Here is a 72089-nt window from a genome sequence, read left to right on the forward strand (position 1 = left end):
CAACGACCATTTCACACTTGCAAATTAAACCAATTCCTGTCAAGTGACTGAGAGTCACGTTGATTTCAGTAAATCCAGAGAGATCTGGTAAACTGTCAAGATGACTTTGGTTAAATGTTAGCAGAGTTCAAAAGGAGAATAGAGAACATCAGTTCTAGTGAATTCTAAAAAGTAATTTGTGTCAAGTTAGTTTGAAGGAAAAAAAAACAAAACAGAAAAGGTATTCAAACCCTGGGAACAGTGCTCAAAGCCTCTCAACAGTTTCTGGCCTTTGTGCACTCTGGCATTTAAATAGTGATATGGAAAGACCAATCACTGCCTACTTGTTTATTATATTTAATACAACAGGAAAATTATTCTACTCCACTGATTCATATGAAAATGATTCTGGAAGAGCCCAAAAACCAAAAGGCCAACCTAGTACTGTAAGACAAACTAACACAGACTGATATTTGATGTTTACTTGCATTAAAATATATGATACACAATATGGATAGAGAGTATAAAATGTATGTGGAAAGCAAGCATAAAGCTATTTGCAAAACAGCTGTAATGAATACAGAAGCTGACATCCCAGGCTGTCCGTTGCTCCCACAGAAATGACCTGGGGTTTCAAGCAAGCAACACAGAATGGTATACACCAGCTGCCAACATAGCAACATTCAGAATAGACATGGAAAAAAGACCATGCCTTCAAAAGCAGCCGCTGTACTGAGCCAACATGAGCAATAGTGTACATAGCTGACACTTTAGAGAACTGCACGAGAACACAGGCTATATTTGGCCAAAATTTTCATAGAAAAAGAGTTTAAAGTTAATTTCACCTACATAGTATAGTTCTTGAGTACAACCAAGGATAGTGGTGTCTATCATAAAAGGCCCCAACACACATTTTGGAAGTATCTCAGACTATCTAGGCTCTGTACTATTCCACACATTTTTGTCAGTCTGAAAGTTGAACATTTATGAATGTAGAACATTTCTGCTGAAGCCTTACACAGACATTCCTGGATTTGTGCTTGATGACTGTTCCACTCAAAGCATTTTAAATGCAATACAGTCCACCACTTTAAAGAAGTATTTCCTTTGTTAATTTTTCCTTTAACTCTAGCTCCTTCTACTGCTGTTAATGACAAGAACAACAACAAAAAAAAAAAAAACAGATCAAAAAAAGCCCCACAACATTTAACGAAGATGACTTGGTTGACTCATGCTTATGAAAAAAATGACCTTTATTCCTGTGACACTCTTCAAAATCCTACCATCTGAGCATCTTTATTTAAAGCAATACAGGTATGTTGTAAGCTACTGCAAGGGTTATGGCAGTTTGCAGTAAGTAAATACCATACTGTAAGAATACACTTAGAAAGGTACTGAACTCCCATTTTTAATCCTTTCACTTCAAATAAATGCTTTTCTCCCCTCATCCATCATCTCCACACAGGAGACATGGACAGAAAAGACTTTGTCAGATTGCTGCTTGGGAATTCAGGGGGCACATCAAGCACCAAATAGTAGCCAAATCGTCTGCACCCAGCTGTGTGTTGTTCCACTTCGTGCTTCTCCTTCACACTCCTATCCATCTTGTCAGAGTCCCTGCACCAGACAATATAAATGTTCTAGACTTTTTCCAAGGTAAAAATACTTAAAAGGAGAGAATAAGAGCTTCAGCTGAGCACAAAATCAGGACAAAACACAACCTGGCCTTTTCCTTTCCTCTAAGCAAACACACATCATACAACTACCTTAGGAAAAAAAACCATTTTTTCCAATTCCATGCATAGTTGGTATCACTGTAGCAAACATCGTATTAAGGCATAACATATAACTTAATTTAACCTTTTGGCAACTAGTGGCTCCTGCAGAATTAAACATGCTGTTCAATTACAATTTCCCTATAAATTTGGGGGGGGGGGGGTGGGGGGGAGAAACCCACAAAAAAAATCCCTCAAAATAAACAACCAAAAAAAAAAAAAAAAAAAAAGCACAAACACAAAACTAAAGGAAGTTATTACATTCACTGAAAACATCAGAAAAAGCAGATGTTCCTCATAATCCACATCATAATCCAAACTTAGCATGCATAGTATTGGGACATTTCAGAAATCACATTTTTCATCTCCACATGCAAATTTACAAGCTGAGTAACTACAGCTCTTTGAAAGCTGAAGACTATCTGCTTCTACTGAAGTGCTCCATCTTACAGTCCTACATTAAGCAAAACCTCAGTTTTGCCACAAGGGATTTCCACACAGCAAGTCCCATGACTTGCCTCCTCATTTGTTTCTCCACTCCATTTGTTAATATTTGGGAAATATTCCGCTGCACAGACTACCAAAACTTCAGTACAGTGCGCAAGAGAGCCAGCTCCTGCAATAACAGGACTGTCATTTGCCGCCTTGAGTTTCTCAGGATTTCACTGTATCTCATTACAAGCTAGTGCCATTGTGCACAAGGTATTAGAAGACAAGGTAAACTTAAAGCTTGCATGACACGAGTAACTTGGTGATGAGTAGGATCCTTGAAGAAGATACAGAAATACATAAGGAAAAAACTACCCAAATCATACTATATCTGAAAGCAAGAATCTAAAGTTTTTGTTTTTCTTTTTTGGACTAACTATGGATTGACAATTGAGAATCACAAAACACTGACTTCACTCACTTCTTCCATGCATTAACACTTAACCAGAATATTTTCTGACACATAGGCATGACACTGCCTGATTTTCAAAGCATGTTATATAGATCACAGGTTTCTCTTCAGCCTTCAACACTAACTTTGTGTCTACCCTACACAGCTGTGAACTGAACCTCTGCACACAGCAGAATATTTCTGACCTCTGAAAAAAGTTTCACATCTATTTGACATGTGCACAGGCATATTAAGCACCATCAATCACCAAAAAGCCAGGAAAAGTTTGCCATATGTATTACAATCTCAGTTTCCACGTTACTTCACACAAGTAATTCTGAAGGCTTTCTAGTAAATTTACATATTGTATACCCTGCCTTCCTTTTCCTTTTTATATGCGTTACTTTTATATTCTGTTTGCACAGTGCTCCAGTGATATACAGATAACAAGGAGCCTCCAATACTTCCAGCATGCATTTGTGTAGCTTACAAGTACAGATAATTTCTTGTTCCCCTGGTTACTCTCACTAGATTTGCATTCTAACATAACAACAAAGAATGACAACTTTCTGGTTGTCACCAGTGAACCCATCTATTCAGTGAAGATTTTGTAAATAGACACAGTTTAAAATTTTAATTTCTCCTCTGAAAAGAAGTGGGTAAGAGGAGAACAGGTGTCAGTAAACAAACAGCCTGAAAGAATTACAAGTCTCTTGAAGAGATACTAAGAATTTGGGATGTTACATAGCTGACAAAAACAATCGCGGAAAGATGATGTTGGTGAAATCATTTGTTTAAATACACATTTAAGAAATTATTGGAACACAACGAACTCAGCTTTTAATCTTAGGACTTGACTGCTTCTGAGATCCAGAGAGAGCCAAGCTCAGTGTCAGACATCATCGGGTCCTAGGGATTGACCTAATATTTCCTGCCAGAGTTCAGGATGTGAAATTCCAGTTTTCATCAGGCAAGAAACAATTACATACAAACGCAAAGCATGATAGAGCATGTTCTGAATTTCAAGAAAGGGCTGAGCTATCTATGGGAGACAGCATGAAGCCTGATATACTCAAGTACTGCTTGCAGCAAACGCGTTCCACTTCCCTGGTGAAGTCAATGTCTGCTATCAAGCAGACTACACACAGTATAGATGTCAAGATTGTAGGCCTGATCCATGTGTAATGAAGCCACTCATTACAGCGATTCCTGCACAGGACTTTCCCCATGATATTTTTGCTATGTTTGCCATACCTGCACTTTCGCTAACAGATTAGTTACTGCTCCAGATCAGTGAAATAGACATAAAACTAAAGAACATTCAGGAACATTAAACACGTTTCTGACACACCGCATGTAGCATTATTCTACATCACTTACTACATCTCAGATCACATTACATCACATCAAACAGCTAGAAATTGAAAGAATAGTACATGACACAATACATTTGCTATATAATGTGATGTGACTGTTAAAATTTCACCAAAAATATTTTCCTGGTCCACAGACTACTATCAAATCAGACTGTAGTTAATAAATCCAAATTGAATTTGGCACAGAGAGCATGAAAGTAAAACCAGAACAATTCTATGCATGCATTATATATACATAACCCTGTACATAAAATAATCATGTTGAGGTAAAGATGAAGGTTTTCTTGTTTGAAACTGGCAGACTTGTGTGCTGAAAACCTGCTTTTTTATTTGCACATATATATATTTTAATAGAAATCTACAGTGTATGATTGTTTTTTTTCAAACACAGACCTGAAAATAAACTTTGTCATCTTTTTAATCATCAGATGTTCTTAAAATACAACATTTGTAGGTAATGGCAAGTGTTTTAGAAAGAACAGTATTTTTTAGAAAATAACATTATTTTTTAGAAAACTTGAAATAGTGCCACCTGTCATTCCTGATGCTTCCAAACTGTTTCCTAGGTATACTTCTTAATATCCTGTTCTGCTACAAAAGACATTCTATTACAGTTACACACTAACTCCAGTAAATATCTTAATCAGTGGTTCAAATTTCTAAACAGCAAGCCTAGCCAATTAATCTTACTGACATGGCACATAACCAAACTCAGAGAGTTTTTTTGTGAAAATGTCCAAATGCCCACAAAAAATACCAAAACCTAAATAGCAGAGAGAAAGATATTTAAAAAAAAAAATTATCTATTTATGTCATCAGTAAATGGAGAAACCATGGATAAGAAAAAAAAAAAAAAACCCACACAAACTGGTGAGTGAATATTTTTAAGCGGTGAAAATTTTCCCTTCCAACCATTTTGTTCTCAAAAAATACCCTTAGTTCAAGTAACTCTACCGCCTGAAAACATTTTGAATAATTATGGCATACTTTCAGACCAAACAGTTTTCTGTGTTGGAATACCAAATGTGTGGCAAGTGTCTAACCGAGGTAAAAATCAAGTTGATGCACACAGCAGTATCTTTAATGTGTCACAGTGACACATGCGACATGCCTGTGTCAAAGAAGAGTAAAAGAAACCAGGAACTGTATTTTCATCGAGCAAAAGACCCAGTGCATCACCCAGGAACACAAATGGAATATTCATGTTCTAAAGTAAAAATTACTCGATCTGCCATGGTGTCTCTTTAAAGTTACTCCTCCTTAATTAACAAAAATTACATGCAACTTCTATCTTAAAATATGGTTAGAATGAGCTATCTGTTTCAATAAAATTGTCAAAAGATTGCCATAAGCAAGCGACAGTGGAAAGACGCAGTGACATTTTGACTGCTCAGTATGGTCTGCTATTTTTAAAGGGGCATTCTTTTTACATGCTGTACTAGCATATGTTAAAGTTAGACTGCACGACTGCTACCTTGAGCTAGCATTAAAATAAAAAAAATCACCCATCTCGTGACACTATTCTTTATAAATTAAGGGAGTCCAGTAAGGATGATAGATTTTCATTTTTAATGCATTAAGCCATCTATACTAATGAACTCAGCAAGTTACATGTGATAGGTTATTCTCCTTGGTTTATCAAGGCATTTATGCTCAGGCACACAATATGAACCTTGTAACTCAACATCTTCATCAAGTATATTTCAGCTGTGATTAAAGCAAAGTGAAAACCATACACAAAAAAATAAAGCGCTGTAATTTACAGTCCACAGCAAGGAAGTAGACAGCAGAAGAAACACCTTTTTTTCTGGAAGAAAAAGCCTTTCTACCACAGAGAACAACTGCTGGAAACAAGATTAACCCATCTCTCTTCTGTCCTCATCCTTGTAGTGGACAGGAGAGAGGGATCACTTGACTGTTATCCTAAAGCAACCGATTCCAAAGCTAAACTGTTTCACGAGTTGAAGCGATACGTATCACAGAACAGAAAAGGGGACCTGGAGAACTAGAATAATTTGTCTTCATAAGCCAAGGCCGGAGCAACTCTGCTTAAATTACCTCTGGAAAATGCTTGCTTAGTCTGCTCTTAAGCACCGCAGTGACAGAGACTTCAGTACCTCCCCAAGCAATGTGTTCTAGGACACGACTATTTCCGCAACTGGAATTTTTTTCCTCAAGTCTAGCCTAAATCTTCCCTGCTGCGGTTTAATTCCATTATTCTTTATCCCGTCCCCAGAAGCAATGGAAAACAGATTATTCCTTTTCTCTCTGAAGCAATTTGGAGACACTTGGCGACTCATCACGCTCCCCGCCCCACCCCAACTGAACAATGAGAACTCTTCCACCGGGCAGGTTTCCCGAGCCTCCCCCGATCCTTGCCCTCCCCTCTCGGTTACCTCCAGCACTGTGAAGTTTGCTGCACGACACCTTAAGATCCAGGTGAAACACAGCCAAAACCAAGCAAAGTTTGCTTTGTGTGCGAACAGGAGCCTGGTCACAAGCCAGGCTGCTCTTCGCACATGGCGGCAGGCCGCCTTTTCACAACTTAAAGTGGGCAATTAACGCCCAATCGACACCTGAAACAAACCCCGCATCGAAAACACGACCAGCCGCTGCCCCACGTTTACACAAACGGTTCATTCCTACCTGCAGCGGACACAGACGGCAGCGCTCCGGTGCCCGGGAGCCGCGCACCGCCCGTGGGGAGCAGGCGCCAACTGGCCGCAACCGGCCGCAGCCGGTTCCAGACGGGTAAAGCCTAACGGCAGCGGCACGTGCGAACTGGAACTGCCGTCGCGCGCAGGGGCGAGGGGTGCGCGTGAGGAGAAGCGAGCGAAGGAGGGAGGAAGCATGGCGGCTGCGGCGCGTGCCCGCGCTGAGGTGGGGACCCGCGGAGGGACCGCGGCCGCGGGCGGCCCGTACCGGGCTGGGGACAGCCAGAGGCACGGGTTTGGGAAGCCAAGGGATGGGCAATTGGGTTAAAGGGAGACTGAGAAAGGAGGCGGAAGTGTGCTTATTTGAATGTTCATGGGTTTTTTGGTTTTGGGGGTGGTTTTGGTTTTTGTTTTGTTTGGGGTTTTGTTGGGTTTTTTTTTCCCTAATACCAGATAACTGATCAGAAGCTGATATTAATCACCAATAAGTTAAAATCACTAAAAATGCCCCAAGTCAAAGGCTGTTTTACCCATGGCACTACCCACATGGAATACTTTTTACTTCTCCCCTCAGAGCTACATCCTGTTCTTTTCCAAACCACTTCTAAAAATGCTGAAGATCCATTTTGCACTTTTATCATACCAGAAGCCTAAAAGCACAATATCGGTTTTAGGAACAAAATCCAAAATTATCAGTTTATTTTCCAAGTGAGTTGAAAGAAAGAAGTTCTATGGACACTAAGAATATCTTTTAAATATATACTGGTACATTGTGGTGTCTGAAATACTTCAAGTACTTGCACACGCAGAATGCTATATAGATTAGGCTAGGATTATATTTATACTGTACTTTCCCAGCACTGTAATGATTTAAGTTTTATTCTGAAGTGTTCTAGAGAGGCATTACTGAAGGTTATTTTTTCCACTTGATTATCACACTATAGATGCTGCCACACTTAGGAACAAGAGTGCCATGACCGCAGCAGCATCCACCCTTCCACAACCCAGCCTGTTACACTTCATAAACACCATATTCACTCTGAACTGCCCAAGATGAACTTGGAAAGGTGAGAGATTAAATGCAACCTCAACAATTTACCGTGTGTTTGTGAAATTGAATACACAGAAATTAAGAAGTCAGCAGGAATTACAAGTATATTCGTTAATATCAGCGACAACACACAAACTGGGTGCCCATAATCACTTCAGTCATTGCAGAGTAAGATGGGACTTGCTGTACCCAGGAGCAGCACCCTTGTGCACCACTACCAGCTCAGGGGAGCACTGCACCATGCAAACCAGTAGTGACACCTTGTGTGCAAATAAGACATAAATCTGCTTGATTGGGGAATCTAGGTTGAGGAAAGCATTTCTTTCTGATATGCTTAAAACAAACAAACAAACAAAAAGTTTCCAGTGAGAAGAAACGCATAAGAAGTATTTACTAAAAAGGTACATGCACCACAATAGGTAAAGAACAGCCACCATACCAGGCTGTACTAACAGCCTGTTGGGATTTTCCAAGGGTGCCCTTGTAGAAGGAAGTGCAGTATGTTTAAAGATACACTGCAGCAATAAAGGCAACGATTTGTAGCTGATTTCTCACACTGGCTTTCTCTTTGACACTAGGCAAACTCCCCACCGTCAGCACTTCTGGTTTCTCAATGTAAGCCATCTTCCCAGTCATCTGAGTAAATGATCTGAATAATGCCAGGCAATTTTTCATCAAACAATTATTTGTGGATACACATTTCAGCAGTTTTAATAATATTTACCTTCCTCACAGGGATGCTGCTTAATTTAAGCAGTCAGTTAACGTTTAGTGATACTTTCAAAATACAAAAGCCTAGTATGATGACACAGCCAAGGTTCATAAATGATACTATTGTTCCTTAGATTAATAACATCTTCATAAAAGATGCCCTCTGAAAAACTGCAGACTGCTTTTGTGCTGTATTTCAAATAGCAACAAAACCATTATAATTAGAAATTTTCCTGGTTTGCAGTGCTCCTTATAAACAGTTTTTAGTTTCACCTAAATTAATTTTCTTTCTCATTTTAAAAAACTGGGAGGAATACTCAAGAGAGAAAGCAAGCGAGAGAGAAAGAGCAATGCTTGTCACATCACTTCTCAGTACTCTAGCTCTGTACTGAAAATGTACTTCAGTGATTCAGGAGCTGTGAAAATTCAGGCTGTGATCATACAGGCTAGAAGGAGAGTGGGGGCTGACAAAGAGGGAGGTGTTGCTTTTGTTACATATTTTACTTTAACATAATACATAGTTGCCAACATGAAAAAAAATTGCATATACTTCTCATTCTGTGTTAGAATATGCCACATTATATCAGTATGCCTCGTTACATAAAGTAATAAGTGATGCACCACCCACATCTTTTTTTTTTTTGTTGCTGTTAACTTTTGTTTATGATTTAAACCAATAATCACACTAAACACTTGGAAATAAATTAAGCCTTTTCAGACTGATTAAATTGGCTGAATGCTTTAAACATGTGACTCTGGCAGATCTAATCATCCCAGGATAGTCTGGGAGTTAATCATGCAAATGTCTTCAGATATTTCAATTTGCAAAGCTGTGTTTGTAGCATGCACTCTTCCAAAGCATCTGTATTCTGTGGTACAAATTGCAACTTTTCAGTGACAGGGCAGCAGAAACAGTTACTAACTAGCAAAACACTTAAGCCAAATAAAGTAATACAATTAAAAAGTTTTGATCAGAAGAACATAATAAAATTTGCGAGAGACTTTACACAACTGTAAAAGTACGGGCCTACTGGCTCCAAATAGAAGAGAGTAAGGAATACAGAATAGCTTCAACACCAAACATGTATCCCACAACTTCACTGCTCATGCACATACCTTCAAGCTTACTACATGTACTTTGTGGAATTAGATTTTTCGCTGCGTACTGCACATGAGGAGAGTGGTGGTGTTCCTAAATGAACCTGGCTCACTCTTTTTTGGAGACGGGCAACTTCCACCAAATGTGAGTCATTTACTACTCACAGTAATCCTTTTTCTCTACCTTACTTTCTGTGTGAAGGAAAATTTCCAGATGAATGGGGTGAATCATACAGTCCCTCTTCAGAGAAAACTTTTTTATTTTGAGCAGAATCTGAACTTTTCCTACAACATCCCCTTTCCTGTCTCTGGGATGGTTGGAAAAGACTATACCTAGATCATATACTTTGTTTTTGCAGCTGATCTTCTTTAAAGCTGTAATTTATTAGAGCAGCTGGAAAGGTACAGAATATCATACAAGAAAAAACAGTTTTATAAAGTTAACCTAACCACTAAGAATTTTTATACATTATCTGTTCCCTACTGAAGCATTTAATTTGCATTAAAATATGTTATGGCTATTATTAAGATATAATATATATGTATGTCTAACTTTATGTACTGCCTACTATCTGAGTTCTATTCCTTGATTAACCCGTCTAAACACTATTAAAACAAGTAAGGGTAATGAAAACAAAGGAGCTCAATGCAGAAATTAAACTTTAGAAACAGTCTCCAAAAAACTTCAAAAACAGTTCCCCAAGTTTTAAATTCTGCCCTATAATCAACTGGCAAAACCAGTTTTAGTTCAGCTGTGTAAAATGTTCAGCTTTTTAAAAGGCAGCCAACCACTCAGACTTAAAGACAGCAAATCAGTGAAGATGACTAAAATCCATTTTACAGAGAAGACAAGAGGGATCAAAAGATAGCTGAAAGTTTGACAACTCCCGCGTGCCACCAAAAGATGTCAGCGATATCTTGTTGGTTTACAAATGGATTAAACTGATCTTGTTTGCCTAAGTAAGAAGAGCAGGGGTTATGAAGAGAATTCTACAAAATAATGAAGCATAACTGGCTAAGAAGACTTTTCAGAGATGAACACATAAATCCCGAAAACAGTAAGCAATAGAATTGGCTGGAGTTACAACTGAGATACTATACAGTATTTCTAAAATTTAAACCAGTTAGTTTGATATAACTGTGAAGAAATATGAATCTAGGTCTTAAAAATGAGAGTCCCAGCACCAGTTTGTTTCTTCTGATGCTTTCTTCCTACACTCAGGAAGAGCCTTCTTCAATGACATTAAGGTTATGATGGAAAAATGATTCCAATAGAAGTCTATAGAGATTTTGTTAATATGCCTTTATGATGTGATATTATGACGGCAATTCAATTTCATTGCAGGCCTAATGAGACCGTGTTACAATGTCAAAATGAAAGGAAACTATATTAATCAAGTTATACTACCCTGAGAGAAAGAAAAACCTAAAGAAATTAACCCCATTAAAAACTATTTTAAAACAACATTAAGATTTAGTGAATTCAGAATTGCTTTGCTTTTGTTGGTTTAGTGCTTCAGGTAGAAGCTAAATTTGGCACTGATTTACAACTCATTAAATATATTGACATCAGGGGAATTGGTGAAAGTTTTGAGGAAACACGGAACAAAATTCACGGCAAGTACTGTGGTTATGTAAAGCATTGGGCACAGCCTGTTTAGTCCTACAGCTAAAATCTTTTTTCCCTTCAGCAGAACCAGAATTTTGATTTTTCTCACTTAAAAAAGGTGGCAATTTGGCCAGCGTTGAAGAATTTTAAGTTCTCGTAGCTCAACTTTCTTGATATCACCATATTTGAATTTGTACTGTAAAATTAGATCCCCAAAACTGCAAAAGTGAAGAGAATTCAAGTGGAAAAATCCCATAGACTTTATTAGAAACAATTATTACATTGCCAGCAATAAAGTAAGAGCTAATACATACTGTGAAGACACAAAGAGTCTTGGTTAAGTCCCAAGTGGTCAAAATTGAGGCTAATAGAACATGCCACAACTGATAAATAGCCTTTGCTAGCTATACTTTTGGAATCACCTGTAAGGGACGTTAAGTCAAACTTATGAAAACTGTCATAAACCCATTTTAAAATATTCAAATGCCTACATTAAAAAAAAAAAAATACATAAATATTTTAATATTTTAATAAATATAATTATTTTAGTTTTGTCTTTTTTTGCAACATAGACCTTTTCATGTGAGTCTCTGGTGTGATAAAATATTCATTCGGAAGTTTATTAAGAATTTTTGTCCATTCCAAGCTGAAGTTTCCTGTTAAGTGTAGAACTTAGAGCGTTAATGAGAATTCCATAAAGGGTAGCATGTGTATTCCATTTGACATGTGCCATGGTAATTTTCCAGACCATGTGATAATGGCAATATGAAGTTCTGGTCTCTGTAAAAACTGCCACCCACTTGAACAGGTTATGGACTTTCCAGCACAGCAGGCAGTGCAACACCATTTTTATACAATAGGTACTTACCAATTTACAGCAAGGTACTTAGAAGGTTGGACATTTAAGACTCAGCAAGACATTAGCACCAAACATTTTGGACATGCACCATACCATAGTTTTCACTGTGCCATCCTTCCTCTTTCAGCTCACATATTATTCGTAGCAAACCCTGATATTTACATGGCACTATGAAGGAAGATTTGCAAACCCACAAGATTTCCATTGATTTTCAATTCTATTACTGTTGAACATGCAGTGACGGCACTTTGTCATCACTATATTAGGGAAAATTGATGGAAGAAAAGTATGAGCCATTCCTAAACTCAAAATCCAGTTGTTTCTGGTTTTGCTTGTCCTTGATTGATACACATAAACATACACAGAGAATCTTTTTGAAGATGGCTGGCACATAATAATATATTTTTTTCCAGCTGATTACAACATAACTTGAATAAAATTCCTGCTTCCAACATCATTATTTATTATATACAATATTGTATTGCCTAGAGGATATATCCCCACTGTAGGAGGCATTGTACAAATAAGAACAGAAATAGTCCCTGCACAAAGATCAGACTCCAGAGGTTTGCTGTATTTCAGTTATTTTTCTCACAGAGCCTGTGCCTAAGGCCTGTAAAAGTTCAGGCTTGTATAAGCATTTTCTTGTGTCAGTCAGGGTGGGCTTTAAAAAGAAAAATCAAATGCACCCAAAGCAGCTCTTGCCATTTCAAGAAACATAAAATGTTCTTTGTGCAGACATAATATTCACTCACGTATCTATCTCATTTACAGAGATATTCTTAGATAACTCCTTTATGTCAGATGTAAATTTACTGTATTTTTTGTCAATGTAGTAAATTTCTGTTGCTATTACTAGCCTTAACAGAGATAAGCTTTAGTTACACCAGCATTATACTAATTGCATGTAATTTTTAAATTTTCACAAACCTATTTTTGTTGGTGCTATCTAGAAGAGTCACAATGGCTTGAGAATGGATTCACTGAAACCTTATCAATCTTGCAAAATAATATTCACTATAGTATTAAGTGCTACTGCAAAAATCTCAGGACTACTTCTGTCAACACTTAATGACAGAAGTAAAGAGCAATGCAGCACTGAAATTGTAAATAAGATTAGAAAGTAAAATATGAAATTCAGGCCATATAAAACATGACCTTTAATCCACAAGGTAATTTGTAGACATACACTCAGTTTAGACTGAACATTCCATGAAGAATGTACAAACCAACACAGCATCAAGAGAAATCTATTAGGGGAAACATTCAACAGCACAGACGTGCAAATTGTTCTTGCCGATCAGAAACCTAAATTCTTTGCTCTCTAATCATGTAAAAGAAAATATTTTTTTACAAGAGTATGCATATTTATTTCATCCATGAATTCTTGTCTGCTGAACCTCCCAAGAGTGAGAAGAGAGGTTTATTAGAGAGAATTTTGTTCCTGTGACCTTGGCCATAATTACATTAACTACATAATGACCAAGAGAAACAGTTTCCTTCAGAACATGCAATATATCAGTAAGAAGATACTTACATATCACATACGAGAGTCAACATACTGACATAAACATACTTTTATTTTATTGCAGTCTAACTATTCACATAGGGATTGCATCAGTTTAACTATTTAAATAGTAAAAATCATTACTCTGGCCAAAATACTTACTATGAAAGTTGTTCATACACAAGGCCCATTATAAGGATCACATCTTTTGCTGGCACCTTTCTTTGAGTATTTGATGGATTCGCTTTGTGGTTGGCATGTTCAAATTGTTATATTCTGGCTTTAGAATAATGTATATGATATTACACTCTTTTTCTGTGTTGGTGTAATCTGTTTTACAGCTGTAAAACAAAGCCATAAAGTTTTAAAACTAGATATAGTCTCACAGGTCTAAGTAACAAGCTAAAGGCAGCTGCATTTAACGCAATCTAGTTTTTACATTACAAAGATCTTGCTACTCGGTGTATTCAATTAATACGTTTAGTCATCTTTGCAAGTGCCCAAAGGTTCCACTATATAATCTGGGGGGGGGCCTGCGGGGGTGTGGGGGGAAGGGGAAGATACACAGTTTTGCAACTCATACAGAATTCTTTCATGTTCATCAGTTTTCTTGAAACATACTATTCTGTTTCTTTATAAATACTGATACCAAGATGTTGTCACAAAAAAAAACAGAAAAATAAGCCAACACCACAAATCTGATATAGTTATGAGATGGCCAATAGACTTCTATTCTTGTACAGAAGACTCAGGTGACTTAACAGGTTTGAAACAACTTCAGATGTTGGACAGTGTTTATAGACTCAGTCATTGAATCTCCTCATCATTGAATTCTTCAGATGACTTCAGGAAGTGATCAGCAAGAAGTTAAGATTCTAAAGCAGTGCTTTTCCCATGTCATAAAGATGGCTGAAATGTTCAAAGTTTTTCCATTTCAATGCAAACTAAATCAAGAATATGTCAAGCTTTTGTATTAATAAATTTTCACCAAAAAAGAAGTAGACTAATGAATGTCAACAGCCTAGATTCAAACTTGACTTACCATATTAGACATTAAGTACTGTAATTTTTAACACATTGTTCATCCATATGAAAACTTTCCTCTTGTCTCAAGGCAGTTTATGCACTTTAAAAGTTCTTGGTGGAATAGCTTTGAAAAAATCTAAGTATACAATGTAAGAAAGATATGCACCTATTTTTTCACTCCTTCAATGATTTGCTAGGTATGACTTCCCTTTACTAAACCACGCTGACCTCAATACAATCAGTTTTACTTTTTGTAACTGTGCATACAATTACAAATAGCATATTTATATGTAATTCAAAATTCCTTTTAAAAGATCTGCTACTTTCTCTTTTACTCACGTCAAAGAAGGTCTAAAAGAAAAGACTGCAGACTACAGATTTTTCAAAGATGAAATTCTTTAGAACTCAAGTTAATGCCATCTGGTCCAGCCAATTAACTTTTTCTATTAATACCTAAATTTGAGGTGTTACCCATAATGTTTCCCCTGCAAAGAAGGGTTCCAGTACTGAAACAACCTTGAGCTCTTCATTAGTAAGTATACACGCAAAAGCATAACTTTCTGGCAAGACCTTAGGTTCATGTCATTCTGTACCTTGATCATTCTGTACCTGGTCTTGATGACTGACCATCTACAGTGGCTTTGCAGCTCTCTGGTAATTTTCCCTTACTGATATTTTGAAAGAAGTATTGAACATTATTATGCAAGCTCTTTGAAAAATATTTACCTCTTTTTCTCTGCTGATGTCTTGCTCCTATCATTTAGTGTTATTCTTTAGATGGCACTCCAGTTCCTTGAAGCAAACCTTCTTACTTCTGTAGAGCTCCTTATCAGACAAAGTCATGGTAGATTTCTGCGTGTACACACACACACACACACACTTCTTAAAGTGTTTTTTGGTACATTATAATGCAATTACGCTACATTTATCAACGTAGTATTTAAAATACCCTACTTACCACTTGAAAACTTTATGCCTATTGGCTGCCCCTCAAGTCTCTTTTTAGCAGGACTTCCCATTTGTACATAGTTTCCTTTTCTAAAACTATATATGCACTGATTGAGAAAAAAAAAAAAAAGAAGGGAAGATTTCTGTGGGAAGATTTCTGTTTCTGTGGGAAGATTAAATAGGAATATGCTCCTATGAATGTGAAAAGCAGCTAATTTTGAAGCATTTCTTGGGCAATGATCAACTAAGCCAAGATTTGTATCTCCTAGGGGTTACCAAACTATGCCATGTGAAGTAGTTATTTATGACATCTGAAAATTTAATCTGTGCACTGCACCTCCTGTGACATTTCTTGTCTTACCTAACTGAACCTTATTATTGAGATTCCTTCTCATGGGGTGAGTTCCCTTAACACACTGAACTCACTATTGCTGTCCTGTTTCACAGCTGTATTTCAGACAAATACTGGTTTTCCTGATATGTTACAAAGTCTATGTTACTAACGTGCTTACGTATCTGGTTTTTCTTAGCTTTCATTTGCATTCAACTTCAGTCTTTCCACCAATAATCTACCCAGTGTTTCCCTTGTCTTGTTATTGCAGTGTTTCAGTATGTATATTTCAAGCATGCTAGTTTCTAGAATGTGTATTATGTTAAGAAGCTGATTTAAATTTAGGTTTTCCAATAGCTTTTCTTAGACTTATTTGCTTAAATGTATACATTTACTTCAAAGAGTGCAGCAACCTTAGTGATGTGCTCTTACATGTACAACAGCTTTTCCTCACTCTTTTGTCTATATTTAATTTTAATGCTGCTAATTCAATTTAACTTAGATTATTCCTCCTGTGCCTACTCCTTTATTTCAAAAAGTTCTCCTTTTCTTAATGAAGCTGATTCATTTTCCACAGAGCCCATGATTCATTTTCCTCAGCTACATCTTCAAATGCTGCTTCTCCATCTTTCAGTCTGGCCCCAAGAAATGGGGGACCATTCCTAACTTGATGTTTACATTTCAACTCCAGCAACTCTTCTACCTTTACCTGTGTTACTGGCACAACAAATACAACCGCAGGTTGTTCACTGCTATGTCTATTCCCACAAGAATAGCCTACAAATTTCTACACACATTTCAGTAAAACATTATTTTGATAACTAACCTGCCAAATAATATCACCACTTAACAGTGTGAATGCTGAAGTATTTTTACATTATTAGAGTTATTTTAATCACTGGCATGCACTGTGTGTTTGTATTTTTTCCAAATATTGGGAAATCAGTAAAAATAATACAATGCCACCGGGAAAAACATAATTTGCAAAATAATTCTAAGCAATTGACACCAGATGTTCTATTTCTTCAAAATTTGCATTTTCGATTTTATATTTACATTTTTCTTCTGGCAAAATGCTTAAGTAATCATACCTCCAAAGGCCGGATTTTTTAGTTCTGGCTTTGGTAGTATGTCAGTGTAATTAAAAGACAAAACTCAGGTCATATTTCCAAAGTCAGTCACACTTAGTGGTTTCATGCCTTACCGTATCTTTTATTTTAACCATACTTAGTCTTATCTACTGATCTTCTAGAAGCAGAGATAAACAGTGTATTTTAACGATAGTGTTCTGCAACGATAGTGTTCTGCTAAATCTGAAGCCAAATGGAATCCAGGAACTGACACGAATCTTCTCCTAGATGTAAGAAAACCTGAATATTCCTGTCATGGCTGTTGGCTGTTTCTTGTTCATCTAGTTTCACCTAAAGAACTGAAGTTATCTCAGCTAAAGAACTAAAGATTTTAATCTAAAATGAAAACTTTTTGATAGCCCTAGATGAAAATTCATCTAATCATAAATTTATTTTGACTTGTATGCAGAGATGCATGAGAGAGCTTGTTATAAGTTGCAATAATTTTCTTTATAAAAGAAGAGCAAATGCTTTCTGAGGTCACAAAACGTTTATGGGTCACTTGAATCCCACAGTATGAGCTCTCAAATAGAGATTTTAATATTTTTTTATTCTTTGTGTGAGAAAGAGTAATCATTTATAGAAAAGGAATAGCATTTTGTTTAGGTTCAAACGTTTACCTCCACGTTCATTCAGAAACCTTAGGAGACTACATATTCTTATTTCTTGTCTCTTTTTTATTCTAAGAGTACATTCAGTCTATTTTTTAATTTACTTTAGGTTTAGAGTGAGCAATAAACTTAGCTGTAGGCAAAGAAACACAACACAGCATGAGTTGGCAAGGCCTCAAGAAACACCATATACCCAGTTCTGCCACCACAGTTAGTAAGAACCAGTCAATAAGAAGCCTGTGCAATGAACTCCCAGAGCTAAGAGGTAGCCTCTGCTTATCTCCAGATTTTTAACTCACTTTAGAAAATATCATTTCTTCAGCATTTTACTTATTCTTTAGCAAGATTTCCTAAATGTTCTTGTTTTACTATCTCAGATAAAATTAGAGTATTTACACTGAGGCTGTACAGTAGTTTCTGAGGTCTGAGCTCATGCCTCAATTTTACTGACACCATCAAGCCACTGGACTGATGGCATCCTCAGACATCAGTTGTTAACAACTATATATTAATTGACAACAAGTGAATAGGAAAATAAAGCTACACTTAGATAATCAGAAGAAGAGATGGTAGAATACTTGAAACATACAGAGTTCTTTATTACTGTCTCTACCAGCTTTGTAATGTTGAGTCATAAAAAAGCAAAAACATGTAAAACAGATTCAAAGCTTTTATTCAGTGCTGAATCCCTTCCTCTGTTTAAGTAGCAAAAGGGATTCATCAAAATAGAGCATTTTTTTTCCCAAGACGATCACTGATGCAATGCATCTTTAATTTCGAGGGTGGACAACACGAAAAGCAAGATTATTTATTATATTCGAAATATTAATTAATGTTTTCCTTGATATAAAGCAATACAGAAATGGTGGTACTGGCTTCACTTTTTTCTAACATCATGCATGGGGCTTTATGAACTCCTGAGCAAGGTTGCATTTTGTATCTTCTCCCATCAGAACAGATGTGGGAACAATGACCACTGTCAATTTCAGAAAATGAAGGATACACTAGAAAAAACACCAAAATAAAATGGGTTAACTGACTTTGAAGGGGGTCTTCTCCTTTGGGATGTCCATGAAATGATTTTTCAGGGGCCTTCTGGTTACAACACATTTTTTATAGTTTACTTAGAAGAACTGAAAAAAGTCTTACTTTCCATTAGTTCTGTGGACTGCCTCTGCATCTTCTCCATGCTCTTTGGGGTCTTGGCTGTGCTAAAAGCTCTCTTTTTGCTGTGCTTTCTTGCAGACATTATTCCTGTTCCTCCCTTTTCTCCCACAAGTATTTCTTATTGAAAGTAACATTTAACTCTCGCACACCTGGGTTCCTCTGATCCAGCACGCTGCAGCCAGAATAATGCAAACAAAACTTTCTCTTTGCTGCTCAGATCTATTAATTGTTTTTTTCTAATATCCACACATCAGTACTTATTAACCACTATGACATTCAAAAGCTAGTTTTCCTCAGAATATTATTTAATCTCTTTTCTACCAATGCTAAAGAAGTCTCAAAGAGGGAACCTTGGAAGAAGTCAGAAATCATACTGTCCTCTTCACGGTACAGTTCAGCTGAGACTCCATTAGAAATTCTCCTGTGGTGGTTTCTTCTATTTCACAAGGACGGATGAAAGAGAAACCCATAAAGCTATCCTGCAGTGAAGGGAAATAAACAGTCATATGGACACCACAAGTTGAAATATTTTTTTAATTTTACTAAGAGAATCAGATGTAAATACTTTCCCAGATCACTCTTTAGTCACCTACTACGGATTTTAATCTGTTTCACCCATCAAGCCATAGCTATACTGGTTCAATATCTTAAAATATGACTTTGGGAGAGGGATTGCTGAAAGACTGCATTCACTGATTATCTTCAGTTTCTTTAGTACAGTCCGCACAATCTCTCTCCAATATCTTCAGTTTACATCATACTAATCAAGATGCAATAGAAAGAAAAATAAGCATTTGAGACCTGCTTCTGAAACCTGCAGGCCCAGCTGAGACACAGAATGTCTACCCTCACTAAGTAAACTGTTATTCATAACATCTGCCTATCTAGTGCAATGTGAGTTCCTGTCACTCATCATTGACATGTCTCTATACTAGGACTGGTATCCTAACAGTACATTATTATCTTTCATGAGAATATGCTAATTCCTTTTGTATCATTATGCATGCTGATTATACAGTATCCTTTGACACTGACAACATGTTCTAGTGTGAGATATTAATTCAAGAGGTAAAAAAAATATGCAGAGGCACTGGCAAAAGCACCATATATCTGGCAAAAATTGATTAAAAGCATGGAATTATTTTTCCAATAAAGTTATTCTCCCAAAATGACAATAGTTTTTTTACCTTGATCTCAGTGATGCCAAGATGTCCAGATTTTGGGTTATTAATTAATAACAAGCTATAACACTAGCTATGTTATTCTGTGTCAAGTCAAATTTTTAGAGGCTTTCTATTTCCCTTTAATTCCTATAGAACGCTTCTTGACTTATTAGCAAAATAACTTCTCTCTAATTCAGTTACTACGATTAAGTATACATTATCAGATCACACTAGACAAATATTTCTGTCAGTACTTTCAAGCAGCAAATGACCATAATCATATATACTTGACATGCATAATTAGAACACATTATTTTGCAGCTAGGAATGAGTAGGTGGGACTCTCGCAGTCTGTCTTCTCATCATATTTTCTACAACAGATTACTACTTCTTTTTTTTTAAATATTATTTGACTTCTCTGCCCTTCACTAATGTCCTCAATGATTTCCTCCACCAAGCATTTTACTACTTCACCCTACCCTAATTAATTATTAACTTTAAATTCTCCATTGACCCTAACTTAACTCTCTGTAGATAAAAAAGCTTTGGAAAAAAAGAAATCCTCAGTGAGAGAGTGTTTGCCAGATAGCTATTCTTCAAGCTTTTGCAGCTTTAAATCTGATCACAGAAAATACTGAACCAAATACTGCACTGAACAGCACTATATATTGTTGTATTACAATAGCAATGTCACTTTTCCAAGGACTATTGGGCTCCAACAAAACCACAAAATTTGTCTCCGAGGGTGGAGTTCTGGGTACCTGCAGCTTCACTCTCAGCAACGAGACTTTGCAAGTAGTTAGTCATCTGATGCACACCTCCTGGGACCAGGCACCGAGACTACTGTAAATTCTGTTCTTCTTTCACTTGCCAAAAGAATCCTCCTGCTGCAACATATGTGTAAGCAGAGAATACAGAAGGAAAAGTATTTGATTCCAAAACTTCAGTGAACAGATTTCTAGTTTTATTTAGTTATCGTTACAAGAAAGAAAAAAAGAATTCCCTCAGGTTCAGGGCTGTATGTGAGGCCCTTGAGTGGAGAACAGATGAGCTAGACACAGTACGGGTAAAATTGTAACACAGATAAGAAAGAGACATCATACTCTTTCTTTCTCATATTATGACTTAGATGAAAAAAAGCCTTAACATCAGCATTATAAAATATTCTTTACTCTGCATTTAACATGTTTTTAGCCACTGTATTCAATGGAAACAGCTTAACTCCTGTAAAGAGCTTGACCAGGGAGAATCAATGCATTTAATTGCACTAATCTCTCAGCAGAGCTAGTTTCAAACCTGCTGGCCTGCTAACAGCTGTGGTGTTCTATGTGCTGAATTCCCATCACTAAATACACACTTGAACACCAAATGCAAGGGGTATAAGTGAAGAACAGTAAATCAACAGATCTAAAGCGATATCAGCAATTCCAGATTTATTTTGCAATTAAATCAAATTCACAGTAATACTCAATGATCCTGGTAACATCTTTTTTGGCTCCAGTTCTGTGTACCTTCGATGACCTTTAGTTCAACGTACACAATATTCACCACTAATACACTTACATATGATAATTTTTTTATTACTTTTTTTTTGATATTTTTCTTAATTTTTTTAAAATGAGCAGTATTCATTAATTTTAACCAAAATTTCAAGCCGTGTTCCATGTTCCATCTAGGAAAAATCTGTTAGTCAAAGACATTTAGTTTTAAAGCTATGAAGTATTTAAATATTGTGCTGGATTACTGTAGTCTGGTTTTCAATGACAAGATTCCAAAAAGCCTGATGGTAGACTGCAACTTGTCTATTAATCAGTTTAGTCTATATTAGAAAGACCATTTTGAATAGTTTCATGGCTTAAAGCAGACATTTCTATTTATTAAGTTTCTTTGATGTGGCATTAAGAATATTAAAGTGACAATAAGAAAAAGGGACAACTCCAGGTAGTGACAGAGACACAGGTCTGTGTTTACTAGAGACTAAATAATTACAAAAAGCCTCTTTCTATGTTACTACTGACTTAAATAAAACCCCACCAGAACAAACAATGAAACAAAAAGGAATAGCTGTCATATCAGGGAAGAAAAAAAGTAACATCACTGTAACCAAAACCCAGGTAGCAGTGACACACTGCCCCTGTAAAGAGAGAAACAATGTAGCATCTGCTTTTAGTACCGTATAGGCTCTACTTTGGTGTTGCATGAATCAGTTATCAGTGCTCTCCTCAGGACATTAGAGAGGTAAAATTAAAACATGGTTATTTCAGCAGCACAAAGAAAGTTTTGTGTACATCAAGCAAGACTTTGTCTCTGAGCTGGGACTCACACAGACTATCTAGACTAGAGGAATCAATTTACTATTGAAGATATTTGTACTATATAAAGAATTCAATCTAGATTGCTTTCAGCAGATGGTTTGCTTTCACTGAATGCACAGCACTTGATATCCACGTTACAGTTGTAATATTATTACAGTGATGTCTTTTTATTTTGATTTAACCATCCTTTATAAATTTTAACACAAGTACTGAGTTTGGGTTGGTTTGTTTGGGGTTTTTAAATAATCTATCATATGCCCACAAGAAGCTACTTTTCAGAACATCTTTCCTATCCTTTCTGCAACATTTACTATAATCCTGCTTGATTTACAATCTCTGTCACTCCTGATTTAACCTATTGTACAAAAAAAAAAAAAAGGCTGAAATTAGAGATAGCTTTTCAATGTTATTTTAAGGACCTCAGAATTAATAAAAAGCCAAACCAAAACAAAACCAAAACAAAACCTAACAAAACCAACCAGCTATTAAGTCTACATAACATAACCTATACGTAAAGTTAGAGTTCAACTCACACCTAAGGGAAAGACAAATTTTTTGCTCCCAGTTTGGTCACTGGGCACTGTCATATCTTGTATAATATCTGATTATTTCAGAAATGACATTTTCATGTCATAAAGTCTAATTCATAGGCACTTTCAAGTGCTATTTTTAGAGATAACATCTAAGACTAATGAATTCAATACACTAGGAAGCTAATATGACTAAGATGTAAACGTGAAGTTAAATCATGCTGTCTTGTCTATCTGTTCAAGTCATTCTTTTCTTCACGATAATACACAACAGCAGTAATATTCCTCAACTGAAAGTTTATAACCTTTATCTTTGTCTGGTGTGCTTTCACTTAAAACACTATTTACCACTGACTTAAAAACAAAGAGTTCTCCTGTGAAAGGTATTTGTGTGTTGTTATTGTGAACCTTCAGATCTGTGTGTGCATGTACCATTGTGCTGCTGACACAGCCAACATCAGATCAGTCACATCTGCTGTGACTTTAGAGTAAAACTTTTAATTCTTTTGGAGGACTACATCAGGCAGAATAAATCAAAATACTACTCTGGGCTCATTTCAGTCTTTCACCTTCCATAGTTTTCTGTGAGATTTCACCTTTTCTCACATTCCATCAGAAACTTTTGTTATACTTTTTTTTTTTTTAACCTTTAATCCTCAAAATGCTTCAAAAAACCAGAATACAATTATTGTTTTACTACAGGCCCCTTCTCTGCAATAAAAACAAAAAGCAAAGTAGCTCTGCCTCATTTACACCCACATAGCTCAGACAGGTTTGTGGGCTTCTTTTCTCATGAAAACTGAGGTTGAGGGTCTTTAATGCTTTCTTTACCATTCATCTCACAAGTCTTACTGACTGCATGTGTAAGGAGTGTTAGGTTTTTGTACAACTTCCTGTAAAGATTTCTCATACAAACTGCAAAACATTTAATAAAAGCTGTTAAGCTGTTGATTTGTCAGATGTTAAGAAAAAGCATTTTCAATACACTGAAAAATTAAATGAATAGCAAACATTTCCCATGGATAATCTAATACATCTTGCACCAGTGTTTTCTACTGTACTATGGCTTAACAAGCCATCCCTCTTGAAATTGTCTTAAACTTGCATAAAAGATTTACAGGTATAGGCAGATAAACTTTTCAGTGAACTTACTTTGGTTAAATTTAAGCATGTTGACTTTTATTTAGTAAAGAATCAGTGAACATAATCATACTATGGAGTGAGGAAATAATGAATAAACTGATCCTTGTGGAATGTTTTTTTTTGTCGAAATATTTCTAGGACATTTCAAGTACATTAATATTCGTAAGAACCTTGAATGTGAACCTTAGAATCTGAATGCTCTCATCATTTTGGTAAGGTCAACAAAATGCAGACTGGTTTTTTTTGGTGCAACACTTGGAATTTTCTCATCCCTTATCATCACATGAAACAGACATCCTGATGCCCTTCATTAACTGATTCAGTGCTAAAAGATATTTATTTGCTTGATAGATGTGTCACTTTTCAAGGTGTACTCATCTTTTCAGAAGTGGATGCAAACCAGATGACTAACTCCAGAGGCTATCTCTCACACAGACCCACAAAACAAACAGCATCAGCAATGAGCCACCAGTAGTATTCTTCCACTTCCTTCATTATCAAGTTTGTTCAAGCCTGTTATATCTGCATGATATCTCCATTTCAGCTATCCAAAACAAGTGGTTAAAATGAAAAGCAGGCTTTCACCTTACTTAAAGATGCATACAGAACGAGAAGGGCACCCCAGTGGCTTAGCTGGAGTCCTGAAGAGCAATTTCCATATGGAAATAGTAGATACTGATGTTAGTAAAGTTCAAAATCCAAGTCTATATTCCTTAGCTGTTTAATAAGTTCTCACAGACTTCATTAGAAACTGGATTGGGAGAAAAGGACTATTGAAATGTGACACACAAAACTGTTCTTAGAAGTACTAATCATACATCCGTAACAGGATACATGACAAATGATTCAGTAGGATGTCAGGAAAAAGAACATCAGAGCTAACTTCCTACTGACCTAGAATACGTTATTTTCCATTAGAAAACAGCATGAGCATTAATTTTAAGTCAAGTTGACAGAGCTAAGTCCAAATCATCACAAACCTGAAAAACAAGTATTTAAGGGTTATATTAAATAGCCTTAAGAGCTCTATGTACCTTCATCCCTTTTCCACTCCGCAAATACACAAAGTGAAAATGCTCACAAAGCCCTAAATCTGCAAATTCTACCGGGTAAAAATAAAAAAAAAACAAAACAACAAACCCCCCCCCAAAAAACCCCACCAACAAAAACATAAGGATAAAAGTGACAAAAGTAGCCTGAGGTCTGGCAGCTGATGAGAGCAACCTCTAGGGCAGTCAGTTGGGAAGCTCTCCAGAATCATTCTAGGAGCGTACACTGATTTTAAAATGGCAATTCACCCAACCTTTAGCCATCTAGCGAGTCATACCAGTACCTCGAAATATTTATTGCACAACCAAAAATAAAAAAGATTTTACTTAAATCAACATAAATCACTGAGAACAGTGATGCTGCCATTCACATGTGATCTTACTATTGGCTGTACAATTTTTCTGATGAAACGGGGCTTACCTTCCCAATGACTTGTCAGCTGCTCCACAGTTCTGGCTTGTCTGAAATTCCACCCTTGGGACTGCTTGCAAAAGCATGTAATAGATTCTAATAAAGTCAACCTTCTCTGTGTTACAGCTCTTCCTTTCTAAAGGTCAGCACCTCTGCAGCATGCTTGTTATGTTATTAATTTGTTAGCATTGCTATTCACAAATAAACCAATCTCTTTCACACAGCTGTATAAACCACCATAAATAAAATGATACACAGATGGTAGTGCAGCAGTCTAAATGTTTAGGTTCAGCTATTATACATGTAGCTATCTCCACTCTGCATCCCTAGCTTCAGATGTCCCATAAACGGGGTTATTTCCAAGTTTTAAAATATCATGTCTTTCTATAGTCTAGAAAGTTGAAGTGTGGTGCTCAGATGCTCCCTGCACAACTCTTCCTAAGCATGAGGACAAAGTTCTCATGCCTTCGGTTGTTTACCATCTTAAGAGGCAGGAAGGAGCAGTTTACATTGATATTCTGCAAGATTTATCTTATCTCTTTCAAATACCATATTACCACCCCTGTAAAAGAAAGGCCTACAAAACACAAGGAGAAAATATAGCAAATATAAGAACTGCTTTCTACCTGGCAGTAAAGGCAAAGCAAAGGAAACCAAACCCTTATACCCTTTTGCTTCATCTCTTAAGGTAACATGCATGGAGTTTGCCTTCTCTTCCTTGCTAATTCCCATATCCATGCAAAATCAACCAATCCAGATACAATTCAGCTAAATACAATAGAGAAACTGTACTCTATGTTTTCTTCCTCTCTATTCCATGTAATGCAGACAGGTCTGCAGCAAAATACTTAACCATGTGTTAACCAGCTCCCCCTGCACTCCAGAATGTGAAATAGGATTATTCACTCTAGAAATACAGTACTGTGTAAAGTTGACATGGAACGCAAAATTGAACTAGTAGCCTTTCTGTACATAAAACTTCAGAAGGAAACTTGGTGCCTTAGGAATAACATTCTGAAACAAGTGGGAGGTAGCACCGTTCAAGTTCTCTAAGGAGCTCAGCTAACTTCTTTCCAATAGCACACATACCGTTCTAAATGGATAGACATGAAACTCAAGATCCACTCAAGATGCTAAGTCTCCAAAGCCTTGCTATCTTCTTGCTGTGTTTTTCTGTTTTTGTTATTTTTATTATTGTTTTTAGAAAGAAGTAAGGATGTAACGAGGGGTGAGGAGCCATTGTAATAAGAGCACATTAGTTTCAGATTACCAGGCTTGCCCTGGTAATGATATAAGAGATGATATAAGAGAATGCTCCATTTCCGCCAGATTTCTTTATGCTGACACAAAGCCCCCAAGACAAAGAGACTTTAATATATACAATTAGAGAAAGAATATGATACTATTATCCTAATTTGAAAATGAAACTGTCAATAAAAAGGAAAAACAAATGGGATAAAATCAGAGTAAGAAACAATAAATGAGCTCTGCATTTATATTTTCAGCTGTTTTCCTCTATGGTAAGAAGGGTAAGACTTTGGTGTATGAATCTACATAAAAAAGAACATAAAAGAGACATAAACCAAAAAGGTAGCCATGGAGAATGTGAATTACAGGTCTTTATTCTCGTAGGTGCCACTTTATTGGCTTACTATTTTGTATTCAACAGCTTGCCCATTAGCCCCCTGAAAATACTGTGTAATAAGGAATTAGCTTTGTATTTGCCACCAATTACTGCAAGGTAGGAGCAGAAGCCAGTCAGCAAAATTTGTGGGTTTTTTGAAAGGACAAACCAAAATTGCAATAGTCTTCTGCCTTTCTGAGATTAGCTGAATCAGTTCAGCTAAGACCTTTTACCAAGGTTACCTTAAAAAAAAAACAAAAACCAAACACAACATTGGCTCAAACTGGATTTACAGCAGTTTTTCTGCAAAACCAAAGTTCAGTTTACATCAGGATTTTGTGAGGAGGGAGGTATTTAGAATGCCTACTGGTTGCCTGCATCATGCGTATGCATCAATATTGGGAAACCTTGCCATAAGCAGACAATTAAAAACAAAGCAAACTTGCAGGATCAGCTTACTGTCATCTCAATATTTTAGAGAGATCTGGATTTGTGCCTGGTCAGCGCTTTGCTAATTAACTGTATTCTGACTATTCTGCAGAAATTATATTTTAGCTTGTAAAGTATCAGATGAATATTATGGTCAGATAAACTTACACTGCAAAATTGTAAAGTCACTGTCAGTCTGCTGCATCTTACCCTTAAAATGCTCAGAAGAGACCAAAATGTCGATTATGTCAAGATTATGTACATTCGTAGTCTGAAGCATTTGTACATGTACTAGAGTTTAGATGTATTTTATTATTTGAACACCCAATGTAGTCTCAAACCAAGTATATTAAAAGACAGGCGTGTATTATGATACCTTTAATGAATATCTAAGGACTAAGATGTGATCAATCCAACTTTCTCCAGGTTTCTCTAAAAAAGTTCTAGTCTCTTTACTTAAAAAGGAAGATGCCTTATGCTTGTAAGTCCATGTAATCCACAAGCTAAAAATCAGTATTCACTGGAGAAGTGCTTGAAGCAGGCCCTTCAGGACAGTTCTTAAGCCTGATGGTTTCTACTTCTTCTGGTTTATTGTCTCAGAACACAGGTCAATAGATGAAGTATGGCTATTTCTCTCCTTTATCTCATACAGTCTCTTGACATATTGTAGTCTAATTGTAAAATAACTTTGTCATATTGAGAGTGCCTACTGGATTTGTCTATTAAAGTTCTGCGCTAAAAGTTTAGAATATAAAAGGTGAAAAGTAAATTTCCCATGTTTTAAAAACAGCCAAAACAATCTTTCTGGCAAGCTTGTGCATTCACTGAAAGCAAAAACAAAACCTGACACAGCGCATGGGCTGGAAGCTAAAAGGTAAATTATGCTTGCTGTGTTTTTCTGAATTGAATCCTGCCTGTATGATCAGCAGCATTCAGACTCCCGGCAGGGAAGTCCCCAAAAGAGAGGGAAAGCTAGGCAGGTGGCTTTAAAGAAAGCACAGAGAAATGTACTACATAAAAATTCCGGTTGAGAAGTGAAATTGGTTAAATTGCCTACAGGACATCTGTGGAGGAAGAGGGTCTACACAGATCTCCCTGTTTTGAGGGGTGGAAAGAAAAGTACTGCAGGGCATGAAAAGCACATGCACGTATGGAAGGCTGGTTCATTACAGACAATTTCTTTTTTCCTTATAGATATTCTGTTTAGGAAACAGACACAATGAGGGGGACACTGAAGAAACAATGAGATAGAGTGAAGGGGTGTATTTGAAGGAATTGGTCAGCAAAAGATTCAGGCGATAGCCGTAAGCACAAGAAGAATAAAGTGCATGGGGACAGTCAGTACAGCATCACCTGGTCCTGAAAGCAAGGCTTCAGAAATAGCCATAGGCCTTATGGGAGGTGACATAGCCCCCATCAGAGAGTTTACCCAAAAGACGGGAGTCATTCCTGCTTCATCATTACTAGTCAGCAGGAGTTTCAAAGTATTCAAGATGGGATTAACTATGAATTTTTAACAGGCAGTTCATAATTTGGGGGTGGGAGGAGTAAGCAGCTCAAAAATAGCTAAAGAAGAGAAAAGAACAGCTGCCCTTGATAATTATTTCCAAAAAAAAAAAAAAAAAAGGGAAAAAAAGGAAGTGCATTCTAAACCACAGCTGTTTGTCTGTGAATTAAACTCAGCATTCACTCAAGACACTTAGCTCAGATTGTGAGTCCAGGCTTTAACACATGTCCCCATATGAGAACATTTGTTCCTATCAAAATGGATGGAACCAAGGAGCCCAAATTGCTTAAGCAGCTTGGAAGGTCTCACTCTACCTTTTGAACAGGCAAACTGTTCCTTCCTCAGCTGCGTAACACAGCCATCCTTTCTCACAAAACTGTGGTTTGCTACCCTCAGATATCAAGACAATTTTTCACACACCAGAATCTTCTGGGCATCATGTGCCCACTGTAGGAGAGGATTAGGTTCAAGATCATCTTAGAAACCTGAATGTGCACAAGTCCATGGGTCCTGATGAAATTCATCCATAGGTCCTAAAGGAGCTGGTGGATGAAGTTGCTAAGCCACTGTCCATCATATTTGAAAAATCATGGCAGTCAGGTGAAATCCTCATATGAGAGCATTTGCTCCTATCAAAATAGGACTTAGTGGTGTTTCAACAAGAAACTGAACATGACCCGGCATCAGTGTGCGCTCACAGCCCAGAAACCAATGGTATGCTGGGCTGCAGCAACAGGAGTGTGACCATCAGGTCGAAGGAGGTGATTCTGCCCCTCTACTCTGCTCTCCTGAGACCCCACTTGGAATACTGTGCGCAGCTCTGGTGTCCTCAATATAAAAATGACATGGAGCTGTTGGAGCAAGTCCAGAGGAGACCACAAGGATGATAAGGGGGCTGGAGCACCTCACGTAGGAAGACCAGCAGAGAAAGTTGGGGATGTTCAGCCTGGAGAAGTCTGCATGGAGACCTGAGAGCAACCTTCCAGTATCTGAAGGGGGCCTACAAGGATGCCAGAGAGGGACTCTTCATCAGGGACTGTAGCGACAGGACAAGAGGGAATGGGTTTAAACTTAAACAGGGGAAGTTCAGGTTTGATGTAAGGAAGAAGTTCTTTACTGTGAGAGTGGTGAGGCACTGGAACAGGCTGCCCAAAGAAGTGGTAAATGCTCCATCCCTGGCAGTGTTCAAGGCCAGGTTGGACAGAGCCTTGAGTGACATGGTTGAGGGTGAGGCGTCCCTGCCCATGGCAGGGGATTGGAACTAAATGATCTTAAGGTCCTTTTCAACTCAAACCATTCTATGATTCTATCATTAAAATGTCCATCTTGTAGTAAGGTATAAACTGACCATTTTGTCTCTAGGCAGTTCAACAGTGTGGAAAGGGTAGAATAAATGCCTAGAACACAGTACATGAGACAAAATATATTTAAGAACAGACCAATAAACGTCTCAGATTTGGTTTTTCTTCTGTAAGATTTCATTACAGATCATGTAGTAAAGATAATGCTTAAATGTGTATTGGAAACCATATACTAATTTAGTCTGTGACATTCACAAAGGCTCCATCTCTTCAGAATGGAAACAGTAGTGGAGAGACAAAAGCTTTAAACTAGACCTGCCATTCTGATGCAAGGAGGTGTATCCAGTTTCTTTTTTCAAAGAGCCAGAACCCTAACTCGTGTAGTTCACAGATGTACCTTTCCTTATTAGCCTGACTTCTGCACTCTTTTCTTATGTTTGGCCTGTAATATGTTACATCATCATCAGTAAGTGTTTTAAAAATGCCTCTCAAGCAATCACTATGCAAAAACAAGCTTAGGTGCTACGTACTAAGAATGTATAACTTGTATTCCTTATCCATAGAGCTCTCACCTATCAAGAGACAAACACAGAAGAAAACCAAAGACTCCTATATACAAATATTACTGTTTGCTACTGAGAAGAGAACAGTGGTCATAAAGCCTGTTGAATAACAAGTAACTGTGGCTCTGGCTTTTCTGTTTCATTTCTCGGGAGTCTCCTAGGAAGTTATAGTTCTGTACCTAGCCAAAGATAAGGGTTTTCTTTGTGGAATGAGTGAAAGGAAAAGATAGAGCCTAAAATCTCTAATAATTTACTCAGGTCATCCAGATAGGTAAGAAAACCTATTAGATACCACCAGTGAAATACTTGGAAGCCCTCAAAGCTAAGCAGAGTACAAGAATTAACTATAGCTGAGGTAGTCATAACAAGTAGTACTTGACAGGATGAAACTTGCCCACAAATAACATTAATTACGTTGTTCTGAACACTGAAATCCTAACTAAAATTCAACTGTTTTTGTGGACAGCCTGTAAAATTAAGGAAAAAGAGCTATTTTTCTAGAATGTAAGTTATTGGATACTCTAAGATTAATGCCAATGAATAATGCCTTTAAAGTTGGTTTTCTTCCTTAGCATATACCACAATACTGAGAATTACTTACAACCTGTTTATATTCCTCTCTGGTTTGATGAAGAAAGAAAAGCAAGAATAAAACCTCAAGAATGAATCACACAACTAGGTCTGAATGCAAAGATGCCACCTTTTACAAAAAACACGCTTACTTCTAAAATCAGTTCTTTTGAGGCACGATAATAGGTTTCTAATGACCTAATTAATTTTACACTAAGTGTATTTTGCAAATGTACAAAGTTAGACAGCGAATTGCTGTCTCTGCTTTGGTAAGAAATGGTTGTCTCCAAACAGATCCTAAAACCAATGTACAGTACTTCATGCCAACAGCTTATTCCAATTACAGTTGAATATAATGGCTCAGCTGAGATACCAAATTTCACTGCAAGTAATGCTTTGCTACATGGTAACATGGTAACAAAATAAAATGAAAACAAATCATAAATGCAAGTTATTTTAGCTGAAACCTTGTTTTTTCTAAGCACATAATGCTACTAAAAGGTATAATGTAGATGATCTGTCCAGTCCTGATTAAGAAAATGAGAAGATTTGGGTTAGATTTTGGTTTTGTTTGGGTTTTTTCAAGTAAAAGTAACAGATATATGTTTATTCATATTAACACAGACACATAATATTGATACTTACTTTCTTTTACTCCCAACTGTACCAGAATTCTCTGAAATAGCCACAGGAAAATTTGAGGTATTTATTCTTCTCTCTTTGAATAACTAGATTCTGATCTGTGAAGACAGACTTCAGGAAGTAGGTTAATTCCTGGTACAATGAAAAGGAAGAACAATGGTAAGTTGTCTTTACTCATAACTTAATTCATATATCATACATTCCTCTTACCTATGTTTCAGAAATGTACCTGTTCATCCTAGCAACACACAAATGTGAATGCAATGTAAGTAAGAAGTACAGTTCCTCAGACAAGGGGGTTTTTTTGTAAGCTGTAACCTAATGCAGGAGTTTACAAGCTGGTGATACGAAAAAAATACCTAAGTAATTATAGCTTTAGGGCAAACAGCAGAGCTAAATGTTAAACAGATTTTATAATTTTTTTTTTAAATATGCCTTGACAGCCTTCTGCCCAATTAGAAATAGGTTTTGGAAAACACATAACAGTAACTGTAAAGTATTATATGTAACAAAAGTACGATGCACACTAAGAAAGGCAAAAAGTACTACAGTTTGCATGTTAAGAGCTTTAATGGAAATAAACAAATTTCCTACAGGAACATGTTCATATATAAGGAAAAGTGAAGAGTTGAACTGGGTTTTCATTGTGCATTTTTAGGGGGAGTCAAAAACCAATATCTGTGTTTAAGATTTTTAAAGTTCTACTGGATTCAAAATACAAAGACTTTGAAAACAGCGTTCAAATCTAGATACAATCTTAGGTGATTATGTTGGGAGATTTCTAAGGCAAGACATACTTGATTTTATGTAACACTGCACACCTCCTACTCTTGTCTATCTGAACCTGGACAACTGTAAAGTATATAATTGCACATATACCAGCCATAAGGTCCAAACTGAACATGAAAGCTCAGGAATGCAATTTGTCAGTTGATAGCAGGGATACAAAATAAGACTAAAAGGTTTTACAGCCATAAGCCCAACAGTTTTGTCTAAACAGTACATGTGAGCATTAGAAAAATCACAGTTTTCTGGTTACGATACATGTGGCTAAGCAACGCAATCAGCAGAATGGCATGTTCTTGCCTTCACCTACCACATTAGTAAATAATGGAGCCCTGGATCCTGAGCGAGCCATCTGGCAAGCACAGCTATGTGGCACAGGAGTGACCTTTTCAACAAAGGAACTAGGACCTCTGCAGGTGGAATCTCCTAAGTGATGTCAAGAGACAAACTAATACGACTATGCAAACCAATAAAATAAATGTCAAAATACAATTATTATTAAAAACCCCCAAACATAAAACAACAAAACAAACCACAAAATCAAAACAATGCAGAAAATGCAGGTGTTAGGATTAGTATCCAAAGCAACATGGCTTGTTTCTGCAGAAAGAAGTGTATGAAGAGCACCGACATAGGTATTTAAGTATTTTAAATCAGAACCTACATTCATTTAAGAGTGAACAAAAGTACAAATTCTCTGCATTAGAAGAGCCTGTCCTTTTTCATACTGGCGTCCTGTAAAAAGATTATTCATTATAAGAAGGCAGAAATTTTCTGTAGGATAATATGAATGAGGCATGTAGTTAATCCACTAAGATTCCATTAAGAAGTGAGCCGATGTTCAGCCAACTAATTAGCCATTCATTAAAACAGAACCATAAATGACATTTCCAACATATTGCAAAATTCCTCTCTAGTAATATTTTCCCATCTACATCTAGTCTGACATTTATATTCTATGTCTCTTTCATAATTATTTCAAATAATTCCTCTGACATATTGAGGGGAAAATAGCTTAAAAAGAGATTACTTACCACCTACCAGTTGCTCACAAAGAATGGAGCAGGACAGAGTAATTACACTGGTGTATTAACATAGAACTGACGTGCTTGTAGACCCTAATAATCACTACTGTGGTTCAGCTTTTCCATGGTGAAAATTTTCTGGTGCTTGAAATTATTTGCACACACTTTTACTCAGGATTCATCCTCCCAAAAATGAGCACACATAAAAGTAATTAATTTCATTCACAGAAAGCAATACAACACCCCAAAGCTGGCATTAAAAAAGTAAATCCAAAGCTGGAATTTTCATGTCCTGCTTACTTCTGCTATTGCTACTGCTAGTGCAACAGCTGCTGCTGGATAGAATAGAAGAGGTAAGTGTAGAGAGGGTTGCACAGACGTCTCCCTAGACAAAGAATAAACATGGTTTCTACCAAAAGAGAACTTGATACTCAGTACAATTGTTCATTCAGGCATTCCCTGCACCTCTTTGACTAGTAATTAACAAAGTCACAAAAGCTGACAGACTGCAGGAAATAGTACAGTCTCTGTGCTGTTTACACCAATAGAGACCTGCAATTTGCTACATTTTCATATCAGGTTTTAACATAAAGATTATTTCTTTGCTATTACACCACCACGTTATTAATTTATGCTTAAAATTATATATATTTCTCCTACACACATTGGTTTATGGTTCTGGATTTCAAATTGCATGTTCTTTGAGCAGTCTCTTCCACACTTGCATTATTGTTCTTACCGTTCCTCTCCCATTATATATTATTCTGACCTAACTTCTTTTAATGATACTGATATTTAAAATTCATCAAAGTTTTTGCTGATCCCAGATTTGGTTACTATACTTCAAGAAAACCTAGTCAAAGCCAGCAACACATTACAGTGCATATCTGATGAGATAATGATACCTGAAAGATAAAATAGATAAAATATCATGTGTTGTGTAGGGATAAATGAAGCTACATCTCATGATGCATCTACAAATAGGACTGACCTACATAATCAAGATAATAGCTATCCAGTGTTCCAAACTCATCTCTCCTAAAGATTTCTTTCATTTTAGTTTATGCCATTACCAAAGTCATGTAAGTCAGAAAATAGATTGGTCAAGAAATTATAATAGCTTATACATCCTGAGACAGAAAAAGTTATCTTCCTGACACCACTTTGCCTGTCTTGGTCAATACCCAAAGTGATTTCTAGACGCTTTAGCAGACCTAAGCGTTGTAACAAAGTGTGATGTTGCCGCCATATGCCAAATATAGTCTGCAACCCTGAATAAATTCATCTTCCTATCTGAAGCACAACCAACAAAGTATGCTCAGAAGACAGCTGCCAGAATACAAAAAGCTCTGGAAAGCATATGGGAAAAAAAAACCCAAACCAAACCAAACCAAAACCAAACACACAACCAAGATCTTTAGATGCAAAGGCTGCCAAAGGTTTCACTTACCAAAAGGTGCAGAGATCTAAGAAGGTGGGATTTATCAGTATGTAGAACCTCACTAACCACACAGCCATACAGTCCACAATACAGCCATTATGAGAGGAACACAGAACCAGACTAGATGGCATCATATATACACTGCACTTTTACCAATACTTAACAGCCAAATACAAAATCTTCCAGAATACACACAAACCTCAAGAGTGTATAAATTGGAATGAGTTCACTTACTGTCCATATTTAAATTTTTATTTTAAGGAAACTTATTTAAGACATACAAGTGTACTTTTACATTGGCTTTAACATATTTATAGATCACCACATACATGAGTAATTCATTGCAGCCTTTTAGGGGAGCTTTGCCTGTGAAAATGGGGTGATTAGATGTTTATTATATGGGTCGTGATCGTCCATTGGTGTACTTTCATTTAGTCAGTGGGAACTTCTGAGTAAGGATGTCAGAAAGAAACCTTTCTGCCAGAAACAAACTAATAGGAAAATGGTCACAATGTCCTCTTTAAAGCACACAGCATTTAGCTTACATTTTAATTACATAAAACTCTATTACAGTAATTTAAAGGAAAAATACTATGTTTTCACATTGTGAGCAATTTTTTTACTGAATTCTACATTTTAACGTAGTCTCACTAAGAATTTAGGAAGGGTTCACTTTAGAATAAATTGGTACCGAACAAAATGTGTTTACTATCTATGTATGAAAGTGTATTGTTAAAAACAGAAAGTGTGTAACTTGGAACAAATTTTAGAGCAGATGCACTGGCTAGTACTATTAAATAGCAATGCTTTTAAGACTCTTCAAAGCAACAGTCTGCAGGCAGTGGGAATGCAGCACTAAGATAAAATACCTATCAGTGGCACTACACTTTGCAGCAAAAATAATTGATGAGGAGCTGGGTAGAGCGGATTATAAATTGCAGGGTGCAAGCAGTAATTTCTGCTCCGGTCAATGTAGATACGAGATATATAGCATAAAGACTGTCACTGATACAATAAAGGGCAGAATAACCCACTAACGAGGGGGATTATATTTTATTGATTGGTAAGAGATAAAACACCTATATTATCCAAAAGTAGGTTTTACTGCCTTAAAAAAAAAAAAAAAAATCTCTTTCTGCAAACCCTGCATCAAATATTAATCAAGCAATAATTAAATGGGATAAAGAAAATTGTCTTGATATCTCACTTGCAATCATTTTCTTGGTGTATAAAATAAGCCAAGCATGACTGAATCAAACCGTAATACTCTAATACTTGATTCTTAAATTTTAATGTTCTGCTTTATTCCTAAGCCCTTGTTGGAAATACTGTTCTTGACTGACTTTCAGTACCCTAGCTAATGATACCATTGCTTATCCACAATGCAGCAAGACTGGAAGGCAGGACCAATATAGCAAGATAAGGTTTTAGAGTCTTCTTTTGTATTGCTTGAACTGTTTCACTTTAACTGCATGCTTATTTTATGACACTTCTGTGACACACTACCAAGGTCAGAGAGACCTAGATATAACAGTCCATCTAACTCTCTACTCAGCAAGTGGTTACGCACATGCTTAAGTACATTTTAAAGGAAATAATGTTTTAACCAGATGCTTAAATGATTCCTGGCCTACTGAGGGGTGCACAATTAAGCAGTCGAGATGCAATTATGAATTCAGGTTCTATGGCTTAGGAGCTGGACTTTGCCAATGACTATTTCATTAACTGTTCATAATCAGAACAAACATAAAATGGAGAAGTTACAGTCTATTTCAAGTAGGTTTACTGAGACTGGAGCACTCAGCCTGGTAAAGGAGTCATGGTCACCTTTCTGTTTGTACCAACTATCTGATTTTAGAACTAATTGTATGAGCTATTATTTCTGCATGTATGCCTCTGCAGAACCAGGCCCTTAATGTGACAAATACTTTTAAAATAATTTTCAAAACTATTGGTAATGAAGAAGAAACATGCCATAAATCTGCCTGATCCATAATTAGTTCACAATTTGTGCTGGTTTCAGAGATTCCAATTCAAAACAGCATAAATTATATCCCATCAAATAGATTCTTTAATGTTTATTTACAATCAATGACCTTTTTTTAAATATAATGGAGCATTTAATGAGAAACGTTGTGATTTTTTTCCTGCATGCTGGGAACGCTACACAGATTACAATAGAAATATTAAAAAAATATAACATAACTGCCTCACATTCAGCACTGTTAAATCTATCAGGCCCTCACTTCCTCCTGTGACAATATTACTGTCCTTGCCTTATAAAAAAATCCCACAAACTTTTTTTTTTCTTCTTAAAAATGCTTGAGACATTTGGAATGATTAAAATACATGAAAATCAGAGACACTTTTATGTATCTACTCTTTTTTTACTTAAGACTTCATAGGATCTTTTCTTCCCCAAGAGGGAAAAAAAAACTAGACAGTATTTGAAAGGCCTCCATTGTTATAAAGAACAATGTATAATATCAAGGTGGCAAGAGAACAGAAATTCATAAATATACAGAAGAAAAGGAAAAGCAAAGTCTGCACAAAAGTAAATAATGGTCACGTTTAACCAACTCTAAATTGAAAAGTATCACAAAGGAAAAGGCAAAAGCCCTCTGCAAGTTTCCAAGAGGCCACACTTCCCTAATTGAATACTCCATCTGGTTACAAGAATGGAAGATAGCAAAATACTTGCCTTTAACTTGTGCCTGCTGGAAAACATGCTGCCGGAAACACCTTCCTCCTTCTTTACTTGTTCTTCTTGCTGACATTACAGCAGGATTTGCATTTCCTGCAATGAGACATACAGAAACTTTAAAGCAGACTGCCCTTCACATAAGACAAGTATATATAGTTGACAGCTATCAATCTAGGTATCTAAATCCCAGATGGCAGATTTGAAAGTCTCCTATTCAGCAAAGGGAGGTTCGGACCAGCCTAGTGCAGCTCCTCAGGATGCAGAAGAGGGGGAGCTGCTCTTCCAAATGATACCAAAGGGTGGCTGTCTGGTGGGAAGGCAGGTGATTTATTTTGGTGGATTTGCATCAATTTTTTGCTTGATCAGAAAGAAGACTGATTCTAAAATGTTGTACCTAAATGACTAAAGAGAATTATGTTCTGACTGGGAAGATAAAGCAACCAGCCAGTAGTCCCTATTTTATAAAGTACGTTAAAAAAAATCTATTTCTCAGAATTTACCTCCTAGGGGCTAATTATTCTGGTTAGCTACTCAGAAGAAAGCATAGTCAACTGGCATATCTCCTTCTCAAATACTTAGAAACATAAAATACACAAGATCTGTTCAAATTTTAGTGTTTCAGAATAAAATAATGCCTCTAGTTGACCAAATTTGTTTACTCAATTAACTATTTCAAAATAATAACTTACTGAAACTCTACTGAACAGCATTCAGATTTCTAGTTGACATGCTTACAATTTTCAAAATGTCACATTGATTTAAAAATACCAAACTAATTCCATTCCTTTGGTCTCAATGTCTTCTACTGGACAAGCTACGATTAATTGTTCTCTCTCTCTTTCTCTTCCCTTTATATGAGCTTTTGTAGCTCTCTACAAAATTCCTAATTGGAATACATGCTCTGTTTTCATAGACGTCAATGTTCAGGGTTTGAAAGTGGCTGCACTGATTTCAATCAAAACCTTTAAAGAAACACAAGTTAACTTATTCTAGAAAACAAAACAAATGTAACAGCTAGTTCCCCCAGAATTGTTTTCTAAGTGTTATCTGCAAATGAAAAAGGAATGTCAACAAAAAATTGTGACCTCTGTCTGCCTTCAGTAACTTATTTAAGAACACACATTGCCCAAAGGCATAGGAGTATACACCTGGGGGGTGAGGATGGACTATCCCTTCAAACACCAAGGAAATTTACATCTCAAGATTGGACTTTCTCATCTGAAATAGACAGAAAAATGGATGGGATTGACTTGGACTCATCTCAAACCCAAGCAAACAAACAAGCATTATTTTAGATCAGCTAAGAAACCATGTAGTGTTCACAATGCAGCATTTCTGCAGCTAATGAGCTGGGCTGAAACATTCAAAGCTACTTTTACAAATCAAGAATCTTGTTCAAGCTGGAGGTGAATACCTTCTTCAAGGTTTGCTTTTGTGGAAAACATGGTCCCAGACACCTTCTAAGCTTTAGGGAGTAATTGTAGACTTGGATAATTTGGATAATTGTGAAAACTACTGAGAGTTCTCTCTGAATTGAAATCACTTTAAAAGCACAATATATTTTCTTTCAGTTTATCAAAGCAGTAGCAAGAAAGGAGCTTACCATTTCTATCCTACATAGCTAGCTACTTGTGGTCTCCTTTGTAAAACAGAATGTTCCACATTTTTTGTGATCACAGTGAAAGAACTAAGGATGTCCACATGTATGTCTCAGTGTCGATAAGGCTGCTGAAGTGTCTGATGAAGTGTTAATAAAGCAGTTAGGTGAAATCCCAAGTACAGTTGTTACTTGCAGTGGCTCACTGAAAGTGGATCTGAAAGTATCTGAACTCTCACATTAGAACTAGGTCAGAATTACACATCTCTGTTAACCCACCAAAACTGGGCTTACAGAATAACAAAGTGTGACAACTGCACAAAAAATTTTCTGCCCATTCAACTGGAAGGGTTTGACCACATGAAATTCCAAGTATTATCTTGAAGATTGAAAGCATATCACAATATTAATGATAAATGTGTGCATAATCACATTGATGGACAAGGACTACAACTAACATTTTAAAATGCTTTTTCTGATTACTACTACTTGATGAGGTATGGAAGTAGTATAACAGAAGCTGGTGCAGACAGCACTGAAATAACAGCACAGTGAATGCAGACCTAGAACTCCAAAGGGAAAAAACTGTGGTATTAAGTGTGGATGCTACCTGTAATATGGTACATATGTTGACAGCTATTGTGTTGTCAGCTGTGTGACTAAATGAGATTAATTAAAATAATTACTTGTAACTTCCCAAGAAAGCTGCATCTGCAACATCTAGGCATTTAACTCTCAGTACTAGAACATGGTGAGTAAGCAGATTCAATGCTATGTGGAACCTCATTTATTTCAGAGGCAGTTTGTACAAGTGACTATTGAAGTTTCCAAAACAAAAGCAGAGGTGAAATCCTGTTTCTATAGATGGCTATCACAGTGTGTCCTGGCTCATCTGTACTTCCAAGGCAAAGTAGGTGTCATTTATGTTGACTCTCTGCCTCTCACTGTACTACATGTAAATGTTTGGTTTGTAACATCAGATGCAATCAGAAACTGAGATTAAGGTAGGTATTGAAAACAGAGCTTTGTGGTACATAAAACCTATAGCTCTTTGAAAACACAAAATGAGGCAGTAGTCTGTGTATGACAAGTGACATAGGGATCCATGCTCCAGGAATAAGGAACTGTCTTGGCTTAGAAGCTATTGAGACCTACACAGCTCCCTGCACTGTTATAACCTTGGCTCATTAGCAGCCGAAGTGGCAGCCTGCCCAAAACCTGCATTTCCCAGGTCTGCAGTACTGCAGTAGCCAGTGTGGAACTTTCTTGCCCAGAGAATTTTTGGGTTCCAACCAATCACTCTCACTGTGAAACATCAAAACCCTCTGAAACACAGAAATCGTTTTCCTACATACTCTTACAGCTCTAAATCTTTCCTTGCATTACGCTTCATTCCCATCTCTGAGATTAGACAATACTGTGTTTTGGAAAGATTCTTTACAAAACAGTATTATGGCTGCAAACAGACGATGTACATGAAGCTGAACAAAGCTGCACCTGCTAAAGAGACACACCTGCACTACAGAGGGATTTGGCTTGGGGATCCAGTCAAACCAGGACAATTCTATTATTTCACCCTGTGGTCAGCTGGAGGCAAGCTGCCCAAACCAGAAAAGTTCTCTTAAAAAAAGCAGGAAAGGAAGCAGATGGCTTTGAATGAGTATATTATACTTCAAGAAAATTAAAATTATTAAAAATGGAAACCACAAAGATAAATCTGAGGAAATAAAATACTTTAACTTTGCACAGATGTGATTTAAAGGCTCCATAAAAGACCTGAAATAAACTTGGAGCAGACAGAAATATAGGTTCTAGCAGATAGGAAAATAGGCTCTAACCTAGTGACTGTAAGCATTCTCAATCAACTTTCAGAGCACTTAGTTTGTAGCACATAAAATATTGAGCTAAAAGAGAACTATTGATGTAGATGTAATGGATGTGCAAGCAAACTTGCTTTTTGTGTACATCCTAAAAGTAATTTAAAGCCTCATATGTTGGGCATTGCTGCATCTCATTTTTAGCCTGGAGCAAACTTCTATAGCTGAGTAACAAACTCTGATGAGAAGGGTTTCTAATGGTCAGGCTTAACTACTCTTCTGCTGCTAGGTATGCTAATGGCACACCCCAGCTTTGCTAGACCTGGTTCCACAAAACAGTCCATTCACCACTTCCCCTAAACTAAATTTCTACAACTTGAAATTAAGCATTATTTGGATACATTTAAATCTCATATGTTTTAATGGAGAGCATGTGTTCATTTTCTTTCAAACTACCTTTGAAAGGATTATGAGCAAGTAATTAAAACTACTAGTTGGCACTTCAGTTCTCAATAGCTCTAACTAACCTAAAATTGTTCTCTTTAGAAATGGTAAGTATATTCAAAACAAATAATTGAGAGTTATTAAGAAAATAGAAACTCTGAGTACTCTTCATTTCATGCACATAAAACTAACTTCCCTTGACCTCTAAGTTTAAAACAACACATTTTTTCAGCTGTTGTAAAACAAAGTACGGAAGTGCCCGTGCTTTTAACCAAATGAAGGCAGAAGTCCAAATAGAATTCCCTGTGCCTGGTAAGACTCCAGGATTCACATCTTCTGATGACCAACTTAGAAGGCAAATACTCCGATTCTATAGCATCATTAATTCAAGGAAGGGAGTAATTAAGAAATCACTCTAGGAAAATGTTACTAAAAACTTGTTGCTTATTCCACATGTTGCAGGATGCAAGGTTTCCACAGGTAGCAAATCACGGCTCTTCCTCATCCATAACATAGCTAGTGTCTCAGCTCAGGGGGACAACAGGAAATATATTCAAGATTTCCTAACTTTCACTCATGCCACACACACAGAATGTTGCCAGCCGAGGAAGATATTCTCTGAAAAACTCCCCAAGACACCCATGAATTGATGAAAAACATCAATTCAACCAGTCCAAATAATCAGCTGGTATAAATTGGAATGGAAGTCTTGGACTTGCATTTTTAATACCCTTTAATCTAATCCAATACATTGATTACAGAGGAAATACTCCTGCCTCAATTTTTCCATTAACCGCTGTTGACTACTTGCCCTGTTCTGGTTTATAATCAGCAGAATACAGCAAGTTTTAACAACAGTATGACAGAGTGCAGCACTACATCTCCTTAACACTTGAAAAGGAATGAAAACTAACAAAAACCTCATCTCCCTATAAATTGTAAAAGGACTGAAAGAATTACGTATTTTTATTTAAATGGTTAAAATGATACAGAGAACTAAAATCTAGTATTAACTAAGCAAGAATTAATACAGTGAAGAAAGTCTGATGATTGCAGAATTAATTGTATTTGCACAGTAATGTTTAAGAACTAGAAACCGCAGAAGGAAAGATTCTGAATATCAATTATGATAATTATGATTGCAGACTGTTGGGAGAAAGGAAAAGATCAGTCTTTTTTCCCTTTTTTTTCCTTAGTATGTGCTTTTCTGTGCACAGTGGTGAGATGAGAGCTCCAGTTGCTATAACAACTTAACTCTCGATTATAATCAACAATCATCTAAGTTTAATTGCCATTCTGCCCTTCTAAACCAATATATTCAACAGCAGTTGTATGAATTCCATAAATCTTGTTACTAGAACCTATGCAAAATCTCAAAACAAGCTAAGGGATACTTACACATCAGAGTTAGTCTGAAGTTGTCCTTCACTTTCTTATTGTAGCAATACACCATTCAAAATGCTTTACTTTGTCCATGAGAACATTTGTCTTGGGGCAGCTATCTTCTGCTGACACCCAGAACTAAATATAAAACAGAACTGAAACTGAATGTATGAAACACAATTAATTAAAATAGAACATTAAATTTTAAATATGTTAAACGTGAAAATATTCTTCTGTTAGTATAAGCATCCCTACCTTGGACAAAAGAAATTCCAGTTAGGTTAGCTACAAGACTTAAACTGGTCATAAAAAAAACCAAGTAATGAGCAGAGTATAGAACGCCCAATGCACTTCAGAATCTAGTGATGCAGACAGACTAACTACAGAGATTATCACAAACTGTATCATGAACTGTAACAGTTTCTATTGCTGGCCTCAATAACGTGTTTTTTCAGTAATCAACAAAATCATATTTGAAAATGGAAAAGATGTTAGCATTCTTGACAAATTCTCTAATTCAGGCCCTGTGGGCTCAGAATAAAATTAAGCTTTATCATTTACCAATTAATTATAATGTTGATCTGTAATAACATGCCTTGTATGTGACATGAGAAACAGACAATCAGAGCAGAAGAAAAAAAATGGAATCAGTATCAGATATGCTGTGGTTAAACAGAAACTAAAAAAAGTCTTTTACATAAGGTGCCAAAGATAAACAAGTGACACAGCATTAAGCAAGATAATTGATCCTTTCTGAACAGAAAGAATGCAGGCCCTAAATGTACTAAAGCTTATGTACTTTTACAGTCACCTGTTCCTGCCTCATGCCCTACATCTTTTTTATATTGCAGAAACTTGTAAACAATGCAACAGAAGCTCATACCAACACTCAGACACCTAACCGTCATGATAGGTGCACGATGTCACTTTAATTTATAGCAGAAATTCATTTAATGCAGAGATCACAGAAAACTAAAAAATGCAATTCTGGAAGCTAAAACTACAAGCGAGTAAGCCAGCGCATAAAACTGGACCATACAGATAATTCAGCCACAGCCAAAACTTTTGTCAAACTATTAACTTGTTAACTACACCCCATTAATATCTTACAGTAAAGATGCACCAGATGCATAAGAAAAATCTCCAGGGTGGAATTAGCTTGCAAGCATGGTTGTAGTTGCAGCCGAGCCCTAAGGCAGAAATGACCAGTCGGTGGTCTGTGGATCAGCTTCTCTGTCCAGGACTTGTTTTCACTGCTTGCTTAATGGCAGAGCAAGTGGGCAACAGTGGCCTGCACAGGAGATGGCAGGCCTGTGCCAGCCTTCCCTCCATCTCACTCTTCCCTTTGGCTGCCTCCCCCCAGAACGCTGGTGAATAGACATGCTCTGTGGTGCCTTGGCGTGAAGGTACTGGAGCTGCCATGGTTAAATGCTGGTCACTACCACTTGAGTGGAACGGTAACATTTTTTTGTCAGTAAACCCTTAGGAAAAGTAACTACAATTTCAACACCACCATAAAAATAAATTATATGCATTAAACCTAAACAAATCATGCATATTGAATCCACCAAGTCATGTTGTTTCTTGTTTGAATATGCCAGGTTTTAGATTTAACTCACTAATTCATTGTATGTTGTTTGTCCACCTGTTCTTTACTGATTAAGAAACACAGTACACAAAAAACCTAGTAAATATGTCAGCTCCATATAAGTAGTAGGTCAGGTAAAGAAAAAAAAAAAAGGTTAACCCCAACCCTACAATCCTATCAGACTGTAGAACATTCAGAACTCTACTGGCATTGAACATCTATTCAAGCCTCTTTATCTAACATATTTTTCCATTTCATTTAATTATAATAAGGTTTACATAATATATATACACGTAAAGACATGAGGATGTAGCCAGGAAGTCAGAGCACTCTAAAAACTAACAGTGCTGAATTTTTTGACATCAACTGCTTAGTACTTTTATCAGAATTCAATAATTCTGAAGCATTCATGAAATAAGAACAACTGATAGTCTTTGATAAGGTCCACTTTTGCAGAATTGCAGTCCTGAAGAAACAGAATAATCTTTGACTTCTGTTCCAAAAGTAGCATCTCATAACATAGCAAAAAAAAGGCTTCCTTTTGATCTTCATTTATTAGATCCAGATAAGAGGATAGAATGAACTGTTTATCTTTAAAAAGTAATATCTTTTTGACTATATGTCATAGCAAAAATCTTATCTTTGTCTTGGAAGTTTGAGACTAATAACGACAACATTAGGAGACTTGTGAACCTTGACAGTAGCTCAGCCAATTATGTGATGAACAATGAAGATGGAGTCTTCTTTACTCCTCAGCGACATTTCTAGAAACCATAATTCTGAAAATCTAAATGGAGTCATTGCTTTTCACCCCTGTGGGCAGAGCCATAATTCTTCAGATATACATTCTAACTGGGTTTTCTAATAGCTCCATTCATTTCTCAATCTTCCTAATAAGATTGCCAGAGAGGACAGCTTTTCTCTGGCCTATTTCTCTTCCAAAAGGACAAAATCATCTGAGCTATTATTCAAGCCTTTCAGCATCACATTTTTGTCATCAGAGGTTGTCAAATTAAACAAACTAATATTGCAATTTAAAAAGAAAAATGAAAAAGACAAAAGACAACTGTGGTTCCTGTAGTTTCCACAGCATGCTTCGTAAAGTCAAACATGTTTTAACAGTAAGTCCTCAGCTCTGAAATACAGAGGCATATATACACTAAGCTGAGGCCAATAACTGGCATTCACTATGTGGTGTAAAAATTTTCACAACAATTTAGAACCTAAAATAATGAAGTACCACTGCACATAATAGCACTGTAATGCAGAAAATATTCTACTGAATTAGCAAAGGCAATTTTTGAACAGGTGAACAATTTGTTCATGCAGAACAACCCAAAATGGTAAAAATGGTTTAGCGAATTCTTACTTTTACAGTTGGCAATAACAACAACAACAACGAAAAAGGCTTTTAGTAGTCCCAAGAAGACTACAGAGAAAAGAAAAGCAGCATGGAAATAAATGCACTTTTCAATCAAGTTAAGAGAAAACCGTCTTGATTACAGCAAAGGTGTATTATTACAATACATAAAATTGAAAGTGTAGCTCAGATGAGCAACAAGAAATTGCTACAAAATATTATTTTAAAAATCACAGTGAGTGAAAAGTTTACCTTAATTTGAAAACATGTGAAATGTGTGTTGTGTAATGTGTGAGAGTTCTTGTGTGATGGAGGAAATGATAGGTTTACTCCTAGCATAACTCAGATTACAGAGGAACAAGTGAATTACAAAAAGACTCCTCAGAAAAAGGAGGGGCCACTTTAAGAAGTATAAAAGAAACCTGAAAATTTGTAAGGGAGGAATGCCTTGGAATAAAGGAGCATAGCCAAAACCCGGACTGGCACTTCCAGAACTTTCCTTGTCAGCAACTGCAGGGACTTGTGACCCACTTGCTAACAAGTGTTTTGACGAAAAGCTGGGGCTTTGTGTTCAAATGGCTTCATTTGTATTGAAAAATGAAGACTATCATGTCCTACGCCTCACAGAAATCTAAGTTCAACCTTGAGTGCTCATGTAGGATTCACATTTCACTTAATTATTCCAAATTAATAGACACAAACCATAAAAACACATTGGTATAAAAGCCGCAACTCTTCAGAGGAGTAAAAAAAGCTATTAGAAATCTAAAGCTCTACAACCACATTAATTCAGAGGCTAACAAACAGACCTTAAGAGGGAAGCATCTGTACGTAATTTTTCCGTTACTCAGTCAATATATACATTTCTCTCTATGAATTAGGATATTCCTAGCCATTTCATTTTATCTTAATTCCACCAAATGGGGAAGTTACTAAAGCCTAAGTAACATTTTTGCTGCAGTGGTTTCTTCTTAAAGTTCTCATTTCTCAATGTGTCCAAAGTGTCTCTGCTTCAACAAACTCTTGAGGAAACAGAGCACCATTATACACGTAACCTGCTACCTGCTCCTACCATAGAAGATTTAATTGTCTCATAGTTCAAAGATTTAGAAGAAAATCTTTCAGATCCATTGTACATTTGTAAAAAGCAAATGGAAACAGAAACTGAAGAGAGGGCTTGATTTTGATAGAGCTGACCTTCTTTGAAAGACAGAAAATATCAGAAAGTGAAAATACTGCAGTGCGTGAAAATAGGGTCGACATCACAAACAATGTTTGTTGTCTGATAGAAAATGTTCCTTTGAAAACTGAAACTTTGAAAGCTTCGGTTTTGTCCACAGATATGATTGGTACAATCCAAACCATCCCATTCTTTTAACACAGTACACTCCAATTAATCGGACTCAGATGCAGTTTGACTGCAGTTCATCTGCATGACATTTTCTGGCAAGTTTTAAAACGAGAACAGATCCCAGTTACCAACATTCAACAACATCCAACATCCCCAACCTGACTGAACAATAGCATCTCCCTGTAACCAACTATATGGCTGTCAAACAGTTAAATGCCAAATACCATTCTTCCCTGCAGTCATGGATATGGGGCAAAGCCAAGGAGCCTGACAGTAATGGGAACAGCGTAACCAAACAGGTCACATTCCCTTTACTAATTTATTTCACATACTGTCTTGGTTTCAATTGAATATTTTGTCTTCATATGGATTTCTTATGTAGGGAAATACTGATTACAAAAATTCCAAAACACTGACCCGTTACTTCTTTATTCCCCAAATTGGTAAAAAAAAAAAAAATTGTGTTAACAACCAAACACGTGTACTGTTTGGACAGATGGACAAGAGGCGGGAGGCGGCACAGCCATGACAGCTGACCCACAGGCGAGCCCATGCCGTGTAATGTCACATGTGACACATCAGACAGCGTCCTGCCCAGCAGTACAACAGGGGTCAGTCTTTCCAAAGCAGAGGTTGCTCAGATACTGGCTGGGCAGCAGTCTGCTTGTGGGAGGTGGCGATTACTTATGCAGCACTTGGTTTGGGTTTGGTTTTCACTTCCTCTTTCCTTAACCTATTAAACTGTCTTTACCTTGACATCTGACTTTTCTTGGTTTTGCTCTTCTGTTCTCTCTGTCTTCTGGCTGAGGACAGTGGGGTGAATGAGCAGCTGTGTGGTCCTTAGCTGCTGCAGGGCTCAACCAAACACAACCTCCTTCAGTTCAGAACTTATGCTTAGCAGCACATGGCACTGTTTATGTTCTTTTGTTAGAAACCTCATAAAACTGGCCCACCCAGGCCAATTGGCTTGGTCAAAGTGTTCCTGATTTGAGATTCAATATTCATGTTAGAAAATTCATTCTAGTGAAACTGAACTCAGGATTAAGCAGTGAAAGTCAGTATATGCAGACTCGTAAGGAGTGCCAGATCAAAATTTTCTTGTATGTTCAAGTGCACGGTTGTAGGGAAAATGCACTGATTAAATCTGGAGTTATGAAATATCACCTCCTTTTACTTCGCTTCACTATACGTATTTCAGTTCTTTTGTATAGCTACTTTACCACTTGACAGCTACCTTCATGATAATTTTAATTAAAATATATTAAAGACTTCATAGAAAAGCTAGCCACACTTCAACACTGCAGTTTCCTTTGTTCTGCTTAAGTAACACCAGAAACCGTACACCACTGACAACACCTTTCCTGGCATGCAAATGAGGGGTTATTTGAAAGCCTCTGCCATCTGCAGGGTTTTCTTCAAATGACTAAATTTAAGCTTTTGGTTATTCTGGCTCTTCGATTGGCTTGTGTTGGCACCAAAAGGGAGCACATTCAGAAAGAACTGCTGGGACAACAAATGCAACCACATCAGCACAGGCAGTGCATATTGTAACTCTCCTTCTAGTTTTTGTCTTCAAAAGTAAAGGTTGATTCTCTCTTACACTTAATACACCTCTTCAGCAACAAACCAGATTCTCTTTTAAAATGAAGATATACTTGATAGATTTTTTTCTTAAAACTACCTTCTTTTTAAAATATTTTTCTCCGTATACCACAGTCACCATGAATTTAAGATTATATAAAGCAAATTCAGCAAACAGCAAATCAATTGCAGCCTCAAAGCCCAGACTGCCCAGACCTTTGGTCCCTTCCTGCCATTCAGCCAGCAGTACAAGAAAAGCCATTTCTAACAGAATATTCACCAGCACCATGGGAATAACAACACCCTAATACCCATTGCTCCAAGGTGAGGCAGGCAGTTAACATAAACCCTGGTGAATTGCTTTGATTCTTGCACTTTGTGTTTTGTGCCATGTTTGGTAAGAAAAGCAAAGCCTGTGTTTCACCTACTGTGTCGTTCTTTTATATGTAATAGTTTATTGAAGTACAGGAATCAATTACTGCCTTCCCATTCCCACTGAAAAATCTCATAATTCTTAAATTACATTGTTTCTGCCCAATGCATGCTAAAACCAGGTTAAGTGAGATTAGTACTGAAAACAGGTTAAAAATAGATTTATTCAGCAGAGAGAGATGGATTTAAATGTTATATATTCTGAAGGAGGAGCAGGGGGAGAGGTCTCACAAAGGGGATTAGACTTTGCTACTTAATAAAATATTAAGTGTCAATCAATCAAACAGGAATGTGTGGGAAGCACAGTTTTGCAGTGCTGCTCTTTTAGGATTTGTTTTCTTTACAATTTGCATTCCTTTCTGCATGCATTTGAGATGTAGTATGTTGGCTTTTTAATGATTAGAAATGGCTTTGATCTTGACTGCTTGAAGGAACATAAAGATATAAATAGTGTGAGTGGATATGATTAATCCTGGTAATGACAAACATAACAAAAATCCAAGATACGCTTTTCTGAATTTCTCAAACATACCTTAGGAAGTTCAGTCTTTAGCTCACGTCATTCACACAAGAATGATCTACAGAAGAAGTCAGACATGCACCACTGTTCAAGGTCCCTAAATACCACAAGTGCCAGTTTATCAAAGATAAAAAGCCAGGAGATCAGAAACATCAGCTTTCTGCTTGAGTAGCTGCCACTCTCCTTTGAGAAGGAATGCAGAGAAAGAAAACATCTTTTCTGCTGCAACATAACTGTCAGAATAATGAAATAACATGTGATGACCAGGTATGATCATGAAAATAGCCAACTGTTCTACGAAAATGTCACCAGTAGATAACAAATGACTAATGGCCAGGATTTGGTGGCTATTTATAAGGTGTGAAAATAGAACTCTCTATTGGAGGAATTTTAACAGACATCTTTAAAAAGTGGCCCTGAATTGTCATGAAGGTGATGTAATTTTCTGCATCTATGTGAAGAGGGCAGAAAAGTGAGATGTGAGGGAGAGCTGTTATGATTAAAAGGGGATATTTATAAAGGAAAAGAGGGAGTGGGGGGGTGAAATCCCACAAGACGCCATCAGTGCTTGATCTTTAGATCTCAACTCCTCAATGCAAGAACACAACAACTCCAAAAGATACCTATCACACAAAATGGTAACTTTTAAAGTCTTTAGTATCTCAGGACAGCATTGCTGAAACCTCAGCTCTCATTTCCTCATGGACATAAAATACACATCATATAGGTGTGTATATATATGTAATCTGACCTAAATCCTCAACCTACTTCTCTTCAACACCAGCTTTAATGCCCTGAGTTCCTTCTACATCTAGAGAAACTATAGGAAGTTAAATCAGAATTAAAAAGAAAAAGTATGTCCCAATTCTCCAATAAATTAAGTAACATTTTAGAGAATTCTGCAGCATTTTTCAGTATTCAACTGACTGGAAGACAAAATTCTCCTTCCTTCCGTTACCGGCCACCCACTACTTTTTCATAGATTCTTTGCTTTCATTGGCTATTCAACTAAAGGAAAATTAACTTACAGTGTGAGAACGCAGGATGTCAACAGAGAATAATTAACTAATCACTAAAACATACGTACCCTTTTCTCTATAAAAATGGCAAAGTCATTTCCATGGAAGTAAGACCACATAATGCCACAGTGAACAGTTTTTTTTCCAAAACTAGGTCAGTAGTTTCCCAGCAAAGCACATGAACACATGGAAGTTCATTAGTTACTTCAGTTTCTCCCTTTTCCACTTGTTTCTTTTTATGTATTCCCCCCGCCACTGTCTTGAATTTTCAGCAGAAATACAAACCCGAGAAACCTGCACCCCACCTTCAGAAGCTGATGTGTGAAACAATTCCACTTCTTTGAAAGAAGTTTATTTTGACCAGCCCCACACAAGCTATTCATGAGGAAAGTACTTTCACTAATTGCATTTTGAAAGGAATATTACACAAAATAGCTATCCTAAGCCTTGTTACCCAGTGAAGCCTGTATTTCAGTAATAATCTTTCAATTCTAATGATGTTTGTACTCAATGGAGGAGCAAACCCACTTCATTAAGTAAACCGTGTAATTCTTAGATATTTCCAATGAATTATAAAGGTTTGATCTTCTGAAAAGTACAACAGATAAATGAATAAGATACTACTATTATATGATTGTTATTTTCAAACCATTTGAGAAAACTTTTACCCACCCTGAGTGCATATATGTATTAGAAAAATGATGCACATGTGAAATTATATAGTTCAGCATCCTATTGTGATTGAGAAAATGCTAGAATATTACCAATGTTTTACTCCTAGATTACTCCAAAGTAAGGTTAAGTAGTACTGTGAAGTTCTGCTGTAAAAGCTGCTTGTATTTGGGAAAGTGGGAGGAAGGTTTGTGTTTAGCATGATTTATCTCTTTGTAAGTGTATTTATTTTTCCAACTATCTTCCTGCCAATATTTTGAACAGAGGAGACATTTGATAATAAAACTTGGAAGAAAAAAACCCAAACAAACCAACCTCCAAGCTCCAAACTAAACAAGTCTGAGAAAATATCAAATTGAAAATTGAAGAGGCAGCAAAGCAAGCTACTCTAACAATGCCTTAGTTTTATTTTAGCAGGTCTTTACTTGGGTCAGCACCTGGAGACCCTCTGGATACTGCAGGAAGCAGAGTAACACAGGCAGTAACTGGCCCAGCAACCTCTATCACTGGAAGAAACCTGTCTGTCTTTCACCCTGTTTACACATCAGTATTTCTAACTCTCAGCTCAGCTGGAGTCGATCATTTTTCCTGGCTTCCAGATTAAGATTCCTTCTCTATCTGTAACTGTCTCTACAAAGCCCAAAGGAAGTTTTGCAACATTATAAAGAGTAATTAAAAATGTTCCTCTAAACAGAGATACCTTCAGGGACCAGGATGAAGGAGAATTTTCCCTATATGACATGCAGGTAGGCAGAATCATCACGAGCACTAAGCCCTCCAAGCTTCAACCAGGCACTAAAAGTGTCTAACAGTAATAATAAAAACCCCTTCTAAATGAAGCATACACCATTTACCAGAGGAATACACAAGTTTGCTGACCCACAGACAGACCTGATTAATTCTGTGGACCTATCTATTCGAGTAAACAGAGGTGTAACTGAGTGGTGGTTGAACACGCTGTGCCAGTACAATAAAAACAAACACACACACCTCCCCCAAACCCTGCATTTAAGTAAGATGATGATATATATATGAAATTTGTCTGCTGGAAACTTCGAGTATATCTGAAAGAGTTACTGAAATAAATGTATTTATAAAGCAAGCCTAAGAAAGGACAAAACCCCCACCCTCCCAAAAAATCCCAAAACAACAGATGATATAAACTCTTTTTTTTTTTTTTTCCCCTGAAAAAAATGTGTTATAACCCTGTTCAGGATAGAGTGGAATGGTTTTAACTTGACAGCTGACAACACATGGTACTTACACAGAGCGCTACTGCCCTTCATACTGGCAGACACTAAAGCCCTGTGTGGTTCCTGTGGTTACGTGGATGGCCTGAGGCTTATGAATCCCCCCACTCATGTTCTTTTAATATGTGATTTTACAGCTTCTAAGACACAAAAATATAGGCTTTGAAAATTAGAGATGAACTCGGTCACTTGTGGAAGGAGGGGTCACAGTATGAAAGATACAAACAAGGCACATATTATGCACATGGTGGCTCTCTAACATTAAAAGAAAGCTTTAAAACTATATACATTCTTGTTTGTTCTCATCGGGCTCAGGACTTCAACTATCTTTTGCAATTAAATCTATCAAACTTCAAGCTCCCAATTAAAAATTTTCAAATGCATCATGCTCCAGGGTGTCTGAAATTAAAAACCACTTTACATGTTTGTCAAGTCCTCTTTTGTAATTTTTACAGTGTTGCTCTTTCTACTGTGATAAGTGCTGCCAACCCCTTTTCATTTATGTGCCACGACAGAAGAAAAAATAAACAAAATTCCTTCGGACAGCTCATTCTGAACTACAGCAGTGGTTGCTCTTTCCCTTCTCAGACATCTGTTCTCAAGAGGGGAACAAGGGGGAATCGGAGAATGTCTGCATGTCCCCTCTCTCAAGGTGGAATCAGAGAATGTCCCCACCTCCAGAAGAGAAACAGCACAGCTGGTGCCTTCATCAGGCTCCACGAAGGACACCCATCGTTTCAGGCTATGGGAAAGCCACCCTCTGATAGGCTTTGGAAAGGGCAGCAGGAGCTCTGCTGCATGGATGTGTGCTCTGGGCATGTGCTGCCATGTCTGAGCACTTAGCAGTGCAATGCCTCTTTCCAATATTGCCTCCAACAGACATCAGCTAATCACAAAATGTGGAAATATCTTTGTCAGTTCACTTTCCCTTTGGTAAAAGAGAAAGAAGGAGTGACAGTATTTCAGTTGAGCAGGGGCATAAAGCCAATTCCTAAGTTTTCCTAAGCACCCGAGGGAAAAAAATCCAGACTAGGATTCTTTATTTTATACACAGGACAATTTTTTCCAACTTAAGTTACAGTTTGCAAGCAATATTTACAATGCATGTAGTGTTTTGCTTACTTAAGTTTTTTGCCCAGCATCCTGTTTTGATATTACATTTCTACCACAGGCCCTTCAAAATTAAAACATGTTCAGAGAGAAACAAATACTTGACACTGGTCTGTTAACATTGTAAGTGCTCCCCCTTTTTTCTCCACCCCACATGAACACTAATACTTACATTTCATAAATGTGCATTTCTGATTTTTGTGTTACTTTCTCTACCTTGTAAAATAAAATCAGCATTCTCTGATGAGACAAAGGTAAAGTTTCTGAGTAAACTCTGAATTTCTTCTCCTTGAACAGCAAAGATGAAGACATCTGGAAGACAAATAGGAATCTACCCTAAACAAACAGTAATATAAGCACCCAGGGAGATATTTCTTATGCTTCCCTTGAAGATGCAAAAGCATCTCTGAGCAAATAATTGGTTGAAAGGAATAATCTGAATAGGCACTGAAGAAAACATAATGAATTCTTCCTCTTCAAGAAACTATGAAATACTTCATTGTGCATTTCTCAGTATTTTTCCTTGGGGTATAAATTACAACTTCCCTTTCTGCCTGGAAATGTGCCGTCCACGATCCTGTCTGCTTCTAGACAGAACTGTGGAAGGCACCTGAGCAACAATCACAGCCCCAGAATGAGGTGATCAAGCAATTTGTTTGCTTTTGGCAAACCTCCATCATTTTTTGATTCACCTTGCAAGATACTGTGGAGTTCTTACACAAAGTGCAAACAGTTTTAGTCAGGAAGTAGAACAGGTTTCACTACCTTTTTTTTTTTTCTTTAAGCAAATTTTATGTTTTCAGAATTACCTCGAAAATAATCACAGCAGGCTCATGATAGTCACGTTTTAGAACACACACTATTCTAGGGAGGTTTGGTAAAAAATTAAATGTGTGGGCACTATCACTCATAGCGCAGAATATTTAGTTACAAAATGAAAATAAAATTATTAATCTTATAAGCAAGCAAACAAAAACCACCCAAACAAACAAACCAAACCAACAAAACCTCCAACAAACATCCCAAACACCACCACTCATCATCCCTGTGCTGGCCTACCACTCCTCAGAATCGCACTGCATTTGGGTACCAAGATATATTTCACTGTAAGTTTTTTAAGTGAGGATGCAAGTAACCATAAGGGATGACAGGAGGAAATGACCTGTCAGCTGCCAGAAAAGAACTTTAAACCAAGTCATGCACTTGCTGTGTTTGTTACAAGTCAGTTATTCCTTTGGGTTTGAGGGATTTTATTGTTTTTTCCTGACACTAAGCTACACACCTTGTATTTTAATATTATTACACTGCATAACACAGTGCCCTTTAACTAGTATGGGATTTCATTTCCTGAATGCAAACTAGACTGCAGGAGAGGTTAATAAGCAGAATAGAGAATTATCTATTTCATGTAGGCTATAAATTTAACAGTGTGTGTGTTTTTCTTTTTGGCTCTTATCCAGTTACTCTTCTTTGTACATAAAGCCTTGGTCCCCAGCACACTAGTGAATTGTTGTAAAAAAGACATAATATTCTGAAACCTCATAAAAAGAGAGAAAAGCAGCAACAATTAAACCACACGCATTGAGCTATCTCCTGTATGACTGTTTCTCATAAAAGTCAGTTTTATTTCACTTCTAAAATTACTCAGTTGAGCACAAAATGACTGATCATTGCATTAGATGTTGTTCATAGCATATATTTAAGCCAGCTAATCAAAGACAACCCATTCTCCAGTTTTACCAATATTCTATTTCATGATTAGCAAACAAGCTGTCAGCCTCGTTATGTTTCCTCACAGATGTTAGGTTTATCTATGTAATTCGGATGAGAACAACAATGTTTAAGTGTAGTATTGTATTCTGTAAAACAGCTCCATAAAGCAGCAGGGCAGCTTTACCTGTGAACTGCCTGTTTCAGGACACAGTACACTCCAAACTGGAAAGCAATGAAGAGTATGCATCTGTCTGCACCAGGTGACTGTGAGTCATGTCACAGCAGGCAATACAACCACATCTAACATGGTGTAGAGCAGTCATGTCTGCACCTTACTCATATCAACTTAGTTAAAGGATGTTTTCAGGTTTTTATAGCTTTCCCTTTCCTTTTTTAAATGGCACATTATGAGAGACCTGAACTGTAACCCAGAAGATGATGACATGCTCCCCAGCACATCTCCACTTCCTCATGAAAGCCAGAGAAAAAACCAGCAACACATATGTAGTGGTCTACGCATGCTGTGCATCAAGAAACACAAAGGTACAAACACTTCCCTCTCCTCTCTCTTTCTCTCCATAAAAGGATCCAAACAAATTCTTTTATTCCAGGCAGTTGAGGATTGTTAGAACTAAAACAACAGCTTTTTAAAACTCTAAACGTACTAGAGAACACCTGGGAAGTGAAAAGTGACATATCCTTGGAGAATAACAATACAACATAAATCCAACGCTTAGGAGGAAGGGAACATTATCAAGCTATTTTAACCTAGGTACAAGTAGTTTCTCTCATTTCTAGCACAGAAAAACTGAAATGCAGGTTTTGAAATGCTGATTTAATTCAAACTGTATCCAGTTTTTAAATCTCACCTCTTCAGCTGCTGATTGGGGATTTTAGCACTGCAGAGCAGCCAAGTTTAGACGAGCAAGAGAACAAATGCTTTCAAGACTTCCTGTTCTGCTTGACTTACTCACTTGGAGAAAATTCAAACCAATAAAAGAGAACAAAAGGGTGCTTTTCCCCCCAGGCTATAGTTTCTCTGTTTGACTGATTCCTGACCATCCTATTAAGAAAACTTCCAAGCTTACCAGCAAATGCAATAAACATTAGACACACTGCTAGTTGGAGAAGTTGTTCTGCACTCTCTGCCTTAAAAGTTTATCAATAGTCTCTGTGTTGGGGAAAGACTTTTTATTTTCTTTTATTTCACATTCATTGGTGGAGAATTGCTAAAAAATAGGCAATTGTCCTGCAATTATTGCCTCTTAACAGTTTCACCTGCTTGTGCTTGTGGTTTCCCTGACTGTCAAACTCACTCCTTAGAAGGCTATTGTTAATCCTGGCTTCCAAACCTTCCCCTAAAGGCATTAACCCTTTCCTCGTGCAGAAACCAGAACCATGGCCTATTTCAGACAAGTCTTCAGAGTAGTCCATGCTCTAAGGAACAAACCACAGCTGGCTCAGCCAGCTGCATTAGTTGATCTTGTACAATATTACACATGCTACAGAGTTTACAAAATCCTTCTCTAACAGTTCTAGTAAGATCTCTCTGCAAGAGCACACTCTTCTGTTAGGCTACTGGAATTCAGGATCAGTAACAACAGCCTGGTGGCTAACCTGCCAGTAGAGGCAATTTCCAGATACTACTTGATATGCACAGAGTTTTGCAGATACATTGTAAGGAATGAGGTGTTAATGGTACTCCTCTATGGGAGTTGGAAGCAAATATGTTAACTGATCTCATTTAAATAAATGAATACTAAGCACTCAGATTAAATTCCTCTCTATGGTAAAATCACAAAAGAGGATGCCTGGTGCTACCACGTGAGACAAGAGGTCAGAGAGAAGCCTGCAGCTAACAGGTAATGTAATTCCTACATTACTTCTGAGGTGCCCAGTGAAGACAGAACTACAGCAGAGCTCTGAGGAGCACGCCATACCTCCTAAAGCAGCACAGACTCTGAGCTGAGAGGAGCCCTTCCAAAAAGTGGGAGGGGGAATGCTGCTTGCTGCTGCTTCTTTTGTTCCTGCTGCTCTTCAAGGAAAGAGAAAACAACTAAATGAATCTCAGTAAGATCCCCCAACCCTGCTGTCGCTGCTTCTCAGCCAAACAACCACCACTGTACCCTTGATTTAATGCTGTTGGACCGAGTGCACTGGAATACCCCTATTTGACGACTGATTTGAGCCCTAAGAGCCTTCTAAGACCCAGTAACCCTGTGGCTGTGACTTTCAGCAGGTTCTTTATTGAAGGAAACAAATCTCTTTGCAGCAGCTACTTATCTTAAAGAGCCTTCAGGAATTCTAGTTTTCAAGCTAAAAAGTGACACTTGACAAGTTACTCCTCAATGAAGCGTAACTGGCAGGGTTAGTCGGTCAGTAGTGAGTGTGCTCCCTAATTGCACAGGGGAGAAGGCTTATGCTTCTTGAATGACAGCCTTGCTAGTCTGTCCAAGCTGATCCCTTTCTTTAGGATAAAGTTCTACCCTAAAGAAAGTACCAGTAAAATACAGCACCTGATACACAGAAATCTTGAGACAGTGGGTCGATTAAACTGACCTTCATGGGTTTGAAACCCTGTGTTATTCTTTAACACTGCCAGTGAAACATGTGAAAGCTAAAATCCTTCCATGTAAAAGATTTCATTAGTTTTTCTGATAAATTGCTAAGTGAGCTCTAAGGAGATGCTAATTTGATTTTTGCAGAGGTGTTTTGTTTGGTTTTTTTCCTGGTACAGAAAAATATGACAGGCTGTCCTCACCATACTTTGCTGTATTTTCTCTCATTTTTCAATGAAAACCTACCACAGACAGAGTCCTTCACAGAGACAGAGTACGTCCTGCTATTCCAGGCTTATGACAAAGTGAGCGAGCATAGTGGATCGGAATATTGCAACTTCAACTGGAAATGAACAGGAAGAGGGACATAACTGTGGTAACAAGAACCTGTTGCATATTAAACCAGAAATTAATAGGTAGGTAGCATTTATTTGTACTATTTTATCTGTTCCTGAAAATTAAGATGCTTGCTATTGCCTTAAAAGCTATCATTATCAGCTTGCTTTTTTTAAACTAACAATACCATATTAAAAAAACACGTTTTCCAAGCTTTAAGAACAAATGTAACACTAACTTTATATGAGTTCAATTTTTAATTTACATCCAAATGTCTTTATGTATAATATTCATTAGACTGAATTAAAATGGCCATTTTGGATGCTAGGTCAGCTGTGTCCATCTTTGAAGTTCTTCACAAAGAATAACAATTTCAGGTTTTTTCTGACTACCAGATAGACTTGTCCCAACACCTATGTCAAGAAGCAGACCTTGCAGCATACCAGTGCTCTTGTGTGACTACATTTACAGAACAGACTTAGAACAGATTCATTTCTTAGAATAATTCAGCGATGCTGTTTCATGGGTTGCTCACAGTGTTCTGCCTGCAGAACACTGGCAGATTTATCAGCAACATTTTAAGATGGCCCCAGTTGTCCACCACCTCCTCAACCAGGCTGGCAGGACCAGAGCCTGCACTACAGCTTCCCCGCTCCGTCTGCGGAGCTAAGCATCAATGGCCCGAGGTCTGCACAATGGCATCCAAGAACCGTGTGAGAACGTGAGCTGCAGTTCTCATTCCTCTCTCTGCCTCACACAGGCAATACTGGCTGAGCCAGGAGGCTGGGGACAAGGATGTTGATCCGAGCACTTTGCCTACCAGCTGATAACACAGCCAGCTTTCCTGCAGCTCCTGCCTGCTCTTTATGAGCTTGATAAGTATTCTTAACCAACTGACAAAGTGCCAAGATTCACAGGAGGAAAACTGGGGGAAAACAAAACTAATCTATCTACAAAGCTGAAGCTATTGCCATCAGAAAGCATTAAACATTAGTAAGTTTACAGGGTCATTTACAAGCTGCTCAGAAAAGAGAGGATATCTGAAATCCTTCATCTTCTACCTTTCTTACAACAAACAAATGCGTAAAGCTGAAAAAATAATAGAAAAGAAAATCTTGTGTGGATTTTTAATTAAAATTAGGGCAAGAAACATTCAATGAAAAGTGACCTTTTCTTTGAACATCACAACATAAAAGCTTCCTAGCAGCGTATCTATATGGATCACGATAAGAAGTGATGCACTCAGCACTGAGTAACGCAGACCTTGACAAAACCAGAAAGCCTGTACTCAAAGAAAAAGCCCTCTCCCACATAAGTGTATTTTGGCCAAGCATCACTTCTATAACATGCATCTGGGGAGAAATTCCTTGCCAATTTCAGAATGCTGCAATTTCCTAGCAAACCTGTTGCCAAAATTAAAAATAAACATTTATATACTTAAGATGTATTTATGCTCTTGTATACTCTCCTGTTGAGCTAAAGCATATGCAGAAGTGATCCTCTTCACTGCAGATACAAGGTTTGCTTGCAGTTAAAAATGAGCTGGTGTGTACAAGGCTGATGAAGAGTTATTAGATGTAGCATGTGACACTGCATAGACTTAGAGTAGCAAGGACAAGAACCATTCTACAGAAGTTTTTTAAAAAGAAGAAAAACTCTCTCATTTTTCTAGCTTTAATAAGCTACTGTTGCACCTAAACTCCCCACAGATCAGGAAAGTTCTTTTTGTTATCAAACTTTTGGCAATAAAGAGGAAATAGAGACTGTTAAGAAGCTAAGGTGAGAAGGGAACGACCACCATGCAGAGTCCTCAGCTAAACAAGTGCACGGTAAGAGAAAAGAGTCATCTGCTCACTCCTATCCATGTAGTTATGCAAAAGCCATTTTGCATCCTTCTTTATCCATTTGTGATACTACAGAGCTACCTCAGACTTGAACTGCATAGTCCTTGGCTAAAGCCTGTGACCTAGCAGTAGGAGATCATCTTCCCTTCATTAATACATCATATCACAACCTACATACAAGGAAGGATATAACAAAAGAGAAAATACCACTTGTTCTTTGTGCAGCTTGTGGTCACTTCCCCTGGCACCCACATTCTGCACAAGGCATAACCACTGCATGAGAACATATGTTAAGAAAATAAATCACAGAACTGAAAAAAGACTCGTTTTTATAATAAGCAATGTTTGCTTTTCCTAATTATATTTTTGGTTAATCCAGTCTGTTACATACAAGGTTTCAAAGGTCCTTGAATGATGATCAGATACAAAACTTCTAAAGAGAAAAAAATACCTGCGTATTTCCATCCAGTATCAGAAAGGACACAAAATAAAACCTGCCACTGTGGCTTTTAGAAAAGTTTATTCTAAAAGTACCAAGGCCACCGAAATGTCACATCTGTCACAAACTGTTCAGGGTTTATAATACTCCTAAATTTCACAAGTAAGCTGGATTACAAGAGCACTAACCCCTTTTTAACTTCGTACTTCATGTAATAAGAGTATTATCTGCAATCTATTTTTGACTGGATTCCAAGTTTTGTTATAAGAGCCTTACATAGACGAGCCATGTATTATCAGCATTCTTCTGACCCTTACTGCCCTTTTATTCTCAAGAACACTCACTAGAAATTCACAAATAATTTTATGACATTTAGCAAGTCCTCTCAGCACCGAAGTGAAAGGTCTTTTTAGAGAGTAGTTGAAAGCAAATGATAATGGAAGGGTTATCATAAAAGAAAGAAAAGTGATTTCAATATCCAAGAGTACACAAACCGTTCAGTTCCAACATCTGAAAACATTGAGACGTAAGATACCAGGTTTCATGTTAAAGGAAATTGGACAAAAATATTTGGATTAAATGGATGAAGAAATTCTACTAAATATGACACTTCTGGGAAAATTGGGGATGGAAGAGGGAAGACAGCCCACTTTCTACATGAAGAAATAAGCTACTTCTTGTGAGGGACCTCCCCAGTGGAGTTGAGAAGTTACCCTGTTGCAAGACTGAGGAAGCAGCCACCTGCCAAACCTGTTTCTTGTGCGCTCACACGCCTCAGAGGCAGGCAGGTCTGGGCCATCAGCCTGTGCCCCCCTGCACTCCTAATGCCACCTCCTCTCTTTCCAGACCTCCACCTCACCTGGCTGACAAGGAAAAAAGACAGGAGTTCACACAAGAACAGCAGGTAATTCTTAGTTTATGAGAAAGAGTGATGCAATGCTGCAGCAGAGATAGATGGAGATTTGTGCTAAAATACTGGATTCTTGGTTCTGGAGGTGTAAGTGGGCCACCTGATTCTTTGTTTCATTTGCATTTGTTTAAATAATGCTGTCCCATGCTCTCTGCTTCCACACAGGACTAAACAGTTATTCGAAATGGCTGAGATAAAGAGAATGGTTCCTGCCTTCTCTCTGATGTTGATCTTCTATTAGTTCCTTAATACATTTATTCCCGTTTCTCTCCTTCAATGTGTAATAAAACCAATTCTGAGAGGAGAGGTGTTTGCTCAGAGTAAACCTTGTATCAGAAACTTGGGATGCTCAAGAGCTGAAAAGAAACGATGGCTCATAGGAAGTGAAAACAATAATAACTCATTTAATATGTGCTCCAGATCCTCTGCACAGTGCATTAATATGAGCCTTTTAAAATTCAAGCTATAATTTTGTATGTCTTTTCCTTTCTAGCCTGTGTGAATCATCACCCTCTCTTGGACTAAGAAAAGAAGGCAATATTATCCACATTTTATGGATGAAGCACAGAAGATTAAGTGTCATGCCACAAATCAAACACAAGTCTTCAGAAGAGCTCCTGAACCAAAGTCTGGTACTTTAACCATATGATAATTTTCCTCTGCCAGGCATTTAAATTTTACCCCGGTAGTTCAGGAGTTCCCATTAGCACCGAATTCATTCCAGCACCTGTCACCAATGAAAGTGAAAGAGATTAGAGTTCACGAAGAAGATCCCATCTGTCTCATTATCATAGTTTTCCCTTACTGAAGATGGGACGTGGCTACAGAGCGCTGCTGAAGGAACTGAGAGTGTGAGTGGAAGGGGAAGAGCAAATGGCACATTGCAGAGGCCACAGCAATTTTCAGAGAACAATAGAGGAGAGCTCTGTTTCTCTTGCCTCTGCCTGACACAGACACCAGTCTGGACCTTGGAGATAATAAATGTGAAGGACTTGAGGGTGAACACATCACAGGACAGGTTTCTGGAGAAGTGCCATTTTGTCTTGGCATACATTCATTAGATTTTAAACCAAGGTGACAGAAAGAATTAATCTGTATTTCTAATATTTTTGTAAATAATGCTTCATTACTATTCTCATGCATTCAATTTTATACTTTACAATTGATTTGCAGCTACTGACTTTGCTTTCCATGCTTGCACTGAGACTGCACATCTTTTAAGCTTTTTTTGCCCTCTCCTTAACCCTTAGGAGGATGTGGGCTGATTTTACCCAGATAACAATCTCAATGTCAGAATGTAGCAGCATAAAATGTAATATTTGAGAGGAATAATGATAAAGCCATGCAGGGGAACCAAAGGGCCCAGGAAACATAGCTTCATGTGCTCAGAAGCTTTTCTCTGTACAGGCATAATAATATCACAGCAATGAGGATTATACAGCCTGTTTGCAATCCTTCCTTGATACAACAGTAAAGGCTGCCAAGGTGTGAAATATGAATCCTGAGATACCCACTATATATGCATACACCTTGGAATGAAATGAAAATCAAGTTAACAGATTTTCTTCAAATATTGCTTTGTTATTAGTGTGATAGTGTTACCTACTGCTCAAATAATGCTTAGCATGTTACATGTGAATGGCATGTGATAAAAATGATCTTTTGGATCTTTTGGACAGCTTAAGCCAGTGTTTTCTATCTCATATGGGCCTGAATAGTTCATCTTTATACTAGAGGACTAGGATGAGGACATTGAATGCCAAGGGTTTTGGAAATGGGAAGCCTCTCTGAACACACAACTCCACTGCAATTTATTTTAAAATTCCTACTGACTTCACTGGGGCAAAAATTTCATCCTTCACTCTGGAACATTCAATAAATGCATGTGATAACTCACCCCAGCTTGTTCCAACAAAGGCTTTCCTGAACAGGACCCAGTTGTCTCCAAGGCAGGTAGCAACAGCTCAGCTTCTAATGTAGGAGGCATGTGATCTATTTCAATCAATCAATGAGCTATAGATAATAAGACAGGAAGGTTCAGTGTTAAAAAACTAAACAATGACTGCTTTCTATTTCAACTTTAAGTCTCAGTTGCCCATCTCTGCTGAATCTGCAATACAGAGCACAAAGATAAGCAGTGAGAAATAAAGAGAGCAAATCACTGGTAGCAAGACCAAAGGCAAACAGAAGGTCCTACACCTTTTGTACATGAAAAAGCAGCAATGCAGTCAGTAAAGTAAATGCAGAAAAAGTATGCTTTTATTTCACAACTTAGTTTTAGTATTTGAAAATGCATTTAGTAATTCTCACCTGATGTAAACATTATGATACAAAATTAACGTCCTTATTATGTAGATGGTCACCCCAATGATCACTTCCATGATGAAGTAACATGTGTACACAGTCAGCCACAGGAGGTAATGTTTTAAGCAAAAGCTATTTTTAAATGCTGATTTATAGACTTCATATAAAAAGGTGATTGAAGTAATACTCAGAACATCAAAATTGCAGGGGTACAAGCTCTGCAGTTAAAGTCTAGGATTCAGAAAAGTTTGATGTTGTCTTCGGAACCTGTACGACTTTGCATTCGTAATATGCAATCCTTTGTGCATTATGAATTAACAAAGTAAGCTTTTAAAACTTAACATCAGCGTGGCAAGTGGCAAGCAAAGTAAATTTTATTCTGTAATGTTCATACTTGAAACTTTGAGGTATTTTGATTTATTGTTGTTATTTTTACTGCAAGATTTTAAGGTCAGAAAAGACTATTATCTCATCTGATCTAGCTTCCTGCCTATCTCCAGTCATTAGCTCTCGCATCTCAGCCAGATTTCTCTATGAAGAGCTCTAAGAGGGAGCATTACAGTTTTCACGAAAATGTCAGTGACTGAGCTGCCAGATATGCCAGAAGCTCTTACAGTGGAAGAAGCCTGATCAAGTGATGTGCCTGGAGATGAACCCACAAATGCCAAATACACCTTGCCTTACAGAAAGAGGCTAAAGCTTAAATCTGCTATTAATCTGGCAAAATGCTTCACTGGCCTTACCTTTCTCTATTTGATTTTTCTGTACATTCACAAATGTTCCAAACACAAACAAGATATATATGCAGAACTATGTAAGTTGTCCATTTAAAGAGCACATTCATCTTTTGACGGACATACACACACATGCTGCCACTCCACCCTCCCCTCCAGTCCATTAAAATTTAACATAGCAGAGTGGTACAAACCCCTTATTGAGATTAGACCATTCTGATAATAAAAGCAAGTGAAGTTCCTGTTGGCAACAGGGAGCCTAAGAAAGAGTCAGTTGGAAATCTCAAGACTCCTTCTAGTGAAGGCACGAGGTTATAGCATGGTAGGAGACCGAAGGCTCCAGCTCACACTCACTAAGCAAACAGCTGTGGCAATGGAAAGCTGTACTTCCCCCAGCTGTGCATCATCACTTGGCCAGATGTTACCATCCTTGTAGGGGAAAATGAAACCCATGACATCACCTTCTCTCTTTCAGCTCTATCTGGTATTTCAGGACGTAAGTTACTCTGACTGTCAACTTGTAGTAACTGTAAATGAAACACCGACCCCAAATTCCCATGCTAACGCACCTTACCAGAATTTGCTCTAGCTCCACTGTCAGATCACTGTATCCAACTGCATTTACAGTAGCAGAGTCTTTTCCGCTCAACATTCACTCACACACAGGTAATGGAGTAGCAATTTTCTACCTGTAAGAGAGCAAACTGCCAACTGTATTAAAACCAGAACTCACAAATGTCATTCTGGTCGATTTCTCTGAAAACTTTCTCTGAAAGTGTGGCTGGCTGTGCTTCAGCGGGTGTGCATTACGTGTCTGCCCTGCGTAGAGACAACTCTCACTGCTGAGTTCATCTGTTTCAATCCATTTCTATGTCTACGCTAGGGTTTAAGTGAGGTGAGCAGACAACTGAAGCCTTCCTGTAGCATGATACTGCTTTGCTGCTTGTTATGACCTATCAGGGTCTTTGGGCTCTGAATTACAACCATTCGATTTCTTTCTGCTCCAATTAATGAAAGGGCCCATATAAAGATAAGGGAAGTCTGGTGTTAGGTGAACTTCTACAGAAGTTAGTTGTTTTAATATCAGTCTCCAAGGACAGCAGGCACTAGACACTCCAAGATCAAAGAGCTCCTTTTAATCTAGCAATTAATCATCTTCTCAGCATATTCACAAATAACAAGCATGGTTAAAATCTTAGTGCCAAGGTATCAGAAAATAGGCCTGCATATGTCCCTTACTGCTCTCACAACACAATCTCAGTCTTTGAAATTGCCTGATCCAAAGACTTCGTGATACTGATACCGGTATTACTCTGATCCATCCTCCAGCCTAATTAATGCAGATTTCTGGTCCACTACATTCTACCTTTTTCTTGCCTATTCAGTACTCAATAGCAGCAGCAAAACCAGAATCTTATCATGTCATTAGCCAAAAGAAGGCAAGCAGACAGATCTTACTTATTTCACTGTCTGTGGCAGCAAAGTCTGCCTCCTCTTAAGCAGTGTATCATAACCTCAATAAAACTTTAGATGACCTCTGAAAGGATTCAACAGAGAACTAAATGCCAAGCCAAGCATTAGGGTACAATCAGTCAAGAACCATCCACAGTTGAGAGGAACCTTTAGCCTGTTACTGCTGCCCATGTGCAACACCAAACACATGGTATTTGTACCAACACATTTGGAAACGTGTTACAGAACAAGCTGCAGAAGAGGTGAGCATCTGGAGTTAACACATGACACAGAGACGAATGCTGGTAGAAGCAGGCTCGATGAAAGCAAAACCGTGAAGTTCAACAAGATATGTACAAAGAAAGAATTTACATGCTCGTGTACAAAAAGGAAGGTCAACCAAACAAACTGTATCAACATTCTAGTAGATGGGACAGAGGCAGTCAGCAGCGGCTTCTGTTCCAAGAGAATTTGTTTCAGATTTATTCACATTTAGAAAGGGCACCACGCCATAAATGTCTGGGACTTTGCTTACATTTACCAGCTTGCTTTACCAGCGAATGGCACTGCACATGAGACATGGATAGGATGGCTGAGAGTGGAGAAGAAAAGGACTGTCTGTTCCAGGCATATTAGAAGATGAAACCAGAGGAGGGCTGCAAGAAATCTTGCTATATGCACCCACAGGCAATGTTCCAGTATATCACTTTAACACAGAAAATGTTGGCAACACCTCAAGTTTTCCAGATCACCACAGAAAATTGCTTAAAAGATATCCTGATACACTATAACAAAGAATGACACCACCTTCATTGCTGGCAGAAGTGGTGCTGAGTATTTCTTATCTAGTTTTGAGTGGAAATATTAGAATCCCAATTTTTCTGTTGTTAAAATATGTTTTAATATATGAAGAAATAATAACGAAAAATTCCCAGTCACTTAGTATTAATTTTTCATTCTTTTTCCTTGCCCAATCTTGCCCAATGCATTTCACTGTGAGGATGACTTGAAGATTCTGAATTGTAAAGGAATTGTAAAGTAAGACAAACGACATTCCTGCCATAGCAAACCAGCTTGCACTCACTGAACATGCACTAGTTCCTCTACAGTCTCTAAATATGTCCACAATTCTATTAAGTTATAACTGTAGGATTCAGTAAAGTACTTCAAACTGTTTTAGAGTTCCATCAACAAGATTTTCAGGACCTGTAAGAGTTATTCAACTTTCTGTAGCCTTTCAGTCATTTTTATCACATCTGCTATCCATGCAACTGCTGTGCTGTTGGACTCATGTATAAAGACACTTCACTCCTGGGAATGGCTGCCACAGGAAAGGTTCCACACATGTAGACCCAAGGGCTACACATACAGTGTTAAATTTAACAGCTCAAAGGAATAAACAATTACTGGGACTGAAGTTCAATTGCCTATACTATGAACTTGTTAAAGTAGTTCTGGTAGAGTTATAAATAAATCCTATATCAGAATTTAGCTCTGGTCTGAGACTATTCCCAGGAGATATTCTGACTTTTTTGAATCTGTTCTGGAAGTTCCGTGAGCTTGATAGTGTGAACACAGTCTGTTCCATGCCTCTGATTTATAAGTATAGCTACAGCCTATCAGTCTATAAATTAGGGTAGCAGTGTTGGGGTAATCAATCATAGTAAATGAACATTCAAAATGCTAGAGATGCGCCTGTACATTTCACTTTCTATACACAGACTTGCTGAAGGTGACATGGTATATTCAAAGTTAGCATGTACCAACTGTCAGTTGTCCCAGTCTGAAGAGCTGTTGTACAGATGTACAAAGAAGCAGCAAAGTTGATTTAACTGAACAAGGAAATGTGAGGAGGAAACGTGTTCACACAGGAACAATATTTTGCAACAGCAAGGCAGCTGGAAAAACCGCACCCAGCCTTGGATGCATTGAGATGGTCACCATGGATAGGTCTGGTTAATGCAAACTATCAATAAAATGTAGTCCTATGCCATCCTCCGTTACTTTTTGCTTTTTAAGGGAAAAAAAAAAAACAACTTCCAACTCTGGAATAAAGTGGTAATTTCCTGACTAGAAGTTTTAAGAATACAAAGCTCACTCTTGCTGAGCCAAGTAGTCTCTTTAACAAAGAGAATCTCACTTTAGCATTCTGCAGCACCTCTGTGGCATATTCTTCTCATCAGCCTTTCATTGCAGTACACTCATCTTTTCTCAACCCCACACACAGAGAAGGAACCACTGTGTACATTTTGCCTCAGATTGCTTTTTCTTTCCACCTTCCCCATTGTTTGCCAGGGTCGAACATAATTGGGTGAGGAAGAAGCCCTTGCAACAAGAATGGAATAAGAAGTCAGGGAGCAGCATTATTCCTGCACATACAGCATCTCCTGTACTCCAGGAAAAAAATCAGGAAACAAACTAACCATCATATTGTTAGTTCAAAAGGTATGTGAGGTAGGGGCGCATGCTTGGAAACCTTTTGAAAAACTTAATTAAAACCGTCATATAAAACCATACTTGACAACTAAATCAGCATTAAAAATAGTTTCTTGGAGATAAAATAATGTAAGGGTTTTCACAGTTCACAATCTGCTTTCTGGAAATAAACTTCATAGTTTACTATGAAATGAGCAAAGAGAGATTAGGTAGCTATTCAATTTACTGGAAAAATGTTACACCATACCAATGAGACTGAGAAAATGACTGAGGAGCTGAATATGTTATAGATGTAATGAATCTAAACAGTAATAGAAATTCACTGGGTATGGAGTCATTAATGTTAATTTTATGACTATTAAAATCACTAAGGGGAAAAAATTTCCTGTCACTAAAGCTGATAATGGCTAAACAGTCCAAAAGATTTCATTTCTAAAAAGTTTAAGATACATTTCCAACTCCGAATTTGGAGATTCTTTACAACATGTGATATAGAAAGCACAAAATACACATGGGTTTTCACCTTCCGTGGATTTGCTAAAATAAACTTCAGTGGCCAGCCATATCTTTTGACAGTTAAGTAATACTGTGACAAGAGGATAACATACGGACTAACTTCTTTCAACTGGATGGGCTACAACGATCCCATGGCTTAGTGCTCCTTGAAAGCAAAGGGGTTCCAAAACCTGCAATGGAAAATTCATTTGTCAGTGGAAATGTCTCTGTGGCATTTCAGGATCCTGTGCTGGTTGCCACCATTATAGATCTCCCTGTTCTTTGAGCAGAGGCATGGTAGGATCATTGGTGAGATACTGGTTTTCACCTTCACCCTGAATGTCTGAAAGGCTGTGTACAGCACAGAAATTTAGAGTAAAATAAACCAGCCCAGTTTTGAATAAAAGAAAGCCTTTGCAGTGGCAGTGAGGTTACACAGAATAATGATGCTGGTTTGCATTGCTGTAGTTTACTATGTAAAATTCTGTGTGGTCTGTAATGTTGCCTCAGGACACGATCTTATTACTAACCTTATTTGATCCATCCCAGCCATTTCAGGAAGAAATCAAATAGCAAAATGGTGCATGTGAATATGCTCCAGGTACAGAAACACAAAATGAGATTTGAACTAACACGACTAACTCTGCCCTGAAACAGCTGAGTGAAGTTCACACTTAAAAGAACTAAGAATCTCCTTCCTTTTTATTCCAGAAAACCTAGTGTTGTTCTCTGAAACAACAAATAATAATCAGCAAATAGGACTCACTCATGTTTCTGCCTGGTTAATTCTTCTCCATTTTCTGCCTCTTGAAACATAGTAGCAGCAGGAGATTTTGTGGGTACACAGTTTCTAATATGTCTTTTATGTATTAGGTTTCAGTACTAATTTGGAAACATTTTTTAAGATGAGTCTTCTTTTTGAATGTGAATCTCAACAATAATTTGTCAGTTACAATGTCTCACATTTCAAAAAGTACGTTTTTATCTCCAATTGTGTCTAGCTTCTTTAGCAAGGATGTAATTTCTAGGTGAGGGAAATTTGCTTCTTGATTATGAAAATAGAAAGAAAGCTATATCACATTTATTAATATATATTCAAGGTGCACTTGACAACCCACCTTACCATGAGGAAATCATTAATTTAGAATCTCAGAGGTCATAAAAAACCAGATTTCCAACTCTAAGCTGCAAGCTGAAAATGAAATAAGCACAACCTAAAAGTACAGAACAGAAAAACGTTACATATCCACACCAATACGTACCTAAGAACGTGTGAATTGTGAACCTTTTCTGCCCAATTTTGAAATGATGACTAGGACACAATATGATTAGGACCAGCCTCAGCTACAGCAAAGTTACAGCAGTAATGAAAATGGACATTCTAAAAAATGCCACTCACCTCTCCTGCCATTTCAGGCTGGACACTTAATGACATTTCCAGGCAATTCACTTATTCATTTTCTGTTACAACAGCTGCCATCATCTGTAATCTGAAAATACTACAGAATTGAAGAATGGGATGTCTCATCACAAGTCAAAACTTTTTAATACAGTTTGCGAATGAATGGTTGTGAACCAGTTCCCTAATATTTGCCTGACATTCTGATTTATGAACCTGATTCTGTGGAGAAATGTATTTGCAGCTTTCATAGCCACTTCTCCCCATCAGCTCTAATCATCCTGTTTCTCTCTTCCCGAAGAATTATTTGGCATCTCTTTTTGCTATCATTAGCAAGCAAGCAAGGAAATTATTAGTATTATTACTTCCTGAATTAAGGTATTTGGAAACTACTTTTGAAGTTCTATTTTATACTTATTTTAAAGTTCTCATCACTTAGAAACAGTAAGAAACATACTGAAATTGAAAAGAACACCCACTGAAGTGTACTCCAACACCCTGAAAGTTTCTTGTTAAAACTTAAATATTCTAAATTTATGCCACTAAAGTGTCTGCCTGCTTTCCTTTTCCCACATCTTCTACTTGATGACAAATGTGAGAACAGTAAAATTAGTTTCTATTGTAATGAACTGTAAAATTTATAGTAGATTATTAAACTGAGAAGCATAGAACAATATTATCATTAAGGATTTATAGGTTATAAAATTCAAATTATATATATTTCATGAATTCTCTCTGATCTTCACAGCAATTACAACTTTTCCAAATATCCTTCCCGTTTCTTCTTTCCATCTGGCAGACTCTCACAGGTTAAGAGAGTTTTAAAAAGTTGCACAGAGCTGAGGAAACGGAAGAGTTTGTACACAGTTCACCAGCAGCAGGTATGCTCTTTGTGGTTGGTTAATCAGCGAGATTTTCTGTGGTGTTCTGTGTCCTGGCTACAGCCTGTGTTAACACCCTACTTAAAATATGTTCTTTACAGTAATCAAAGGAAAGCTTTTAGCATAGTATAGCATATTATTGTATCCAAGAGAGAACTAAGCACATCTTTTAGAGCACTCAGTTCTCTCCTGCATCAGCTTCCTGACAGGCACATTTCAGAAATGGAAATTTAGCCCTAACCCTTCCCCGCTTTGTGTCCTCTTGTAACATAAACAGCATAATGGTTCCTTCCCAAAAGCTTTGTACCTGGCAATACTGACACCTTGCTGAGAGCAGGCAGCATATGTCGTTACCTAGTGATCTCCCAAATTGCCATTTTTCTTTTTCAACTATCTCTACTATATATCTTCTTGATAGAAAACTATCAGCTGAAGTGCTTCTGAAGAAATTCACTTCAGAGGTTTTAGAAATTTTTTTCCCCTATTTTTTCTTAAATTCATGGCTCTAAAAAACACTGACAGTTTTGATGGAAGAGATTGCTGCCAGC

General features: G+C 37.3%; 1 long non-coding RNA gene across 1 annotated transcript; it reads right to left on the minus strand.

Annotated features, from left to right (window-relative positions):
• Positions 1–18333: 18333 nt before the first annotated feature.
• Positions 18334–32098, minus strand: LOC115612858. The gene is made up of 3 exons (XR_003993181.1): positions 31964–32098; positions 20637–20762; positions 18334–19191 (listed from the first exon to the last, which is right to left on the minus strand). It is a non-coding gene; the product is annotated as an uncharacterized LOC115612858 (long non-coding RNA).
• Positions 32099–72089: the final 39991 nt, after the last annotated feature.

The sequence above is a fragment of the Strigops habroptila genome, chromosome 9 (assembly GCF_004027225.2).
Source record: "Strigops habroptila isolate Jane chromosome 9, bStrHab1.2.pri, whole genome shotgun sequence".
Lineage (NCBI taxonomy): Eukaryota > Metazoa > Chordata > Aves > Psittaciformes > Psittacidae > Strigops > Strigops habroptila.